This window comes from Glycine soja, chromosome 15 (genome assembly GCF_004193775.1).
Source record: "Glycine soja cultivar W05 chromosome 15, ASM419377v2, whole genome shotgun sequence".
NCBI classification, from domain to species: domain Eukaryota; kingdom Viridiplantae; phylum Streptophyta; class Magnoliopsida; order Fabales; family Fabaceae; genus Glycine; species Glycine soja.
Genome location: NC_041016.1, coordinates 15,810,922 through 15,883,010, shown reverse-complemented (window position 1 = coordinate 15,883,010; position 72,089 = coordinate 15,810,922). Strand labels below are relative to the sequence as shown.

Sequence of the window (72,089 nt, the reverse complement as noted above, 5' to 3'; positions counted from 1 at the left end):
ATAAGTTAAAGAGTCTGTTGTTAGCACTCCTCTCTTTAGCATATTCTTTGTTATTTATATAATCAAAAGATTAAATAAAGCATCAAGTAAAACATCATTTGTTATTGATTAAACTTTATTAAAAATTATTAAATTTTGTAGGTCTCGCACATGTTATCTAATGAACTTCACCAATGATGATTTTGCAATTTTTGAAAAAAAAATTAACTTGTAGTAAAAAGTGTGATAGAGTATATTGCAAATAGTCCTAAAAAAATATTGTCCTTGATTCACTAACTTGTGTTTGGATGGAGAGTTTTGAAATGCAAAGTAATTCAATTCAAAGCTATTAGAACAAAACACATGGGTGATGTCTAACCCCTCAAAGTCTCATAGTTTTTATGATAAGAAAAGTATTAAAATTTGATAGTCTAAGAAGGTTTATTAAGCATTTCAGGACATATATGTCCAAAACAAATTTGATATTGTATCTTTTATCTTACACTAAGTTATGTTCATAATGATTATACATCCGATATGCACTTCTGGACTTTACAACTTGTTTTCTTAAAAGACAATTCTAGTGTCCAACACGTTATAACTATACAAGCGTCCAAAGCTATTTGTGAAAACCAACATCTATTATGCTAGAACCTTTTTATTGCCCAACTGGAATTAAGACACTAACACTTTGATTTATATTAACACACTAGTTGTGCTTTGAATGAGGATGATTTTTTCTGGAATTTATATACATTTGTTCTCTCTCCTTTTTCAAACTATCTCATCATTTGAATTTCAAGTGTGATTGTTATAAGGCTGGCTAAAGCAAAATCAACATATTCTTTACAAAATCATTTTCGTACAAGTAGTAGAGACAACATGAACAATGCTGAGGAAAAGGAAATACTATTATTTGTTTCTTTTTCTACCCCTACCTGACACGTCACACAAAAGGACAAGCTCTCTGAAAGAATGAAAAAATTAGATGGCTCTAATCCCCACGAAAATCATACTCTTGAAGTTTATAAATCAATATGGAAGTTTGACATAATCCAACTTTTGCAATATGACATTCTCGAAGTGTTGTCATTTTAACCTAATACAACTTTCATCTTTGGATGATTAAACATTGAGTGCTTAGTGTGCCTATTCTTTGCTTAACAAACTTAATTTGTAATTTGTTCTATATCGTATTTTCTCTTTATGAGAGTTATTTGATTGTAATCATTCAAACTTGTTGTTTGGAAAGCTAGAATGACTTAGTGATCCAAGAATATTTGGATGTTTTCCAGTTTTAGGATGAGATTAAAGGTGTGGTAGAAGTGATTTTAGGAATAGTTATTGTAAGTCATGAGTGCCAGAGAATAATACTTATTTTGTAGTCTTTTATTGATTAGTGGAATCCTTTTAAGGTTGAAGTAGCTCACAATTTGAATGAACTAGTATAAAACACATGTTCATACTTTTGTTCTTGTGTTTAACTTATTTTTTGTTGAACTCATCTTTGGACACACAATGATAACTATTTTGTGGTTTTTTTAACAACATTAGACTATCCTTTGTCAACTTGGTTTTGAATATATCCCTCATAACTGATTTTGAAAAGATTTTCATCTTGAAGAAAAGGCTAACACACAATTCAACCTTCTTCTTGTGTGTTTCATTTATTTCAAAAGCAATCAAATTCCATTCAATTATGAAATAACTGGTTTGGATTATTTAATTTTTTGAAGTATTTTCATAGAATAGAAATAAAATAAATAATTGAATATAAATGCAAGTTTTGTTATGGTAGTTTTTCTCTTTCTCCCTCTCCTGATCTTCTTTGTCTGCCACACATCACATCCAACACAAGAGAAAATTCCACCATTGATTCTCCATGCTTGCAAATAATGTTTTAGTTCTATGATCTTTGTTTTGAGAAATCACTCTTTGAAATTAAAAGTTTGATGATCTTCATTTTGAGAACCGATTGAAAAGGGTTTTGTAGTTTCTTGCTTGTGATTTCCAAGAGAAATATTGATAAACAAAATATGCATCTTATTGTCATGCTCGCGAACATTCCAAAGGACAACGAATATGAACTCGTTGGTTGCAAAGTTTTCAAGGTATTTTTGGAGTCGTTGCAAGTGTGTCTTGCAATGACCGTAGAAAAGTGCCGAATGTTGCAATGGAGGACACAATGGTGGTGGTGCCAACGTGCACAGACGGAAGAGCGGCCAGTGGTAGGGAGTTGGAAAGGGTGGCAAAGGTCCAAAATGTCAGAGTCGAAGACACAATGGCAATAATGTGGAGTCTCTATGCATAAGCGTGAAGGCGATGGATTAAGAAAGGAACGAACACCGTGCGAGTTCTATCAGAAGAAGATGAGGATGAAGAATTTTAAAATTTTCAGTTGTTTTAGAGGAATTTTAAATTCCTGATTTTAACAAAGGATAAAATGTCAAAGAATTTTTAAAGTATTTTAAAAGTTATGATATTAAACATTTTTAACAGAGTATTTTATTATACCTTCTTTAAATGTTTCGTCCAAATACATGACAGATGAATAATTAATTTTCTTCCATATAAACCAATGAAGAGCACTAGACAATCTATTTTCTAAGATATATATATATATAAAACTATCCCATTGTCTTCACATGTCAACGGCCGGATAGTTTACAATTTTTTTTGTTTTTTAAATGCATTTAATTTTTGTTTTTAAAAATTTATGTATTCTATTATATTTTTCTCTCACTTTGATTTTTACTAAAAAGTAGTATACTAATATATATATATATATATATATATAAACTGTCTAGTTGTCCTCACATGTCAATAATTGGACAATTTGTAATTTCTTTTGGTTTTTAAATACATTTTGTTTTTATTTTTAATAATTTATGTATTCTATTATTATTTTCTCTCAATATTATTTTACTAAAAAAAAGTGCATTGTCGTCGTCACATGTTAACGACGGGACAGTTTGTAATTTTTTTTGGTTTTTAAATGCATTTCATTTTTGTTTTTTAAATTGTATTTATTCTATTCTTCTCTCAGTCTGTTATTTTTTTTAGCATTGCACGGGTCCAATGCTATATATATATATATAATTGTCACAGTCAACTACGTGATAATTTGTATTTTTTTTTAAATTTATTTTATTTTTTAAAAAAAAAGTTACTTATTCTATTAATTTTTTCTCTCCAACTTTTTTTTACTAAAAAATCGTTGATTGTACAGTTTTTCCAATGCTAGTTACACGAAAATCCTTATGTTTGGATGGAGTATTTAAAATAAGGAAAATAATTTTTTAGAGGATTTAAAATTTCTAAGCCTAAAATTTTCTGTTTGGATGTCCTGTTAAGGAATTTTAAATTTTAGTATTTTAATAGATAATTCTTAATTAACTAAAATTTTGGAATTGTAAATCCTGTCTAAAAAAGAGGGAATTCTAAAATTCCCGTTCGCTTTCATGGAGGCGAACCTCTCTCTCTGACACGCGACTCTCACCTGGAGTTTTCCCAATCTAGGGGTCGCAATTCTCGTTCTCTTCAATGAGCGCGTGACGTGAGGCAATGTGGTTGAGCCGACGATGACCGTGAACACGCCGCTATAGAAGCCAAGGATGCCTTCAGACAGGAAGGTTTTCACGATTGCGTCAAGGGTGTTTTTGTAAATCTGTGTCGCACCCTTGGTCTGCATCTTGGTTTTGATGGCGTCGAGGGGGAGGAGGCAGACGTAAGTGAAGGCGCCGGCGAGGCCGCCTGCGACAACGCTAATGAGGACGTGATCGAGGACAGAGAGGGTTTTGAGGAGGGGCTTTGGTCTGGGCCGGGCCCATTTGGAGGTGGAGGCGAAGGGGAGAGTGGAGGTGTGGGAAGAAAAGTGTGTGAGGAGAGAAAGAAAATCGGTGAGGTTTGATATTGAGGATTGGTGGGGTTTAGGGGAAGGGAGGCCGAGAGAGGATGAGAAGGTGTGATGTACTTGTGTTGGGTGTAATGAAATTTGAAAAATGAAATAAATTTAATTTCTTTATCCAAACACAAAATTTTAAAAATGAAAAAAATTTAATTTCTTTATTCAAATATAAAATTTTAAAAATAAAAAAATTTCAATTAAAATATTTGAAATTCTTAGAATTTAAAATTCTTTAAAATTTTAAATTATCTCATCCAAATACACTTTTAATAACTTGTGAACTATTCTAGTGTCACCAACAACACAATTTGCTAATTGTCCTCTGCGCATATCATCTTGAGAACACAATCCAACTCGCTGGCGTACGGTGGCGCCGCCCCAAGCTCCACTCCAGAGCCTCATGTTCATCAGCCTCGTTTTGGAAGAAAATCATCATTTTTAAAAAAATATATTTAAAAAATCTGCTAAATATTAACTTTTAGTAAACTAAATCAAACACACACGTTGACAATTTTTTCGATCATTGCAACTCGTGGGCCGAACTAAAGTGATATCAATGACATTCAATCAATAATATTACGTATATAAGATGATGAACAAAATGCCTTTGCTTGTTGCAATTTGAATCCAATTTTTATGTTTATTCTTAAAGTAAATTACGTTGTCTTTATCGACCAATTCAATCTACGCGTAATCAAAAAAGATAAGAAAGAAGAAGGGGAAGAATAAATATTTGAGCAATATAGACAAACAAAAGAAATAAAAAACAAAACTTACATTAGAGTTAGAGCAATCTCTTATTTTGTCCCCAAGTAACTATTCTTATCCATAATACATGCTAGCTATATTTGTACGCACACACACGCTTTAGTCACCTAATCCAAGTCTTGTTTTTTCGTGTACATTTGTTTTTGTGTATTTTTATTTTCTTCTCTTTCGCAAATAACGGGTTAAGGTCACGTGTCATACGACAAACAAGTACTAAGAACTCGTACTCCTACATTTTTCGCTTGCCCTAAATCATTGGAGCGTGGTAGCAATGATTGAAACTCACTTCCCTTTGCAACAAGAGAACGCTAAACCTGGCTTTTTGGGAGCGCACTTTGTTAAAAGACGAAAACCCAAACGAGACTTTTTTTTTTTCTTTCAAATTTTTACCATTTGACTAATTGTTGCCAAAAGTGTTCCATGTCTACCATCGACTCTATCCATTCTAGCCTTCTAGGCTCTGTTCTGGATTCTCATCTCCAGATAGATTGATCTAAAATATGATTTGAAAATTTATGAATTTATAAAGGTGAGTTTATATTATAATAAGCTTTCATAATTTTTTTGGGTGTTTTTTATTTTCCAGAAAGTTATTAAAATTCTGTTTGTTGGACAATCCTTCCCATAGAGATCTCATGATGTACGGAGGCTAATTGAATAAAATTGTTTATAGTTTACATCTGTATAATAATCTTTTGGGTGAGCTTTTGTTGATGTTTAGAAGCTAGTTGAATAATTATGATTAAGTAAAATTATTTGTGTTTGAAGTTAATTTGTGTAATAATTTTTTAGATAAATCTTTGTTAAATGTCGTAAAATGTCATTGACATCCAACTCAGTAATCAGTGGTGTTGATAATGTTTTCCTATTCGTCCACTTTTCTTATTTTATTAAGAAAAAAAATAGTGAGTGAACTTTGTGTCGTTTTTCTTCCATATATATTGCCCGAAGCAAATTTTTTAAGTTTTTATTCTTGGATAAATAATCACTTTTGTATCTAATATGTCATGTAATTAACTTTCATCTGTCATCGTTAATAAAATAGCCTACGTGGCATGGAGGGACAAATTTGTTACTGAAATGATTGTCAACGTAGATTGTCAGCATATAAACATATTTGTCATAATATTTTTTTGACTTTTCATCTTTTCACTCTGCTGACGAATACGCCCCTGAAAGATGAAAATACAAAATTTAGTCCCTAAAAATATAAAAAGTGCGACAAATATACCTGGACGTTAATAATGAATTGTATAGGAGAGAAACTATGAAAAAAGAGATTAAAAAATAATAAAATACAACTTAAGATTTGAACTCTTATATTTTGATTATCTATCTATTTATCCATCTATCAAATTTTTAATTAGTTTTTTAATTAATCAATATAATTACTTATTTTCCAAAATAACATAAAATTCTTTAGTTTTATGATATAAAAAAATTGAGTTACCATTTTAAAAAATGAAAGTCTTTTATTTCTTGAAATTTTTTGTTTCTTCAATTAATTATTAATCTATATTACGTACTCTGTCATAGTATGTCAAATGGAATGCAAAATCGTTGCAGCTTCTAAATCAGCGAGAGATACAACTCTGCATTCTAAAGGCAAAGAATAAATCTCTGTATTCATTTTTTTTTTGTTTTGTTTTAAAGTTAACCTTTGTATTAGTTTAAGCATTATTATATTTTTTATTTAAATTTATTTGGATTCTTTATTTGTTAGTAATTATTTTCATTTTATTCATATTATGTATAATAAGTGTTGTCTCGAATGAAAACACATAAGGTTTATCCAAAGGATTCTTTCATATTTAATATATATATATATATATATATATATATATATATATATATATATATATATATATATATTATTGATTAAGGAAAAAGACTTATAATTCCACTTTAGCTTTATCTAGTTTAAATTTTGTGAGATTTTTCAAAAAAAATAGTTGATTAAATTCTTTTTTTAAAATAAATAAATAAATAAATTTGGTCTCACGGTCGGTTGAGTTTTTTCTACTCAAAACTCTTGACATATTATTTTTAATCTAAATATGAGGGCACTTAAGTTGGAATTGTGACATGGAATAATTTAAAACATTAAAATTGAAAAATTTTAATAGAAATTTGATAAAATTATAAGATATAAGATAATAAAAAAAATTAACAGCAAAAATTAAGGTTTGACAAGGAAATTAAAATAATAAATATATATATATTAAAAGTAAATTTAAAAAATATATTACATAAGTACTAAACAAATAGAAGCAGTAAATTATAAACACATAATAATAATAATAATAATAATAATAATAATAATAATAATAATAATAATAAGTCACAATCTATTATTAACGTTTGGATATATTTGTCAGGGACTAAATTTTGCATTTTCATCTTTCAGGGACACATTTGTCAGTAGAGTGGGAAGACAAAAAATCAAAAAAATATTATGACAAATATGCCCTTATCCTTCCGTGTCATGTAGGCTATTTTATTAACGGTGACGGATGAAAGTTAACGGTAAAACATATTTGTCGTACTTTTTACACTTTCAAAAACTAAATTTTGTATTTTCATCTTTTAGGGACACACTTATCAGGAAATTACATATTGAGAGACAAAAATGTCTATTTACCCTTTATTCTCTTTTCATTTTGGCTCAAACTCGTGAAATTAACCCATGTAAAAAAAAAAGAAGCAATGAAACAAAGTTAAACATGTGGAAAATCCTATTTTCATTAGCATGCATGCAATTATGCTCCAAAACAAGCTTTTCTTTTCTTTTCCCTTTTTCGCGGCTGAATGAGGAGTGACTCTAACTATTATGAGTACGACAAATTATTTAAATTCAATAATTAAATAAGAAGACATGACCTTAATAATTTGACGAAAAGATATGATATTAGGAATTATATAAAGGGACACGACTTTGGATAGAAATCTCTTAACTACCAATTTCTTGATGGAGCAATATAATATGTTATATACGTGAATCTAAATAAAAAAAATAATGAATCCTTATCCCTGCTTATATGAAAGCTTATCTCTGTTTTTTCATAAAGTAATAGAAAAAGATCAAGAGAGAAATAAAATTTCTAGTTCAAGCTCTACAATTGGAAGCATCTTTGTAGACTGTAGTGAAATTATGAATTCTCTCGAGAAAGTTTTGTTATATGTTCGTTAATATTGAGAAGAAAAAAAAACATCAGAAAAAAATATATTTAATGTTTAAATGTGTTTTTATTCCTTATAAAATTTGTGTGTTTTGATTTTAGGCTTCATTAATTTTTTATTCTAGTTTTCATCTTTCAAAAAGTTAAAATTTTATTTTTCTCCCAATTATGTGGAACTTGTTAAATGCTCGTTTATCAAGTGACTGTTCCAAGTAACATATGTTAATGGTAGTGTTATGTCAGCATATGATATCTCCAAAAAAATTATAAATTCCTAAGATAAATATTATTTATCTACCTTAAAATAAATTTTAGGGGATAAAAATAGTGATCATAATATTTTTTTTACAATGATTAAAATCAAAATTCTCTTATTTTATAGGAACTAAAATAATAATTTCAAAGTTTAAAAGGATGAGAAACAAAGAATTTTTTTTATAGGAATCAAAATCAAAACTTATTTTGTAAGATTTAAATCATATGTAAGCTTATATTTAATTATAGTGACTTGATAAAGAAAGCATTATAATTATCATAAGTTTTCTCTTAAATTTATTTAAATAACTTTCTGAATATTTCTTTTTGTATGCAATGGCAAAACTGAGACTTAAATCTAAAATCTTATACATGTTATATAAACCTCCCAGCACAAATCAACCCTGATCAATAACTTTCATAATATAATTTATTAAGATAAGTTTTTCTCAACTGATTATAATAAATCTCACGTTCAAATCTATAAGATAAATTCTAATATAATAAAAATATTATTAAATTATTCATCCAAATACACCAAAACCTTGGTGCGTGACAGATACAATTTTCCTCGACAAATATAACCCCGCACCAAACTACACTTTTCTAGCAAACCGTAAAGTTTGAAGCACAAGACTTATCTACTCCATTTTCCTACTTTGTAGGGGCATTGAGAGCTCAAATTCTATTCAATTTATCCTATTCATAGGGACATTGTTCTAGAGGACCCTGGCAGGCACCATCATATGCTACCCCAATAAACGACACAAGCACTTAATCTTCAAAAAATATCAAAATAATGTTTCTACGGATTAGGAACGTGGCTAACACACCAACAAAACACGAGTGAAATTAGGGTTAGGTATTTAGGTTTATTCATTCGTGTTTCAACGGGGGCATTATTCTCTCTTTTTTAGGGATATGTATATTTTAAAAAGAGAGGGTGAGAGTGAGAGACAGGTTGGGAAGGGAAGGCTTACCTACAACTATAGGCAAAGAACCCACAAAGTGACCCCTCAGATATCTAACAGTCCAAGCCTCCATGTCTCCAACAACTAGCTTCCATTTCACAAAACCTATAGGATGTTACATTGATATTTTTTTGGTAGATATAAAACATTATTCAATGTTTCATATATAGTTTTAGAAATTTTGAAGGTGTATTAGTAATTACTAATTGCTAAGAATCTCGGCCATCATTTTTTTTTTAGTTGAATTAAGAAGGTGGTGAATTGACTCTCATTGAACAAGGAATGTGGATTTCTGAACTTTAATTTACTACATATTAATTTGGCATCCCTTGGACTAAATTCCATGATTAAAGAATTGACCTCTCTCTATTTTCATCGAAGGTAAGAGAACCATTATTTACTAAGGAATCTTAAACATGTATATAGTTTGTTGCGAAGGTCAATCAAATCAAATCAAATAAAGAATTGACCTCTTTCACGGAAGTTTCTCTCCCTTTTGTTTATTTGTTTTATTAATAGAACCGCAGAACCTAAAAAGTGAGGGGAATTCACTGGTATAGAGTATCATCTTTTTTATTTATCTATAGATTGCAGTATTTTCTAGAGGAAGATATCTTGTCTGAGTTCAGTACTATATTTATGAAAAATAAGATTATTCTTCTACATAATGCAATTATATGAGACCGTTACATAACTATCAAATTATATCGTTACTTAAATGATAAGGATTGGTACCATTTTGTATTCAAGTGTATGTTTAATTAACACTTATCTTTAGACTTAATTGCATTTATTATTCTTAAATTTTTTTACTTTCTTATAAATTCCATCCCCAATAAATTAATTTTACACATTTTATCTTTTAATTTTTTTAATAATTTACAAATCTTATCATTCTTTGTTGAGTTGACATGTTATGCTAAAATAATTATACTTTTTATTCCAAAATTTTTATTTTTTGTGAATTTTATTCTCAAATTTGTTAATTTTTTGATGAATTTTCTCTCTAACTTTTTACTTTTTATCAAATTTACCTTCAACTTTTACGCTTTTGTCATCATGTCACGTTAGGTCAACCATAGAAAGTAAAATTTACATTTTTTTAAAAATTAAAACTAAAATGTCTCAAGTTAATTTGTTGGTGTATAATTAACCAAAAAAGTAAAAATTTGAGGTTTAAAATGTAATTAAGTCTTGTTTTTTTGTTTAAAAAAAGAAAGTGAAAAGAACATTTTTTTTTGTACAATGATCGCTTTTGGGTTTAAACCTAAAACCTCTAACATTCTACCCAACTCCCACCAAATGACTTCTTGTTTGATTATATAGTAAGTGAAAAAAAAATATGTATATAATATAATATAGTACCATTTGAGAAAATATTTTTAAATAAGAAAATAAGTGCACTATAGTCATATGCTCAACCATATGCTTTCTCTCCCAAAATGGAGAGATTAATGCAACAATGGTCTCATGTGGTTTTTTATTCTTTCTTTCGTTTGATAATTTTTTTTTAGAGAAAATTTAGGAGATAAGATGATGTCCCAGTTTAAAACAGGAAAAAATCTTTGGATTCAAAGAATACTTAAAAAAATACTTATATTTATATATTAGTGGGGCATTATTTATATTATAAATTATTATTTAATTATATTTTAGGTTATGAGAGCAATTTATAACTATAAACATTTCTTATATTGAGGATAATTAAAAACTTAGTGGGGGCTTTTAAAGTAGATTTATCCCTACTTACATTTACTTTGCTCCAAGGAGACGAGTGAGGATTCGCAACCTGATAGAGACAAATGATTACTTATCAAAGTTAAAAAAAAAAAAAAGGACCAAACAAACGTTTACTTTGAAATGATTACTTTTTAGAATTTAATGCTTCTTTGAAAAGTGTAAACTTTGGGTCATGATCCTCTCCATTTATTTTCTATTCATTTTTTTATTACTAATAAAGTTTTTGATAAATAAATGAAACCAACATGATACACGTTTAATGAAAAATATATATTTTTTAAAATCATAGAAATGGAAGAAATGAGGAGGATTTTTTCTGTAAACTTCTGTTTGCTGCAAACAATTCCCTTGGAGACTCTAAGATGTTGGAAATTTCTTCATAATTACAAGAATGTGAGAAAAGTATTGAAGAGTGGATTTAGTATTTATTTTTTTTTCGCATTGAAAACGTTTTTTATGTTAAAATTCTTGGTATTATATTTGTATTCTTATACTTATTTTATTTCTATCCAGTACCTATTTTCAATTCATGAAAGCGGAATTTTGGTTTATTAATTCCCAACAAAAGATTTGTCAAAAAAAAATTCCCAACAAAAGATACACACTTTTTTTTGCCATTGGTATTCTCTATGAAAATTAATATTGTTAGAATAATTGTAAACTTCTTGATAACGTTTTCAATTCATAAGTATAAAAATTATTATTTGAGTTAAATATGATTACTATAATGACACAATTTTTTTTAAGTATTTAATACAATTGTATTTGAAATCTTTAATTAAGCTCAAATAATTCTTCATTGGCTGATCCACATGTTCAATAAAAAAAATGAAAAGAAAAAAAATACGTGTTAAAAATCATGTGAAAGTTAAGATTGCTAGTGAAAGTTGGGAAGAAAAAAAACAAAAACTAGCATGTTTAATTTGGTAAAATTGTTTTCTAAGTGGATGCACAATTCAGAAACAAAAATTGTCGTTTCTTATGATTGAAAATGTTTAATTTGGTAAAATCTTGTTTTCTAAGCGGATGCAAAACTCAGAAACAACAATTGCGTTTCTTATGATTGAACTATGTCTCTCTCGCACAAAATAATTAAACACACATGATCGTCAAAATAATATTTAAAATCCAGCACAAAACGATAAAACTTGACGGCATATAAAATCTTACTTAGCAAATATATTTTTGTCAAATTTAAATTGATTTGTATAATTACAAATTATTTGGTTTTCATAATTTTTAAATAATTCAAATTAGGCCGCGTGCTATTAAAAAATAATTACTTGGCATATAAAATGATGCTTTACATCTACTATAAAAATTCACACGCAAGTGGGCCTTTTGAACCAAAGGGTGTAAATTTTTTCTTTTTGAATTTATCAAATATGAGTATTTTTTGAATTAATTCTCATTTAGGTAAGTCATAAGAGTGTTCATAATTTCATAAACAAAAATTATAAAACTTTATCCAACTTATGATTTTTTTAACATTTATTCTCATTGAAGTCAAAAGAAATAATACCACTTTTCTCTATTGATTTACAACTTTTGTATTTTTTTTAACTTAACAAATTCAAAGTTGTAAAAATTACACAAGACTTCAAAGTCATGACTTAGAAGTCGTGAAATCTCACACGACTTTGGGTAAAATATTAGCTTTGTTGCATCCAAAGTTATTATTGGTCATACCATTTTAAAGTCTTAATTTCACATGCACCTTAAAAAAAGTGATTTGGTCATTTGTTTTATTTCTTTTTTCAATTTGATTATTTATTTTTTAAAAATTAAACATGTTCATGTATCTTATTTTTTATTCAATTTAATCATTTATTTATTAAAAAGTTTATTTTTATCATTTATCTTATTTTTTTGTTTAATTTATTCCTTCGATGTTGTTAATCATTTAATGATGAACACTTTTGTTAAGAATAAAGTGGGGGAAAGAAGAAAACAGAACCAAAAAATAAGATAAAGGATCAAATAAAATTTTTAAAAAGATAAAGAACTAAAGTAAACAAAAAAATAAAATAAATAATCAAATTGAAATTTTTAAAAGATAAATAACCAAACTGAAACAAAAAAAATTAGCATAAAAAAATAAAGAAATCATAATATGTTTTACAACTTGTGTGTTAGAACAATAAAAATTATATAAAACTCAATATAGTACTTAGGTAACCAACCTATCAAATTGAATCAATGTTCACAACTTCAACCAAAATTCACAACAATAATAAAAATATAAAATAAAAAATCAAAAGTCAAATAAATATTTAGGACTTTCAATTATGAAGTCATAGATATTTTTACGACTTACCCTTAAATGAGAATTGATTCAAAAACTACCTTCATTTGATAAATTTTAAAAAAATTACCCCAATTGATCAAAAAGCCCACACAAGTGACATACAATAAAAATCTTTTCATTTTTTTTTACCATGTGTCACATGGAAGTGAAGAGTGGAGTAGTGAAAATAAGAGTGTTCTTATATACAGCCAAACTAATCTAAACCAACTCAAACAATATAGTTGAGTATTTTTTGTATTTGGGTCAAATCTGACCCAATCTATTGTCAACCTTTGAGTTACGAGTTTCAATATCTAAACCTATTGACCTGATCAATTGATTTATATTAAATTATTATTATTTATTTTTATATACAACATATATAATATATTTAAATTTTAAAAAATCAATTACTATTATGCTTCAAATTTTGTGGTTCAAATATGTTGTAGCAAAGCTAATTGTAGAACATCTATTTTTTTAAATTTGTTTTAAACTATTTTAGATTTAATTGAAGTTTCAGTGTACACTACCCATTTGACTATTTGAGAATATTAAAATTGTCAAACTATATTGTAATAGTTTTAGTTTTTAGGGTTTTCTGGCTTCGTGAGTGTGTTGTTCGTTTATTATATTTTAATTTTTAAATCATATTTAACATGATATGTTAACTTACGTGGAAATAATGATAATAATGTGACTCCTCTCTTGATATTTTTGTCCACTGACTACACGTAACAATTAAAAGAAATGTATTTGATATTTCATTTAATAAAATTTTAACTTATAAAAAATATTAAATTTTAAAAAAATAAAAGATAAATTTAAATATTTTGATTCACTGATCTAACCCAACTTAAAACATTTACAAACATATTATTTTTTTAAAAAAAATTAACCTAAATCAACTCATTCAAATTTAATTAAATTAGATAAGGGATTTTATCAAAGTTATCCATGTAGACCCCTATATGCCGATGAGAATATGGGACGTCTTCTTATCACATTCACCACGTCATTAAAATTAAATTGGAAATGTAAATATATATTGTTTGAATGTTTGTAATGACATATGATTTCTCAGTATATTATCATTTTTCTTTTATATTAAATAATTAAAATATTGATTTTTTTTCAATTATTAGACTGCGGTTGCGCACTTGAGCTCAGTCTATTTACCAAAATTGAAACTGCACTTAATATTGAGAGTTTTCTTTACTTAGACGTTTTGTGTAAAAATAATTTAAGATTTTATTATAAATGGGTGAATAGTGATTTTTTTATTCATTAGTGATTTAATTTTTTGTGTGACTTTCCTTAGTAATTTAATTAAGTATTATTAACTCTTATAAATTAAAAATTGTGAGATTAATCAACATAGCTTGCATGTATCATCTGTTTATATAACAGTTAAGTAATTGTTTTAGCTTGCTAAATTGAAGAACTTTTTTTTTTATTTACTGGTTAAGGTTATGTTGAACAAAATATTTTACTTAGTTTGTAACTTTTTTACTGATAGAAAAACTTGTTTTAGCTTCTGATAAATAAGTTTTTTTAGTGATTTCTAACATTTTTTAAAACAATATTTAAAGTAATGTTTTTTAAAACATTAATTTCTAATTTCTTTTATTTTTTTATTTTTATGCTTAATATATTTATCCAATTTACTAGTTGCTCTTTTTAAATAAATTATGAATTTATTATTTTTCTATCATTATACATTTTAAAGTTATTTCAGCTATTTTTATTGAACACCTATAGTTTAATAATATAACTTTTCAACTTTCAATTATCAACTTTTAACTTTTAGCTTTCAACTAATTTTTTAGTTAATCTCAATGTTCTAAGAATTGGATCAATTATGGAACTGATAAAGATATTTGGTTCAAGGATCAATGGTTCAATTGGAATTAAAATGAGATCAAATTGATTTTAATGAAATATATATTTTTTAATATTTTAATATAATATCATACTAATATTGAAAAAAAAATATAATATACATAAAAAATTGATAATAATAAAAAATAAACTTCATTTAAAAGGTTTCATGAGTTATAATTTTTTTTTAAAACCAAAACGATGTGATTTTGATAATGATACATGGTTTGATTTCAATGGATTGCGGAGACAGTATGGAGAAACGAGAAGCAACGTTGCCCATCTATTTAATCATCAATTTAATTGTGGTAATTGGCCTACAATTAGACCATACGTATAATATGTAATGTAATGTGTAGGGTATGGCTTCTGTTGATAATTTGATACTATTACATGCCACACAAAAAAATGATACTATAACATTATGCAGTTGTCGTGCATTGATTTGGTGGTGGACACAACGTTTCTCATTCTTAATGGATCATCCTAACATCTCTCATTTGGATCAATGGGCCAATAGTATGGTCCAAAAGGCCCATGCTACGATTGAATGCACAAGTGCCTAAACAAGGAAATGGCAATTGCTTCCTGCACTTACCGAATTGCTTCATGCACTTCTCATATGGTTTTCGGAATGATCATTCTGGAAGCAATATGAGAAGTATAGGAAGAAATTCCAGAACTGTAGAAAAAAACACCCCAAGGAAATAGACAAAAAAAAGTGTCTAGCAAAGGCCTGAAACTCTTTTTTTTTAAAATGAAAATTTAAATTTTTTGGATTAATTTAACCTTTTATTTTTGGTTATTATGAACATTTAATCTTTGTAATTGTGAGATTTATAAATCTTTTGACGAGACTATGCAATTTATGCCATGGTGATCCTTTGATCAACGGAAGGTTCCATATTTTCAACACTTATATATTCTTGCCTTAACTTTCTTTATGCTTTACTTTCAAGACAGTGTTTGGAGGATGATGCTAGAATGAGAGTTTGAACATGTGCTCTTATTCAAAATAACATTATAGCAAAATCAATAGCCATAAGTATTCTCCAACATGGAACTCTCTTTGTCCAAAAAATATCAATAGTAAAAATTATAAGATTTGTAACAACTTAAAGTGAGATATATTTCTTTTGTGCACACTTAATACACAAATTTACCAAGGCTGTGATTTCTCATCCTTCTCTAATGGTACAGCCTATATAGTATCTTCAAGCATATTTTTTCTTCATATTTTGTTATATACACGTGCAACTATTTTTGATTTCCATCTTAATCAATTATTGATTCTCGCTTTATTACCGGAACTAGCATTAGGGGGAGCGTAACATAAGAATAGCTCCTACGATCAGCAATGCTACTGAGCATATTAATGCCTGCAAGATCACCAGGGCATTCAGAAGAAAATGAAGAAACAAAAAGTGAACAATACAATAATACATGGTATGAGGTATCTAAAACTAGGATGATAAGAATGAATAACTATACAGAAGAGCAATCCACAATGACTACTAAAATGGGTATATAGCTTTTCCAAGCTGACTTGCTTGTTCAATTTGAGAAAATGTATGTTTGAGTCTGACCATTAGAAGCTTTGCTTGTAAATAGGAGTTTCAAGTTTCAACAGGTTTCTTTTAGCTTCATACAAGTTGTGTTAGAGATTCCACATTGAGTATAGTATATGGCCAAAATAGTGGATATAAAATAGGAGGCAATTGTCATCTCGTGAACTAACTTTTGAGGTTATGTTAGGTTTAATCTCAAATTTGAAGATTATATTATATTAGAGTTTATCCTAGTGGTTTTCGTTGGACCTATCAGGCTAACCCTTAATGAATAACAATAATACGCGCTTAGTATGTGGTACAGGGAATTTGATATGCAGGTAATTAAGAGAATTACATAATTATGGTTGATGATATTCTAGTGCATTATGTTGACAATGGCTATTTGGAAAATGTAAGCATGAGCACACAGACAATTAAACAAGAGAGATGGAAGAGAAATGTTACAGCAATTGCAGAGGCTCCTAACCCTGCCCGTTCCCTAGGATCCTTCCTATAATAATTTCCAAAGTAGAGGATTGTTGCATAGTACCACAGAGGTGGACATAGAAATCCAAAAAGAAACCTGAAATTAAACACACAAAACCATAAGACAAGATTACAAGAAGAAGAAATTTGGGAAGACAGTAAGTAGATAAATTACTTACGAAAACCATCCAATTCCACAACCATAACATGGAAGGGGTTTGTCATAAAGTCCCGTTTGGAAATCCTCTGGACCTCTAATTAGGGTATAGTTGCCCTTTTCATGGTCTGCAACATCCATTGCTTGACCTGTCATGGCCATAAAAGTTGTTAGAGCAAACTTGTTTAAACAACTTTATGGTGATTGTAAAGAGACACATTTGCTGTAATTGTATTATTTAACTAATCCCTGCTTTCCACTTTAACTAAAGTATGAAAAACAAAGTAAAACCATTAGAAAGTAGAAACTAATTTTTGAATTTCAGGTATAGTGATATATCATCATATTCATAGACAGTCATTACCTCTAAAAATTGAATAATTTCGTGCTGATGGCCTTAGAAGGTCAAGATGCTTATCAGAGACTGATGCTGCCAATTCCACACCATTTCTCAAATCAACAGTTTCTTCCATACCACAATCTGTAATCAAACCAAATCACATTTCATGTAAGTGCATTGAGTTGCATTGTTTCTTGTTGAGTTCCAAATGCCTTATACAAGTTATGAATGCAGTAATATCGTCATAGTGGAAAATCAAGGATAAAGTGCAGGTAAGGAGTGAAAGATTAAGACGGATACCATTCAAATCTCAAATATCTCCTGCATATCAAGCTGATGCCAATATATTATTTAATTTACATTGTTTGAATAAAATTTCAAACTGGCATATATGAGAAGGATCACTATTGAATCAGAATAGTGAAGGATCACTATTGAATCAGAATAGTGAATAAGTACATAGCAGCACATTCTGCACATTTGAAAGACAATATAGATAAAGGTACCAAGAAGCTTTTCCTTATTATAATTATAATCTAATAAGCCTATAAAGATTAATAAGATTAATAATTTTATTTAGAGGAATTAGTTGCTTAATAAGATTAATAAGAAAACGTTTTGACTTTTGAGTACCTTTATCCCTGTGTTGCAGTGCTAGTTTACAGATTCAGCCATTAACTGTTCAAAACAACACTCAAAATCCCTGTTTCACAGAATTAGTTGACACCTTAGATAAAATCATTATTTTTTGAGACCAATAATATGTTTCACTTTATAGGTAGATAAAAGAGAAAAATACATAACAATTACAAGATATGGCACGAGAGTTTTGAAGACTTTGAAGCTTAGAAAATCTTTAGAATGCATGATTTATAGAACTCAAGTGACTATGTACATTTACTTTTTCAGTTATTCTTACTTTTGAGGGAAATTCTAGTATTCTACTTGTTGTTCAGAATGCTTCATGATTGTAGTATGTTACTGAGAACCTTAGAACATTTGTTCATGTCTCCCTCGGAGGCAAGAGGCTTTGAAATGTAAGGTTTTATATTTATGACCAGTGAGAACAAAACCATTGGAATCAACAAAACTATTAGCCACCTAAAACCGCAATCATGAAAATTAAGAAACTAATCATGCATTGTACTGCAACGGGTATCAAAATTCAAAACAGAGGAACCAAAGGTATGAAAAAATCTACATAAAGTTATCCAGAACATCTCCCAATTCAGAATTTGAGCTCATACAATTCATTGAATCTATAACAAAACATTTAGGAACAGTGGAACACAACAAGATGATGAAAAGAAAAAAAAAGGCTTTTAAAGGTGGCAAAGAAACAAAAAAAAGAAAAAGCTTTTATGCATAAGAAGGACATGGGAATTCCCAGAAGGCAAAATGGAATACCAATTAAAAAAAAAAAAAGCAAAAACAGAATTGAGCAAACACCAAAAACAAAAGAAAAAAAAAACACTTGCCTTGGAAAAACAACAAGAAGTTCCACTGATAAGAATGGAGAAAGGAGCAGAAAATAATTTCAAAAAAGAGAACTTCTTTGTATTGGAGAGGTGCTTAAACATGATAAGCCATTTTCGTTACCCCATTTTTCTCTTGTATTATAAGCGCATCTCAGACCTTTTCCAAAAAAATAAGCGCATCTCAAACATAATAAAAGTTAAAAACAGCTCGAAGCTGAAGAGAATTGACGACGTCTTTGTCTTCTTAAAATCATACGAACCTTAATTTAATACATCAATTTGAATAATAAATATAATTGTCTATTTCTTTTTTGGTGATATAAATTGTCTTTGTCACATAGTCAATTCTGCAATTCTTAAATAACGGATGTCAGTATATTTACGCAGCCTCCTTGCCTTGCTTCACATTGTTTTAATTAATTTCCTCTACCAGCTCATTTTCACATTTTTTTTTAAAAAAAGAGATTTTCATATACTTCTTAAACTTACTATTTTTTTTTTGTCATTGACTGAAATTGATAAAGAATTATAAAAGTTTGTGAATTTCACTTCAACAAATTTATTCATAATAAAGGATATATTACAAAATTATGTTTGAAAATTTATTGCCGCTTCGTAAACCTTAATTTGCTTGCAAATAAAAATCATTGAAACCAAATTGTAATTGACCGTTAAACCTCTGGTTTGACTCTGCATTTTTATTCTTCATAACAGTGTCTTTTGATTGGTCAATGGTCAGCACTGGCCAGTGCTTGGCGGTGGTGGAATAATTTTTCCTCTTATTTTATTTTCTATGAATAATTTAATACTGTTATAAATAATAAATAATTGAATAACAATTCTGAGAAAAAAAAATAAAGTATGACTTAGTAATTGTTATTGCATTTGCGTTTGGTGAAAAGACATTTTAGAAGTCTTAAAAGTCAAACGTTTGTTTTAAAATAAAATTATGATAATGAGTAAGTAGCAACGAGCTACATAGGCACACATTGTTTTTTAAATGTTTTTTTAAGAGTTTAATTAAGTTTTTCCTGAAATATAAGTTATTTTTAGATTATTATCTAACATTTTTTTTCAACCAAATACTTGAAAAAAATTTCAGTTTCATTTTATTAGTGTCATTAGAACCATATCCGTTGTGGGTGTTAGAACATTGAGAGGACTTTTTCCTAGTATGAGAGGACCGAGAAGGATGCACCTCTGGTGTTCCAGTTATCGTGTCCACGATAAACGCTAGGTAGTCAAGTGTAGAGCGGATAATTGTTGAAAGCATCTAAGTAGTAAACCCACCCCAAGATGAGTGCTCTCCTATTTCGACTTTCCCAAAGTCTTTGGTAGCACAATCGAGACAGCGATGGGTTCTCTACCCAGCGAGGATGGAGTGAAAGAAGTTTTGAGAATTCAAGAGAAGGTCATAGCAAGATGAGCCGTTTCTAATTAATGATAAGTGTCAAGTGGAAGTGCAATGATGTATGCAGCTGAGACATCCTAACAGACAGGTAGACTTGAACCTTGTTCCTACATGATCTGATCAATTCGACCAGGCACTAGTCATCCATTTTTATTGTTCAACTCTTTGACAACATGAAAAAACCAAAAACTCTGCCCCTCCTCTCTGTCTATCCAAAGGATGGAAGGGCACAGGCCTTAGTTGTAAGTAATGATATGACAGATGGAGTGTCATATCATAACGTTTTGTCATGAGTACTTTATTGTCATATCATTACCTTCAATGGTGTGACAATGATTGGGCGTGATGACATGACATTTTGTCTACCACGTCATCACTTAACAAAAGGAAAGGAGATTAACGACAGGTAGTAAGTTGAAACATTAAAAAAAAAATTAGGTAGGTATTTGACAAAAAATGAATTTTTAGATGGTAATATGAAAGCGGTATATTTTTCAGGTATGAAAAACTTATTTAAACTATATATAATTAGTGTTTTACGGTTTATGATCAAGGTACACATGTTGTAACATGTTATGACTTTCCTCACACTTCCTTCATTATTCAATGGATCCAAAATATTAAATTTACATCTCACCATTTGATCTTGTTGGTTCTCTTTTAGCTTTGTTTAGATATTAAATGTATGCATCTTAACTCTTTAATTTTACCTTTAATATTATCTTATTAATCTAGTTCTGTTGATTAAACCTAATAAATTGATAGATGGATTATTATAAATTTTAAATAGTATTTTTTTATTCCTACCAGTAGGATAAATAGGATAAAGTTTCTTAAGTTTATATAAAAGTAAATTGCATATATATTCATCAAGTTATTTTAATTAATTTTTAGTTTTTTGACAAGTTTGTAAATATTTTATCAAATAAAAGTGTTTGAGAAATAATTTTTTCTTATTGACTTTCATAAGATTTACTTTCAAATATAACTTAAATTTACCATTTTTATTTTTATTTTTGATAAAATAATAAAATTTATTATTTATCATTTCATCAGAAATTAAATTATTTATTTTGATAAAACTCTTCATTATCATATGTTAACTAAAAAGTTATTTTTTAGATTGACTTAATTAAGTTTTACATACCTGAAAAATATATTATTTTCAAATTACTCCCTAAAAATTCATGTTTATTAAATAATTACTTATAAAAAATTTTATGTTTCAACTTATTATTTGTCACGTCATCATGCTGTCCGTCCAATCAGTAACACATCTTGTCATGTTATCATGTTATCATGATGATGTGACAATGAGATGTGACAAGGCGTGATGATATTATATTTCATTTATCATGTCATTATTTATCGGAAGACGACTAATGATAGATAATAAATTGAATGATAATTTTTTTCCTTCAAATAATTGATTAAAAAAAATGAATGTCAGATAATAATTTAAAAATAGATTATATTCTATATATGAAAACTTAATTGAGTATTTATTTAAACTTTTAATAAAGAGGTCGGTTCATATTATTTTTAAGCTTTCAAACTTGTTAGCAAAATAGAAGAGGAATATCACTGCACGTGCTATTTTAACATACCATATCATATTTAAAATAAATAAATTGAATCTCGCTTAGTTCTAAAAATTAACTCAAAAGGAAAAGATTGTTTAAACTTTATAGATAAAAGTATTATTTTGACCACATTTCTAATTATTAAAGGAAAAATAAATGGTTTACAACCACAATTTATGTCTTACAACTTAGTTAATTAATTGAATTTTGATTTAAGGGAATTGGAGTAAATAAATAGTAAATTATTAACTGTCGAAGCTAAATATTAATCAACATTAAAATATTAATAATAATAGTTAATAAATGTTAAAATACTTAAAAATCATTAAAGGAGATCGTAGAAATAAGGATATATAAACTACTGTAGCACTCATTTATAGATTAATAAATAGTATGATGTAACCTTCGTGGGGAGGTTTTTTCATATAAAAACACAGGATATGAGTTATAACAAAAGAAAGAAATGGATCTTAATTTATTTATTTATTATTGTAGAATCTTATTGAAGATTCTATTGTTACAATATAGTCTGCGAGTGTGGTATGCATTGTGTTGGTAGCCTGATTTGATTTAATTTTTAGATAAAAAATTATCTGAATAAAATATAAAATAAAAAATAATGTTTGATTCGACTTAAATATAATATTAATTTTGAAACAAATCAAATTAATTTTTTTGGTTTGATTTGGTTTAATTTTATGATTATTTTTATTTTTTAATATTATAATTTAAATATATCAACTAAATTTACATAATTATTATATATGCTATATAATTTTAAAAATGAATTATTTTTTATTAAATTTTATATAACATATTTTAATTAAAAATTATTATGTTCACTCATATAATATTAATACAAAATAATATTATCAACTTTTATTATAATATAATAATAATTTGTGTATCACTTGATATTTAATATTATTTTAGTAATATTAATACATTTTTTAATGTAAGAAAATAAAATATATATCTTGATTATAAAATAAATAAAAAGTAATAAATTATTTAATACTTATTATTAATTATTAATATAAAAATAAACATAATTATAATAATTATAATATGTGGTTTGTTTGATTTGATTTGATTTTTATAATAACATCTGAAAATTAACCTAATGTAAAAAAATATGTGATTTTTAAAAAATTTTGGTTTTTGAAATTTTCGATTTAACAGATTTAAAATTTTTTTTTTTATGGATTTAACACTTTACAACTGTTGGTTTGATTTTAAACACCCATGACCAGGGTTAAACATCCTTTGAAAACTAATGCAATGAATATAATAGTAGGGCAACAAACAGTACACGTTTCTCGGGTAATTACTGCAATTTGACGTAAATGAGATCTACCTAAATATAGCGACCAGAATAATTGTACAAGCCTTACGTTGTATAGTCAAGAATTTAAAATCTAAGATGGTATTTAAGGTTATTTATTTATTTATATAAAAAAGTTGGATAAGCCTTATTTATTTATTTAAATTTGTCTTTTTTTTATTTGTTTGTAATTCAATTGTTATTTTCATCAAAATTTTGAATACTTTTAAGGTTTTATTCAATTTAGAAGTATATTTATGATAAAAGATGAAACAACAATAAAGTGTAAAAGACGCTTTAAACGCTACTGTTAAGTAAACGATATATTAAGGAAAACAATATACTTTAAAAATTATATAATATTTACAAAAATAAATAAAATTTAGTGAAGTATATTCTTTTAAACTTATATTAGTCTGTAAATTTTTATTTTAAAAATTAATAATTATTAATTAATCATAAAAATATCCCTCTGTTTCTTTTCTCTACGTCTAAACGTAGCTGCAAAATTTGAATTTTTGCCTTCGCCCAAGGCTGCTGTTGACTCAATCAATCTTAGCCCCCCATTAATGTTAATGTACTAGAAAACTTAAAAAGAGGTCAAATTGGAAGATTTTTATTATGCACCACAATACTTTCTCCAATTGGTGCATCACCATTCAACACATGACGTAATAATAATGAATGAAAGCTTCAAGACATGCTCAAATTTTGGAACATTTAGTTCGGGAATATTTTCAAAGTTAAAAAAAAAGAAGCTTATAAGCAGACTCAATGCCATCCATAAACATTTGCCATATGGCATAAACTCTTTTTTTCATGATCTCCATGTCAGAATATGAGCAGATCCTTTTTGGAGATGAGTTACTTTGGTATAAAAAATTAAGGTGCAAATGATTCAGATTTGGAGATAGGAATATTAAATATTTTGATGATGTCACAACCAATCGGGGAAGGAAAAACACCTATGATTCTATTCAAAATGAGGATGGAATTCATTTGAAAGTTTAGAGTATGATTCTTGATATATGGATTACTTTATAGAATTAGAAACTTGAACTGGATTTATGCATATTTCGTGCTTTGGACGTGTACATGCCAAAACTCAATATGCTGACACTTTTTGAGATTTTTTTGAGAACCAAGAGGACTTAATTAGTGGGCTTTCTGGGTCTGAAAACAGTGAGGCCCAAGTCCATTACTAGTAGCCCAAAATTGTTATAAAAAATTGCAATCTTTACGAGTCATTTACTTTCTGCCCTTCCCTACCTGCTTAATTAGTGGGCTTTTTGGGATTTTTTTGAGAACCAAGAGGACTAATTAGTGGGCTTTCTGGGCCTGAAAACTATGAGGCCCAATTCCATTAGTATAGCCCATAATTGTTATCATAAATCTTTTATGAGATATTTGCTTTCTGCACTTCCCTACCTGCTTCCTACACTCTTCATTTTAATTGTGTGAACAAAACTACCTTTAATGAGTCTTAACATTCTCTTTCCCCAAATGTCTCACCCTCACGCGATTGGGGTGACCTCTTAACCTCAGTCGAAAAATCCCACGCAACAGCCATTGTATCATCATCACTCACACGATTTCAATGAAATGGTTTACGATCTCAACCTCTAGGCATGACACCAACAAAGTGGTTTGTGGGACTCACCCTCTAGGTGGAATGCCAACAAATGTAAGTGATGGTCATTTTTTGGTTAAAAATCCTTTGGTTTGTTGTGGCTTTGAGTTCCAATGTAGGTGTTTGGTGTTTGGCTTTTGCAGAGTGGGTGTTGGGTGTTAGGTTTTAGTGTGGGTGTTTTGAAACATCTTAGTATTTTTAAATCTATTATGAAATATTTATTTTGTAATATATTTTTAAACCTAAAAATATGTTAAGGAAGACCTATTTTGTAATAGATAACTTTTGATTATCTTTTTTACTTTTAGAATAGGTATTCTGAAACATATTTCAGATTTACAAATGTATTATAAAATATATATTTTATAATAAATTTGTAAATTTCAAAAACGTGTTACAAAATATGTATTTTGAAACAATGTATTTGAAATTTTTCTTCAAAAATAGGTGCTTCAGTATATATTTTTGGATTACAAATATATTGCAAAATGAATATTTCATAATAGACTTATATATCCTAAAATATGTTTCAGGATAGTAGATTACATCTTCAAATTACAAGTATATTAAAGAATATCCCGTCTAAAAAGTTATAATATAAAGAGGATAGTTTATAAATATTCAAGAAATTAAAAATTACTAGAGTAGGAAAGTGCAGAAAGTAAACCTCTCTTTATGAATTCACTTCATCATATAAAAAAATATCAAATTATCAGGCGAAATCCAATTTAACGCTTAGATAATTTGTAAGCCCGTATAAATTCAATTTTTTTAATAAACTATATAAATTCAAATTACACTCCTATTTTACGAAATTAAATCATAATTATAAGATTAATCTCTGAAGGATAGGCAAACACAATGGACACACAAAGATCGCAAAACACCACCAACAGCAGTAGAAAATAGAAAATTAAACCCTATTTGTTCCCCCTAAGCACTAGAATTTCGAAAAGAAAAGAAAATTATGCTCAGCTAATATTTTTAATTGATTTTTTAAAAAACTAAATTATGTCGTTTATAATATAAAAATTGAGGATGTGACACATTAAAAATTAAATCTCTACGATAGTAAATTTTGAAATCATTAAATACTTTCCGATATAAAATAAATTTAGATTCTAAAATTATAATTATAATAATTTAATTAAAAGTTTAGAGTGGAGTAAGACGCTAGAGGCCACAAAATGTTAGAATGTAGAACTTCATAATTATATAGACTATCCAACCTGTTCAGTCTGTTTAAATATTTTTTCAAAAAAAAATTTTAGAAGAAAAAATAAAAAAGTAGTTTATACAGTAATTTTTTTTATTCTTCTAAAAATGTTATAATATTTTTTTTATCTATGGTGAGTTAGAATTTAACTAAAAGTTAATCAAAATTATTAAAAATTTGTAGATCAATTTAATCCTAATAAATATATTTTTTTTCCACAAAATAAATCTTATTATCGTTAATTTACTTGTAATTAAAATAACAATTAATTTAAGATATTTTTTAACACCACTTCTTACCGGTGAAGTAAATCACTACTTAATGTTTATTGGATAATTATGAGTTATTTATAATTTGTGATTTGATTGATGATATAGTATAATATAGAGAGATAAAGAGGAAAAAAAATATTAATTTAATGTTTAAAATTTTTTATTGTTAAAATATAATCACTTTTTTTTTTACTAAAAGAATAGAACAACTTGAGAAAATAAATAAGAGTCTCACCAATAAAGTAGTGTAGGAGAAGAAGAAGAAGAAGTGCCACAGCTTTGCATGATCCAAACAGCGGAAACGATGATCAGAGCCTCGAATTCGATATTTATCCTTTGAGCAGTTACTACTTTGGATCCAAAGATGCCTTTCCCTCCAAATACCTCACCTCAGCTGATCGTGTTCTCAGGATGAAATCCAAGTTCGTTTTCTTTCTCCCCTCTCTGTTTAATTTTTAGTGTCAGTGCTTAAGGCATTACTTAAAAGAACTAAAAAGAGAAAATATTTATCCTGAAAATCACAAGAGAGCGTAAAAAAAGTCATAAACAAACGTAATTTTGTATATCTCAATAGCTTAGCATTTGCATTTTTTTTATTGCAATTCACGTGTCTCTCTTTGTTTTCTTCTTTTAACTGTTTTGTTTTTTTGATATTTGAATTTGCGCGTTGTTAGCTATGCTGCCCGAGGAATACGAACCTGTGTGGAAGCTGTCGTACTGGTTCGTTCGTTGGTTATTCCTTTAGCCATTCATTCGCTTCTTGCATTTTCTTTTATTTGATTTCACTTCATAATAATTACATGTGATTTCTTGTATAAGTTTCTGGGACCATAAGCCTCACAATTTTTATGGTGGAAGAGAAGAGGTGTGTATTCACGTTTAATTTAGTTTAGGCTATGTTCGGCCAGCTTCTTTTTTTTCCTTAGAAGTTATTTTTAAACTCAAAGTAAGAATTTCAAAAGGAAGAAACAAACAATTTGAAATTTTTTATTTCTTTTAAGATGACTTGAGAGACTAGACAGAGACAACAGAGCAAGGTGACAGAAACTAGAGTGTGGGGAGAGAAAAGAGAAAGATTGTTTTTTTTTTTTTAAATTGCTTATTGTATAAGAATTAAGGTACTTAATTTTTTGAGTGCATAAATTATCTATATACCCGAGAGTATAAAGAATAAAGAATTTTTATTCAGTCATCTAATTATAATTTGATTGTATAATAAATTTGTTAACTTATCTAATAACTATCCTCAAAGTCATATAGTCATACAAACTATGATTTTTTATTTTGTATGATTTTTTATTAGTTAACAAGATAATTTTTTTTTACATGTGTATAAAAATTAAATTCTATTTTTTAAATAACTTTCAGAAAAATGTGTTTAGTTTGAACGAAAAGAAAAAAGGTGGTCAATCATTACCTAAAAGTGCATGCTCACCTTCTTAACGAACTAAACTTTAAGAGTAGATATCTTGTTAAAGATAAATTCTCGTTAGAATAGCCTTGTCCATGTCATGTTTTTGTCTGTGTTTCCAATTACTCTATGTGTCATGTTTTTGTCTGTGTGATTCCACTTACTCTCTTCCCTTGCTGTATGTTTGGACACACATCCAATACTCACGTCCAGCAATAAAATCATGTTAATTATATATATTTATGCAAAAGCAACAGTTTGAAGCTTCCGTGTCAAGTCTGTATTGATGTGGAATCAAACACGCCGTTTAGCTATTATGCTTAAATTTTGCCAATTCACATCCAGTATATTATTGTGATCATTATGTAAGTAAAATTTAAGACGAATGGGACATTCATGAGGATTCAAACTAATAGTTTTTGTATTTACCTATATTAGACCTTAATTAAAGCAGTTGTTTAAAAAACTTCGTACCCCATTGTCCAGAGGCTCTTCGCTATGCGAAGGTATGGGGGAGGGATGTTGTACGCAGCCTTACCCTTGCATATGCAAAGAGGCTGTTTCCGGATTCGAACCCATGACCAACAAGTCACCAAGGCACAACTTTACCACTGCACCAGGGCTCGCCCTCTAATTAAAGCAGTTGTTTAATCAACTAAAACAGAGAACCAATTAATTTTTAAATTCTCAGATATTGGAGGCAGAGCAGCAACTTCTCAAATATCTGGAGAGGGAGTTATATTTCTGTTGTATCATAAAGTGTTTTTGATTTTACTGTGTATCAAATTCACACTGATACTGGTGCAGAGATTGATTGTCTAGCTAAAAAGTTTTTGTATGCTGTTTTAAAAATAGTGGGATTCACTTGCTCTGGCGTGACTTACCACACTATCTCCTCTCCATTATATGACTTTTTATATATGTTTAATTTCATCATGCCTACTGTTAATTTAAAGTTTACCCAAGATAGATATTCTTCTATTGCCTCCTGAGGTCTATTTTCTATTTCAAACTTCCTTTTGCAAGTAAACATATGAAATTTCTTCTTGAAAATTGAGATTGGGGAAGACGTGATTGACTTAACTTTTCTTGAAGTTTATATTCATAATCTTCATCTTAGCTATTGGGCATTTGATTTTGTTGCCGAAGTGCTAAATAGATATTGTCCAACACCTAAGCTTTGCAATTTGATTCTGAACTGAGAATGTAAACGTTCTTTTATCAGGTTGAATTGTTCAAACATCCTCATTTGTTGCTGTTGCAAATAAGAAATTCCATATATAAACTTCCTGGTGGCCGATTAAGGCCTGGTGAATCAGGTATTAGAGGAAGCTCAAACATTGGAATGAAAAGCTTTGGGAATGTTTTTGTGATATATTACTGAAGATGAAATTGTGAATTTCTAGATACTGATGGATTGAAGCGTAAGCTGGCAAGGAAACTCTCCATTATCGAAGATGGGGATGGGTCAGAATGGGAGGTATTAAACTTGTCTTTTTTACTTGTCATTACAAACCTCACATCACATAGAGCATTTGAACTATAATTTACTTGGTTTAGGTGGGTGAATGCCTTGAGATGTGGTGGAGGCCTGATTTTGAAACATTAGTGTTTCCTTGTTTGCCACCTAATGTGAAACAGACAAAGGTACACAATTCCAATGGCTTGTTTATACAAGTTCTGTTAGGAGATATCTTAGTTTCATAGTCTCGCTTTCTGGTGTAGGAGTGTATCAAAGTCTTCCTTGTGAAGCTTCCAGAGAGTCGAAAATTCATTGTGCCAAAAAACATGAGGTTGCTTGCAGTCCCATTGTGCCAAGTTCATGAAAATCACAAGGTATGGACTAAGAAAATCCATCTGCATGGAAAGTATCTAGGTTGCTCTGATAAGTGATATCATTAAGCCTTCATTCACACTTCAGAGTAATATTTGAAATTAGTACATGTGGCTAGTCTGGTGTTATTTATTATAGTTCATTTATGTTTATAAATTAAAACATACTTTAGGATAGCATGGTCAAACTGACATTATTCAAGGATAACAATTCCTTTTCCCCCCCTCATTATGGTGATTGTGGTTGACTTCATCTGGGAGTACTAGTTTGTTTTCCTGAAAACTGTAAGGACATTGGTTGGTTATAGTCTGTCTTATCCAATATTTCCAATGAGAAATGCTGGAGTGTTCAGTTAATGATTAGGTTGACCCCTTTACTGTGCATTTTTCAGACATATGGGAAAATTATATCAGGGGTCCCACAGTTGCTGTCAAAATTCTCTTTCAACATGATTGAATCGTGATACCTGATTGTAACCTATTTTTATCATCCAGAGTTCAAGTGGCCTCATTAGGCAGCCTTTGCTCGTTAGCATCCTCTCCTCTTGTGGTGTCCAGACACAGACTTGTATATATCATATCTTTGATACGAAAAATTATACTGTAATGTTGAAAATAACTGCATGTATTATACTTGCATCCTCTCCTCTTGTGGTGTCCAGACACAGGCTTGTATGTGTCATAGCTTTTATACGAAAAATTATACTGTAATGTTGAAAATAGCTACATATATTATACTTGCATGGTTAGTGTGAAATTTTCTTAGAGTAATGGATTTGACTGGTTCTTTCATTCTGCCTTTGTTTTCACTTGACATGATAATGGATAACACATAAGCTTGCATAGGCATCATATAACTATTAGCATTATGCTTCTAAGTTTCTTGGAAAACATAGAAGGTAAAGAGTTAGGTCTTCATTAAGAACTGTCTGACCGACAAAACAAACAGCTAGTTCATCAGCATGTAACTTGATGCCATGCAAGTGTATTCAGTAAAAGGCTTTGTACTTTTGACTCTTTGATGGCCGTGATGCGAGATTGTGACTTGTTGGCATAGAATCTCTAAGATATACCAAACAGTGAGGTTTTGGCTCTTGAAATGGTGTTTTGAATGCCGGAAGGATCTTGTGGTGCTAGAAAGAATGCTTGAGCAGCTGATCTTGCCAATGCCAAAAGGAGAATCTAGACTGGTTTTGACAGGTTAGAGAAGAGAGTACTGATGCTGCAAGGGAAGGTAATGTTAATAGAGTTGGTGGCAACGGAGGTTTTTTTTATAATTTTTTTTATCGAACTTCTTAGAGATAGACTAGTCATGAAGAGTTTTTGATGCTACTCATGTATACAATGTTGAAATAATTAGCCTTTGTTGAAATTTACTTGTACTTTTCAAAGTCTTTTATGCAGATGGATTTTAATAGATAATTTGATACTCTTTATCCAGTTATACATATTTATATAATAAAATACATGAAAATGCGAAATTACATAAGATGATTTTATTCAATAAACATAAAGGAGTTCACGTAGGTAAAAAAATTCACATTCGCATTAATCACCAAATTAAAAACTTATCAATTAAGGATATGAAAACATTCCCGGCTTAAAACAAGACCGTCCAAAACTCCAGAGAATGAATTAAAGACTCAACACGTAGGGGTGGGAATAGGCCAGGCCGGCCTACGACCTGACCTACATAAAGCTTGACCTGAACTTACCTATTTAATTAAAAGGTTAGACTCAAGCTTTTTAAAAAACCTATTAAATTAAATAGACCAAGCTTAGGCTTATTAAAAAGCCTTGTAAGCCTGATAGACCGGCCTATATATATGTATATATACTTATATTATTTTTTGGGTATAATTAATTTTTTTTTTAAACTATTAGACTTTGATTACACATTATTGCTCCATAACTTCTATTCCTATAATCAAGTAAGACTTTAATTACAATTTAGGTGTGAGTCATTTCCTATAATCAAGTAAGACTTTAATTACAATTTAGGTGTGAGTCATGTGTCCCTTTATATTCCTCATTATTTTTATTGACTTTCTTTTTCCTTTAACTATCCTATTACGTTCCTACCTACTCCAAAGCAAAAGGAATATTAAAGATTTAATGTGAAGAAGGTTTTTAAAAAGGCTATCAGGCCAGACTAGACTTTTAAAAAGGTCAGGTTGAGCCAAAATAAAAGTCTTTGATAGGCTATAGGCCAGGCTCAGGCCTAAAAAATTCTTCATAGGCTAGGCTCAGGCCTTTCAAAGCCTAGCCTGGCCTAACCTATTTCCACCCCTATCAGCACGTGACTCAAAAATGATAAAAATTACATGTCTAGAATTTCATGCAATTAATACAGAAACCCATGCATCAATGTCACATCCTATCAAAGCATTGTGTCCCAGCGTCATCTAACACAAGGTTCTTTAAAGCCATCTATCTACCATTTACTCCCACAAACACAAGGTTCGAGATCATAACAAGATCCAAACATAAACAATACCCAGGGAATGAGTTATCACATTCCTAACCATGTAGAGATAAACGAAAACATATATATAATATAAGTATAACAAACTCAACTTAGCACAATTCACATAATTTTACTACTCATTGCGTACGTCCCAAGGATTTAATCACAAAATTACATTCCACACCTTCACATTAATTACGTGTTCAGAATAACACATCTCAAGTACAACACAACATCTCACACTCACACAATTCATTACCTACCATCACGTAACAAGTCACAATGATCATTACATAAGCGTTATGCAACAGATAAACTAAGACTCAATCCTATATGCAATGTGATACCATGTCAATGAAAAATCTCATCAGGCGCCTAGGAGTACATGATAAGACAGACCGCACACTGATAAGTTAGGTCACTCTTACTAGTCAGGGTGACACTGTTTTGCGAGAATGCTCCAACCATGTGGGATCGACACAAGCTTAAAGGAGCACTCAAATCGGGTGTATTTACCCCCAAGGCCTAAACTCCGAAGAGTCCGTTAGGGTCTCTCCCTGTTGATTCAGGTCCAACTCAAAAAACATTTTAACATGCAGACTCTATCTATGAACTATACAAAACACACGACTCCTCAATTGTTTTCAAAATAATTTTAACTCGTCCAGCCTCAAAGTGATTCAACTCGTCAGGTTCTCACAATGAATTCCATCACAATACTCTTTGCGTATTAACTCGTCGTCCTTAAAGGGTCTTACAATCGTGTAATTGTATGGTTTATAACTCATAACTCAATGCACACAACATCTCAATACTCGTGTGATCTCACAATTTAACACATACTCAACTTGTCATTTATACACAGTTGATCACACTTTTATAATCCCAAGACATCACGTTATCACGCCTCATTCATCATATACATATCACACAATAATAATATTAATATGTTATGTTCATATGACTAATCATCACATTAAAACAGGCATTTAAAATCATACATGTGTCATTGGAGTTTGAACTATGCAATACACACAACTATTCAATTGTTTTCAAAATCATTTTAACTCGTCGTGCCTCAAAGTGATTCAACTCGTCGGGTTTCCACAGTGGATCCCATCACAATACTCGTCGCACATTAACTTGTTGCCCTTAAGGGTCTTACAATTGTGTGATTGTATAGTTCATAGCTCACAACTCAATGCGTATAAAATCTCAATATACATATATCTTATAATTCAACACATACTCAATTTATCACATATACCAAATCTTAATCACAATGTTATAATCCCAACTTAACATGTTATCACACCTTATGAATCATATAAACATCACATAGTATTAATATTTACCTGACACAAAACATGCATATATTAAATCGAACTATATTGTTTTCAATTAAAAAGAGTTAATAAATAATTAAACTAAAAATGTATTGAAAGTATTTATCATTGAATCTTCATATATTAATTTTCTTTCAATTTAATTTTATTATTTGAAACTATTAATTCCTAATTTATTTTAACAATTCATATACATATATATGTGTTATAATCATCAACCCGTAATAAGCTTATGAGACCAAAATGTGACAAAGAACATTTCCAACAATCTAATTCTCATGCTAATCTAGTAAATCTTGTCCAAAACACAAATAAATTATACAAAAATGTTTCTCACAACATGGAGAGTAAAACCCTTTAAACAATTTCACATAATCATATCAAAATTAAATGAATCAAAATCATAGGTTCAAAAATATAAAAAAACGAAGAACACTCAGTTTTATCAACCAATTCGCATCAGAGCATCAATTGGTCCGTCAAACATAATAATCTTGTGATTATAATCATAAAGGCAGAATTACAATACAATAAACATTTCAAAATAAACTCCAATTTGATTCTCTAAGGATCCTTACACGTGTTCTTTTAAGCGGACTCACGTGTGCAGTTTGGCAGTGATAGAGGTGTCTCTAACGGTTCCTTAAGATTTTTCAAGCTTTTTCCCTAGTTGCTTTACTAGGGTTTTCAAGCATTAAAGAGAAGGAGAAGAGATTAGAATATCAATTTCACTCTTTGTGCGAGGGTTATTTCTTTTTCTATCAATATTATTTCGCAAATCCCAATGATGGGAATGTGTGAAAATGAATTCTGAATGTGGTGTCCAAATTTTAGAACAATCTAACGGTTAAAAAGTCTGAGATCATAATTTTATTGAGACAGATTTGAATATATACAAAAAAAAAGAAAGAGTTTTGAGAGAGAAAAAAAGAAAAGAAAAACATATTCTAATTGTAAAAAATGAGCTAGTATGTCTCTATTTATAGCATACTCTGAGTCTATTATTTACTTTTTTTCTCGTTATTTTATTATTTTATAAAAATAAACTCTATTTTATTTTTTATTAGACAAATAACTAATTAAAACATCAATTTATTTTCTAATATTATGAAACCCTTATCTATTTATTGCAGATAACGCAGTTTTTGTCTAGTGAGGTAGCTTCAGATGCATTTGCATAATATTTGACTTGGTTTTGTGCTTGTTCTCGCACAACCTTACCCTTAACTTGGTTTTCATCGATTTCCAATATGTTAACTCCATAAACAAGACCAAAAAGAAAAGAAAATACTGACAGTTGGAGGTTAGTTTCTTGTTCTTTGGTATCTGATTTGTTGCTGATTTGCTGAGTTGGGTTGGAACGGATAATCAGGAGTGACATCGCGTGGAGACCAGATTTAGTGCGGTTAAATTTATACGCATTCACATAGTCGCAGTATTTGTAACCATTGGATGAAGATCGCAAATGTGTGTTTTACTCATGATTCATTGAAATAAGATATGAACTGTCTGATTTTCATGACACGATTGATTTTGAATTGCTGAATACATGAATGTGTGAAAAATTAAAATGCATAAAAATCCAGATCTGATGGTGTGGTGGGGTTGCATCAGTCATTAGAATGAGTTTTTTTTTTTATCCGTAGAAATAAAAAATGAAAGCATATCGTAATGATATATATAAGTGCTAGGACAATGATAAGGTTTAGTAGTGATATAAATTCTGGGGACACATTTTGGACACGGTTGCAAATTTTACCTATCTTTTGGCATTTATTTGTCCTTCTAACATTGTGACAATTTGATTTATGTCAATTGATTGCTGCCCAACACCAAGGTCGGTCATCCTTGCAGCATCAAAGGAAATAGACCAAGAAAATGATTAAAATACTCATTATCTCGATCAGAAAAGACCATAAAGAAAGTCAGTCTTTGGACTATTAATTTAGAGTAATGTATGGTTCCTTTTTCTAATTTTTTTTCCAACCACGAGCTTCTTTGTACTGTACCTTGAAAGGCTCTTTATTGACTATATTTTATTTGTATTTGGCAAGATATTTTTTTTCAAATGATAAAAATTTTTAAACTTATGCTTAAAATTTAATAGTTTTTTATCTACTTTTTTTTTTCATTTTATTTCTAGTAATTGATTATTTCAAATACAAAATCAACTAATACATACAACTTCATGTTTCTTTTGTAAATTTAATATAAAACTTATTCTTTTAAGTAGCTAAAACAAAATGGATTAAATTTAATTATTTTTCACTTACCACATGTCTACATCCAAACATAATAATCAAGTGTAATAAAAATTCAATAAACTATAATTAACTATGGAAATAAATTATTTTCTAAAGTGATAACAGTTAATTATGAATATATTTTAGGGTTAAATCATATATGAATTTGTAATTTTTCTCTCATGATTTTTTTTGAGCAAATAATTATTAAATTAATATCATTTAAGTTTTTGTGCAAAAAATATTAAAAGTGATGAACTTAGGATGATTAGTGAGTTAAATAAAGTCCAAAAAGCAAGATAATTCCCAAAGACAGAAATAATTAAGGAAAACGAGCTAATTAAGGAAATCATGACTAATCACGGAAAATATACTAATTAAGGAAAACATGACTAATTAAGGAAACTAAAGACGGACTTAGTGTAAGAAGTCCACTAATCTACACCTATAAAAGAAGAAGAGAGAAGAAGGAAAATATATACAAAAATTCCAAGAGAATATAATTTCTTATAAAAGGCAAAAGTTAGAAGAAGGAGAAATAAACATTGAGAGTCATTCCTTTCCTTCATTCCCTTTCTTATCTTTTCTCCGTTTGCTAAATATTTTCCTTTTGCAATTATAAAACTTTCATGACAATTAGACTTGACATTCAACTACTCTTGATGTAATTTGTCTTCTTATCTATTTAATAATATTACATTTACATTATCCTTTATTGTGCTTAATATTATTGTTTGTGGCTTGATCACCCATTTGCATGGTAAATTTTAGGGATAGTGTTGAGAAACATTATGTTCTAATAGACCTGGAAAAATGTATCTAAATAAAGTCATTACTAGGGATAAGTTTATATTTGTTTTGCCTGTTACACATCTTTATTCTTAATGCAATTTACTATTTTAGCTTTGCAAATGAACTTGGGAGAGAAAATAGATAAATTAGACTCTTTCATGCGGGGGACCAAAGTTAGAGTATATTAGTAGATGCAAGTGTAAATTAGAATAATTGTAAATAGAAAAAAATAATTAACATTACATCAAAGAGTAGCACTGGTAGGTTAAGTTCCTACCATTCTTATCTTCTGAATTTGCTTCTATAATATTATTGAGTTCTCTAATTTTTCTGTCTTTAATTAATAATTTAAATTCTTGTTTAGTTTCTTCTCTTGTTTGATTTAATTTTCCACCAATTGAAATTAGTGTTTTCTCATAATCTTTTCAAATTAATTTTTTTTCACTTTTTTTTCTTAATCAAATATTCATTCACATAAATACAAACAAAGTCCCTGTGAATTTGATACTCGAATTTTCATTCCAACTTTACTATTTGTCCATCTATCAACACAAAGTTAATATGATTACACAATTGATTTTTTAACTTTGTGTTCCCTTATGTTTCCAACAGTTGTCCTATTGCGTTGCAATGAAGTTTGAAAAGAGAAAACAGCAATGGTTTCCGCACAAGATTATCGGCTGAATAACAAGTCAGATTGAAGAATAAATGTGAACAAGTATTTTATTTCTCTTCCTTGATTTTCAACAATGAAAATCCAAACTAATAGAGTGGTTTGTATTTTTCGGATGGATTATTCATAATCATCTATTGACCTAAGTTTTTTTGTCATCGGACTCGAGTTTAAAATATAGTCAGCCAAGCCCACCCTTAAAATATAAGCAATATTAATTCAACGTTGAAAAACCTGAAATGAATATAGTATAATAACAGTTGTTTTAATTATTGAATAAAATTTACAGGATCTGTGTTTGTGTTCACAAGAGAGGAGGGGACAATAAAAAAAGAAGATAACATACTCTTCTTATTGTCAATGGGCTGACTTTTCTTGGATACAGAAATTAGAAAACCAACTTAAAGCAACATTGGCAGTGTATTAAATAATGGAGTAGGTAGGTATTGTATATCTATGAGAAAAATGGCAAATTAATAAATAAATAAATAAATAAATAAAAGAGAAAAAATGAAAAAAAAAAATCATAAAAATGTTCTATCTCAGACTATTTTATAATGAGTTAGTTATTGTTACAAGAGATATGCTAGTAATATATTAACTAAAAATTATTAAAAAAATACAAAATTTAATAAGTCTTACCTCCTATTTAATGATTTTTACTAATAATTTTATAATAATGAATAATGTTTAATTAATGATAAAGAGAATCTTAAAAAAAGTATGTATCACTCCTCTTATCACACAGACAAGACAAAAGATTTTATTTATATAAAGTGAGAGGAACATTTTAAAGGGTCTGAATCTTATAATCGTTGAGTATAAAACATTCATCGAATAAATTTATTTATGTCTTGTTGGAAATGTATCCAACAAGAGTAATTTTTTTAATATGAGAGTAATTATTTATAATTATATAATTCATATTAGTTTCTTGTGAAGATAACTCTCAATAGATACGTGCCCATAGTTTTCAAATAATTATTAAATGAAAACTTACTATTTGCTATTGCACGTGAGAACACAAGTAGCCGACCGGAGAAAAAAAAGACAGAAGAGAGAGCATGCGACGCGGGTAAATAAAATGTCTGAAAAGTCAAGACAAGTCTTCGTCTTCAAACTTCAAACCTTATTGCTTTAGTCCTTATTGCAAGTCAAAGTCTTGTACCACAATCCTTCAAAATAATAAACATTTCACTTTCAACTTAAAATACTTGCACATAATATATAATACAACCACACTTAGTTGCACACATATTTTCATTATATTAATACAAAATCTTACTATAAATAAAGAAAATTTTCTCTTCGAGCTGGGGAACCCCACTAAGAGCACATAATCATAATCATGAAGAAAGCAGGGAGCATAAGCTCTGGTCTCAAACTCACAGTTCCTGCTGCATCTGATCGTGATTCATTTACAAAGTTCCGGTGAGCCTCTCTAGATCTTTTGTTTGTGTCAATGAATGTGTTTGTTTTGTGTATGGTTTTTGTTTTGGATAATTGGAATTGTGGGTATTTGGCAGGTCTGAGCCTGAAAGTGGAACGTTTAAGGCTGGTGACTTGCTTGTCAATAATGAAGGAGTTCGAATTGTCTCTGAGAATGAAGTGGAAGCTGTAACATGTTTCTCTTAACTTTTTTATATTTTGCACTTTTTTAGTTGCTTGTTTTAAAGTGTGTGTATTCAATTGGGTTGGTGAATTGTTTCTCCTTTTGGATTTGATCTTTAGTGATTGCTAATGAATTTAATTTCTGGTTTTATTTCTCTTACATTCGTTTTCTCTATAAATAAATGGAGGATAAGCTGATGAAGGAAAACATCGTGTTCAGGAGATATCATCCACTTCATGAACTACTAAATAAAATGAGCTTGTAATTCCCTTTCCATTCGATTTAAGATGCTAAGATCCAATTGCAAGATATGTGACTTAAGCCCACTTTGGAAATATGAAATTCAATTGTGGGATTTATAAGACTGGACTCCACAATTGTAGTTATCAATTTTTGTGGTGTATTTCTCCCAAGGTTCTTGGTAGAAAACAAAATTGTTTTGGTGTTGTCTAGACTCGAAAGAGAAGTGTATGCTTCACATTGGAAAAATTCTTATGCCTTGAAAAGTTCTTTTTATTTTTTTGTCACCTGATTCATTGGGGGAGAGACTAATTCCACTCATGCTATGTGTGGTCCAAGAAAATTTTATACAAGATGAGAATCGAACAAGTTTTCTCACACTAAATAGATCGTTGTCCCTTATGTGAATACAACAAGACCTTATACCATTGCACCAACCTGGTGGATTTGAAAATTTGTATTTATAAAACCCTTTTGTATAACTTTTTTTTACAACTAAGAGATACAAAGAGAAGAAAGAAAAGCACGGTGAAGAATAATGTAACTCACTTTTATTCTATGTTATGATCTCAATCTCCATAGATTTGTAGCTACAATCATTTGTAGCATCCAATCATTGTGGTTTCTGGTACAAGGGGTTTGAATCTTGGTCTTCCTGTTTAGTAATATTTTGTTTGGTCACTATACTTTTGAAAACAGATTACATGAGGGTTGAATTCTGATAATTTTGTATTTGAGTTTAAATGTTTAATATTTGTGCTATTTTCAGCCACCCCCGATCAGGCCACAAGATAACCAGTTAAGTTTGGCAGACATTGATACAATCAAAGTGATTGGAAAAGGAAATGGAGGGGTAGTGCAATTGGTGCAACACAAATGGACTAATCAGTTTTTTGCATTGAAGGTATACTTGCTGGCTGCATACATACCTTTCTTTGAGTTTGCATTTTCCGTTTCTTTCCTAATTTCCTTTTTTTGTTAACTTTTTTGTACTACCTAAATCATAATTTCAAAGGTAAAATCATTCCTATTGTCCATTAAATCCATTTCATTGATGAAACGGTATTTTTCAATCTAATTTAGATTTTGTGATTTTTTTTTTTAAAAAATCTCCATGTAATCATTGTAAGTCACAAGAACATAAATTGTAATTCAGTAAATCTTAATTGTGATCACGTACTTGTGGACAATGAGAGGTATGTTGAAGTTCCACATTATGATGGGTAACCCAGAGTAAAAGAAGACATGTTGAAGTCCCACATTGATTAAAGATATAAGTGGAGAACAATTCTCACCTTATAAATTAGTTTTGGTTTTGTAGGGTTGAGTTAGACTCCAAATCTAAGTTCTAAAATTTTCCACATAATTTGGTTTTTTTAATTTAAAAATATCTCTATGCAATCAGTGTAAATCATGGAAACATAAAGTTCCAGAAAGTATTGATCTCAATTAGAGTTTAACCAATTGATTACTTGATTTCATGAAGAGTAAAATCATTTCATTCCACTAGTTAGTTTTGCTGCAGTTTGTTTCTTTTCCATTATGTCTGAACACCATCTTCTTTTTCATTCAACATTTTACCTTCTAATTTCACAGAACATAAATCATTGAGATGTGGATCTCTTCTTAGGAACTGTTATATTTTAATCAGTTCAATGGGACAAATTTAGGTTATGGTCAGAAGACCCCAAACACAGAAGACATCCGCAACTGTCATAATTATATGGTTTAAACTTTAAATGCATTTTTCATCCCTATTTTATTTTATTTTTTTATGTTGAGGAGGGCTAAGCCCCAAGAAAAAGAAGGCTAGACAGGAACAGATCTAGGAGATGAGAGCCCCATAGCATCCCTCAATAGGAGGAGCTGACATGGAGCAAGTGGAGGGGATCCAAAATAACATGCAGACCCATGGGCTTAGATGAGCAGCATTTGCCATCCAATCAACATTTTCATCCCTATAGTTCATCTCAATTTTGGTTTAAATGTTTAATGTTTGGTCCATATAGTTTTGTTTCGTTTGTTTAGGTTTTTGCTCTATAGTTTCATTCTCTTTAAGTTTGAGCTCCTATAGTTACATGCTTGTTTGTTTTTGGTCCAAATAACTTACTAGACATTGGTTTAGATGGTTGTCTCTTGAAGGGAACATGTGATGCCATACTGTTGGTAGGAGGGTCCCTAACCTAAACTAAATAAAAGTATATGGATCAAAAACCAAACTTTTAGAATATGAGAGCTAAAACCATAATTGAGATAAACTATAGGAATAAAAATGTATTTAAATCTAATTTCTTTTTTGTCATTCATTATATTTACATTTACTTTGAATTGGAATTACAGCAATTATGGGGTAATAAATCCAGTATATTGGTTCTTCGTCCTGCTTTTAGCGTTTCCAAATTTTAATATTTTGTATGTGGTTGTTTACTTTAACAATATGAATTTTATTAGCTTGAAATTCCTGCATCTGTATCATTATCTTAATCTAGGTTCTTGTAACAGACTAGTTTTGTCCTATCCGATTTCTTTGATGGCAACATAAATCCAATCATGTACTCCAATCCACTTTTTTCTTTTGTATCTTATGCTGTGTTCTTCATGACTTAGGAAATCCAAATGCCTATTGAGGAGCCTATCCGCAGGCAGATAGCACAAGAGCTAAAAATCAATCAATCAGCACAATGTCCCTATGTTGTTGTTTGCTACAATTCATTCTATCATAACGGTGTCATATCAATCATTTTAGAGTACATGGACGGAGGGTCCTTGGAAGATCTTCTGAGCAAAGTTAAAACAATTCCAGAGTCATATCTTTCTGCCATCTGCAAGCAGGTGAGGAATAATATTTTACTTCATCCTTGCACCTTTAATTCTTTTCGCTGCATGCCTAACTAGACTCTTATTTTAATACTAAAATGTAGGTGCTCAAGGGTTTAATGTATCTTCACTATGCAAAACATATTATCCATAGGGACTTAAAACCTTCTAATCTGCTGATAAATCATAGAGGGGAGGTAAAGATTACTGACTTTGGTGTAAGTGTAATCATGGAAAATACATCTGGTCAAGCAAATACATTCATTGGCACATACAGCTATATGTCGGTGAGTAACAAATGCGAGTATATTTATCATTTTGCTCTAACGAACTTTGGAATATAATTTATCCATCATGCTAATTTTGCAGCCAGAAAGAATCATTGGTAACCAGCATGGCTACAACTACAAAAGTGATATATGGAGCTTGGGACTGATTTTGCTCAAGTGTGCTACGGGGCAGTTTCCATATACACCACCGGATCGTGAAGGGTGGGAAAATATTTTCCAGCTTATTGAAGTCATTGTGGAAAAACCTTCTCCCAGTGCTCCATCAGATGATTTTTCTCCAGAATTTTGCTCATTTATCTCAGCATGGTAAATATTAAGTATGCTTCAGTAACTAAATCATATAACTCAAGAATCTTGGCCCATCAAAAGAAAATGAAAACTCACATGCACACACGTGCACACAGAGTCTCATCCTGAAATTAATTGGGATACTTGATGAGCCAACAATTCAAAAGCAGAATGAGTATGTAGCCAAAACATGTAGTCTATCTAATTGTGTGTGGGGCCTTATATTCATATTTTTGTTATATAGTCTACCTAAATTCTGTGATCTGAAGCCTTATATTTTAAGATATATTATTTCATGGAACGAACCTCCATCTGTGTTTAAACCAAATCTAAAAGGTTGGCACCTTCAATCACTTATTCTGTCATGAATTTTATGTCTCTGCATTTTTATGAGACTTCTGATCCTCATTCAATCTTCTCTGTCTATAGTTTACAGAAAAATCCAGGGGATAGACCGTCAGCTCGGGACCTTATAGTATGCATAAATCCTAACTATATGAGTATGCCATGTAAAATAGATCAAGTAGTCATTCTTACGGTGTATATCTATGATTTGATTTACAGAATCATCCTTTTATCAACATGCATGAGGACTTGAACGTGGATCTTTCAGCTTATTTCTTCAACTCAGGATGTACACTTGCAACCATATAGAACACAGTATGTTCCGATCCTGGACTTTATTCAAAGGTAACAGTTTATTCAAATTTGCACTGCATGTAACTTCACTAGGCATTCTTGAATGTAAATTACTATCTAAACAGTCAGAATGTGTTGATCTGTCACGATTATTGCTTCTATATTGAGGGAGTGATCTGTTAGTGTGAATTGTAAGCACCAAGGCTTTAAATTGTGGCCACAGTTGCAATTTTATCATGATCCTTAATACTGCAGAGATTTACAAACAAATGTGATTGAAATTGTGGTTGCAAGGCAATTTGGAGACTCCAAAAACTTTGACATTGCAGCCTAAATCACGACCACGAACCATTTTTTTTAAAGAAAAAAGATAGCAATACACTCTTTTAAACATGCACTCTATTGTTAGCAAAAATTTATTGAAAATCACAAATTTTGTAAGTCCACTTATTATCTAATGATTTTCTAGCCTGATTTTGGAGTTTTCAACAAATTTTAATCAATTATAGAGTGTTTGTTCAAAAGAGTGGGTCACAATGTGTTGCTAGTACTCCTCTTTTTTAAAACCTTGGTAATCACTACAAAGGTTGGTGCTTTGGTGCTTAGAATTTTATATGACTGATTTCCAATTTCTATTGAAATGAGCCTTTGTGTTGAGAGCTTTTATTGTGCTACTAATCAGATTGGAAATTGGAATACTCTTCTAAAGCCAATATCATAATTTACAGATATTACCTAAACTACAAGTAAATGTGGGATGTGCTCGTTTGCAACTTTCCAAGTTTCCATACTAATATTCTGGACTATTTGCACAGTGAAAGATATGGCATTCTATGTCAACTGGGCAAATGGCAAGTACTGCTGTCACTTCATATGTAACTGCAATTTGTACTCCTTGAAGAGGATTCCTAGTTGCCTATGACCAGAATTTGTAGAATGGAGCCAAGGAAACCAGCTTCTAAAATTTATGCCTGCTCATTTGACAATGACTAATAATGCAATTCAATAGTTGTTGTTTTGATTACTTGAGTGGACAACTTGAAACTTTTACACCAATAAAAAATATTTTAACTTTCTGATGGGAGCAGCTCTACAGTGACATCTCAATCTCATCTTAAGCTGAGGCATCCCTCTGCAGAACAAATTTTAGCATACATTACATAGCCCTGTTTCAAAACTAAGGGCTAATAGAATAAATAAATTATGTTATGGACTGAAAAATACTTGTAAAATGATGAATAAACCATCAATTTCATCCTTAAAGTATTACACTCTCTCCTAAATAATCCATAAAGTAAAAATAATACAAGTAATCCTTCAAGTATCATCAATCATTCTAAATAGTCTCTCAAATATTGGAAAATTCTTCAAATTAGTCCCTGAATGTTAGTATAGTAGTATCAGTTTAGGGACTAAACTGATGAATATTCAATACTTTAGAGACTACTTACATAATTTCATTAGTTTAAGGACTACTTAGGAGAGAGCGCAATAGTTGAGGGACCAAATTAATGGTTTATTCTAAAATAATAGAATATATGTAACAATTATTCTAGATTATGCGTATCTATATTATTCTTTTTTCTTGATTTTTCTCTGAGGCTTCAAGTCTACAACAATGACAGAGATGTTATCTTTGGTTCCTCTTTGGAGGGCAAGTCTAGAAAGATACTCTGCGGCATACTGAGCTGCAGGATCAACTCCTTCTTGACCTTGTTCTGATGATGAGTTGTTGCCATTCTTCTTATGCCAAAGAAGGATTCGCTTTCGTGCAATGTCACAGGCTTCTTCGTTTGTCATGACATCCCATAAACCATCACTGGCCAGAATGAGGCATTCGTCGTTTTTGTCTAATTGGAGACACCTCACTTCTGGCTCTGGAATTACCCACGGTTTCAAGTACCTGTCACCTTTTAATCAACAACAAGAAACAAAGTTAAACTTAAGTATATATGACTTGAATCTTATACATAAAATGGATGATAAGTATTAAGAAAAGGCACTCAGAATCCATAAAACGTGGTGGGGACGGATTACCTCCCATTAATGTAAAAAAAGAAAAAAGTTACGTAATCTTATAATTTATTAATTAATATAATTAAGTATGTTAATGTTATTTTTAAGTCAAATTAGATTAAGTAAAAGCTTGGCTTGAGCTATCCCTTTCCAGTTCTTTAAATCGTCAAGCAATATTTTGAAGTATTATTATTTATCAGAGCGCTTTTGGATCCAAAAATCACGGCTCATTGAACCAATAATGAACAGAAAATAGTGTTCTCATCCCCTCTGTCGATTTAACAGCAGGGAAGAAAGAAAAAAAAGCTAAGCAAATTGATTTGTGATCAAAAGATAATATTATACCAACATTGGTATTGTATACATCAAGATACAACGTTATACCAAGAGAAAAAATTTACCTTGTCATTGCATTCTATGTAGATTAGTGTAGAAATTTTTTGTCGTGGAAATGCAAAATCAAATAAGCCAGAATTGAGCATATATAAATTTTTGTACCTGTATAAATTGGTGCTCAAAAACAACACAATAAAGACATACCTATGGACCTTGACACTGCCAAAACACCTAGAACTCGGTACCCATTCCATTGTATGATCCTTCCCCCTGCAGCTTCTATCCTTTCCCATTCATCGTCTCTATTTGGCTGCAAAAGATGAAATAAAGTTAAAAATTTACTCCATCAGATAGCTTGAACTTCTAACTAATAGTCCAATAAACAAATTGAAACGAGGACAAAACTTAGTTATAGTTCTTTAGGTTCTTTGGTATTGTTATCCAATCAAAATTGGAATTTCACCTTGATATTCAATGTTGACTTTAAATGTGAATTGAGTTACCAAGTTGAAACTCCAAGATCAATACTAAAAACACTTAAGAAACTTTATGTAAGTAATATTATAGTCCTTGAATCAAATGCCTTACTTTGTGATCATCAGACAATGGCAATGCTTCTCTTCCGCGACACAAGACAGCTCTTGAATCTCCACAGTTTGCAACTATTATGTGTGTTTGAGTCAAAATGGCAACTACAGCAGTGGAGCCAACAGTCTCAGAAGCAAGAGGTTCAACACTAACACCATTACCTTCACCAACTCCTCCAACCTCATCATCCACTTTGTGAAAGCAATTGGAGAATGCTTTTTTCCATTGCTCCTCCCAGTTGTCCATCTCTTTCTTTCCATCCAAAGTTGACTTTGCAGCTTCTATCTCATCAACCAACACTGAATGAAGATGTTCCCGACAGTAATTGGCAACCTATGAGAACATCACACCCTCTATGTGAAATAGAATGGAACAAAGAGTAACTTCAATGATAAAATAATAGTATAATTTAAAGGAAGTATTTTAAGGCATACCTGAATGCCGCCATGTCCATCATAGACACCAAAAAAGTGGACTGGTGAGTATTTTGTGTTTTCACTCACATGATCATCCATTAACATCCTTGAAGTGACTTGAAAAAGGTGAGGCTTAACAGCAATAGCATCTTCCATCTCCTTTCTCCTTCCACAAACTGATGAGCAACCCCAAAGTGGGGTAGTACTAGTAGTATTACCACTCAATTCCAAGCATGTTGGCTTCTCAGGCATCTCACAACGCACATCAAATGTTTTCTTATTAGACTCATCTGATCCACTTCCATCATCACTTTCATGTTCCCTAGCATGTGGCAGCTTGGTCGAACCAGACTTTCCATCAATTATGTTATCATCAACCTTGATGATAATAGGTGAATTTCTTTCACAATTAGTCCTCAAAACAGAAGATTCCTCCCTACAAGGACTACTTTTGCCACCAGCAGCAGATTGAGAGATATGCCGATCACACTGAGAATCCTTAACTAACAATGATTCATTCTCTTTTATTGCCTGATTTAGACTTTCAGAATATAAACCATTATTGTCTCCTTGACTAACCATTTCTGAGACAAGGCCAGCTCCAACGGGATTCTCCTTTGCCTCTGAAGACACTTCAATTTGGGTTTGTGGCCCAATATCTGTGTGCTTTTCACTTTCAACTGCAGGATTAAATATCAAAGATGATGATGTATTTGCCCTGAGTTTGAGACCAGTTATCTCCATGTGGGTTGTCACTGCTTGCTCCTTTTGTATTAAATTCCCAAGTGTGAATGGCACTGCAACCGTCGAAGTTATTTCCTCCATAGGTTTTTTTTAGTTTGCTTTGTAGCAAAAAATAGCCTTATCCTCTAGAATCCTATAAATGCTAACCCCATGAACCCTCTTCTCTATGACAAGTTCAATTGGCATATAAACACCGAGAAGACACCTACGGCAAGAAACCAAAAGATCTTAGAACAATCTCCTCTACAGTGTAACAATACTAGTTTTAGACATAAAAAATTCAAAATCAAAGGTTATATTGAAACAGTGAAGCTAGATACTAGAATTAGAATAGCCCTCTAGACCCTTTCTTAATCCACCTGTTTTGGACTCTGTTTTGTTCTAAAATCTTTAATTTCTCTACCCTCTCACCAATCTTCGATTAATTCCTGAGGCAGAAGACAATAGATGATTCAAGAAAAACCCCAAATCCAAATAATTGTCAAAGTCAGTGCCTTGTCTCTCTCTAGCAAACAAGGAGACAAGGGAATGGGGTCATAAAAATAAATAAATAAATAAATAAACAAGAAAACAAGGACAAGAACAAATAGTACAGAATGAGAAGAGAAGTTCCTTGGATCTGAGGGAAACAACATCCACCATTGAAAATTAATTCCCCTGGGTTTACCTCTTATGTTCTTTTCATGTGTCAACTACAACATGGCCACCCATCCTCATGTCAACTTCCACCCACTTTATGCCATTGCTATCTATATAAATTTTGCCTTCATTTCTTTCTTGAGTGCATTCAGATTAACCTCTTGAAACCGTAAAAGCAATGAGTTGTTGCTTACCTTCACAAAATGAAAAAAAAAAAAAAGGAATAAAAAGGAGGATCCAAAACATCAGTAAGTAGATGCCAATGCCAATGCCATTATTGACTTTTTGTATCAAACTTTAAACAATGAAACATTTGTATTTTCTTCACAGATTTCTTTGCTTAAAAAAAGTAAAAATAAAAAGGACTCTCAAGTCTCATCCTATGAAAACAAACTACAATACGTAATAGATTCATGATTGATTACCTTTATATCTTTAAGAAAAAAGCAAAAAAAAAAAAAAAAAAGACTTCCTTAAACAAAATCTTTTGTTCACCAACCAAAGAGGATGGGAAAAGAAAAGAAAATTGTTGGAGGCTTCACACTTGTTCCCTTGCTTAATGATGCAAGAGTTTGACACGTAGCACTTTCGTTTGGTTTATTAGTTGGTCGGTTTGGTTAGGTTACATCAATACATCATTCCCTAACAAATATCTAAAAGAGAACACTTTCTTTAATATTACCGATATCCACACAAGATTTTTGGACATGAAAAGTCTTTCTTTCTGATCTCTCATCCATTCGTATCTTTTTTACAAACGTGCTTTGATTTTACAACAACATTCTTACTATAATCGAGATCAAGTTTGAACCATAGCCAACATAATATTATTTTATGCATTTATGTAACAAAAATAATTCGCAAAAATGATCAAAGCCAATAGTAGGAGAGCACCCAAGAGGGAAAGATGAGTTCGAGGACATGTGCGTGAAGATCAAGGGAAGATCCCCACGGCCTAGGGGAGATGCACAAAGGCAACAAATCATGGAATTTAATTGAGTAATTAATCAATTACATGTGGAAGATATGGGTCAGGTGATATTAGTGACAAAAAAAATTCAAATTATAGTATATAAAATTTGAATGGTACATGAGATCCTGAAAGTGTAATTTGTAGATCAAATTAAATTTAAATATCAAATTAGTTCCCGTAAATAAATACTTTTGTATTTTTAGTTCTTATACAGAAGTTCTTCTTTTTTTAATTTTAGTTTTGATAAGTTGATATTTTTCAATTTTGATTCATGTTATCTATTTTAGTTAAAAACTCTTTATTAATGATGTCATCACGTGTTATATAAACAAAAGATGACATCATCAACAAAAAATGACATCTCATTATTAACACATTAGCAGTGACATTATAAGGACTTACAAAAATTACAAAGACTAGAAAATGAAAAAAAAAATAGAACTTACATGACTAAAATTGAAAATAAAAATATAAGAACTAAAAATAAATATTATGTGTTGAGAGTACTATGTTGTACAAAAATGACAATTGCCATATTAAAAACAACTAATGCAAAAGATAATAACAAAAGAGGGAGTTTTTCATAAGTTCCTCTAAGATAATACCAAGGGGAAAGTCTCATCTTTGCTCCAAAATACTCAAAACGCATATCTTAACTAACCAAGGTATTTGTCACATGATTAAAATCATGTGACATGCAAGTGACAAAGTTCAATTGTTTCTCACTAGTGCTATTATTTTCAAGAATCTTGAATGCATATTTGTGCATGGAATAAACATAATTCTGCCAAGGATAGTGGAATATGCATCAGTTTATGAATATCTACTATACGTTAATCTTATAATTAATTCATTCTTACCTATTTCATTTTATATATTGATTTTAATTAAATTTGTATGTGATATTTAAAATTTAAATATTTTTTGTCTACAGATATGTTACTTTTTTATTTCTTGTAATGCATATATTTTTTTTTCATTTTTCATCATGTAAGCTTTTTTTTTTCATTTTTGTCTCTGTAAGTTTTTTTTTTTCATATGGTCGCTATAAATTCATGTTTTTCATTGTTAGTCCTTATTATAAGTTCTTTTTTTCATTTTTAGTTCTAAATTATTATTTTTTTCTTTTAATCCCTCTAAGGTAAGTGTTGATGTGGCATTGTTGTTAATGTGACAATGGTTGGCCAACATGATAGTGTCACATCACTCTCCATTTGTAACATCAATTATTATTTAATTAATGAAAGTAGACGAGAGGAATTAAAATTGAAAAAACGTCAAACTTATAAGGATTAAAATTAAAAAAATGAATTTATAGGGACAAAAAATAATAATAAAAATGTTAACTGACAATGACCAATCAAATATTTAAACCATTAAATTAAGCTTCATATTTTTTTATGGAAATTAAGCTTCATGTTTTTTTAAGGAAATAATTCTTGGTTGGACTTTATTTATCTCGTGGATGATTTAAGTGAAACTACACTTATTTTTCAAGCAATATCTCGTATTTGAATCTTATAGAGAGAAAAAATATAATTAAAAAAAAAATCCCACTAAAAATAATTAATTGTTTTTTCTTGCTGAAATTAATTATCTATGAATATGTCGCAATATAGTTATAAAAAAATCTAAACATTATCTTAAAAAATGAATAAAAAAATAAATAAAATAGAAAAAACTGTTTGACACACTTTTTCTTTATTGAATAAAATTTATGTGAAATTTAATGAATAAAATTACATTAAAATTCATGTAAATTTTAATCAATAACTTAAAGTATATTGTCAAAGTTTATATTATTAATATTTTTAATTAACATATAAAAATCTCCTCCTATAGGTAAAGGGTAAAAGGCTTGGTCGCCTAGACAGTGTGTCATTTTCCCGCACGTTCCCTTACCCAAAACCAAGGTAAAAGCCTACTCAGATAAGAACAATGAGGATAGTGGTGTCACTTAAAAGCTTTCAGTATACATTAATGATATGAATCAAGCAACTCATGCCATTAGATAATGTCATCGTCACCACTAGTGAAATAGATTATATTCATTTTCCTATCAAATTGGGTGTATTTATTCTACTATTAGTAAAAAATAGGGTATACTCATTAGTTGAATTTGAAAAATAATTACCTTTTAAATCATTTAATATATGAGTAGTCTTGAAATAAAATCAAAATTTATGATAAAATAATTAATTTAATTATTTTTATTCATCTTGATGAATTAAATAATTATTTCTTGTATATGGTACTGAGTTAGTAATAATTAAGATTTGAATCAAGTTAAATAATAAATATTAATCATATTTTCTGTATAAATTATTTGTAAGTCTTAAGTTTAAACGTAACTCAATCTTTAACAATATTTTTTTTGAATTTGTGTATGGATAATATGATTAATGATCCTTTTAATGGATTTAATATGTTTTGATATTATCTTAAAATTAAAACGTAAGTTTGAATCTTACTCACCACAAAAGCCCCTCCAGTTATATATTAATTCTTGAGCGTACGAAAAAATAATAGTATTTACTATTTACAAAAAAAAAATAATTGGTCCAAAAAATAATATGAAATATAAACATTTCTTAATAAAAGATTTTAAAAGACTTTTTTTATAAAAAAAAATATTGTAGTATTTTATCAAGATTTTCAATCATTAAAAAAGAACTTGCACTTTTTGTTTAGATGACAACAAAATTTAGTTATATTTAATTAAGATTTTTCACACATATAAAATGTCTTCTGATATCTAAATCATATTCGATGAATTATGTTGTTGACAGTTACTTGTAAAACCGCAGAGGTCCGGAAGGGGGGTCACGCGCAAAGGGGTAGGGGAAAGGGGGAAGGGGACGCTGGAGGAGAACAAGAGAAGTGAACGAAGAAAATTTAATAAATATTTTAATAAAATATTTAAAAGTGAATTCATATCAAACTTATTAAAATTTATCTAAAATATTAAAATGAGATCTATCAATAAAGAAAAAAAATTAAAGAGATCTTTAATTCTATATGATACTGAGTCCACCAAAAAGTAATATAATTTGGAATCTTCCATTAAAAATGTTCTTAGAATATCACACGCTTTTCCTGCACTCAGGTAAAAAAGTTAATGATAGGAAAAAGTCTTTTATGTGCTTGGTAATATTTTATGCAGCACAAGGGAGTTTCTTTGCAACGAACTCCTTATAAGATCAATAGTTTTGTGGGTTTACGTGTGATTTTGGGTAGTTAACTCGTCCAAAGTTTGTTTGGTCTTGTGAGATGGATATTGTATGAGTGTTACTATGTGCATCTTATTGTTTATCTATCCAGTATTTTTTGTTAATTTTAAAATTATCTTGCATTGAAGGTACGCGAATTCGTGGTTGATCTGAATGTTTAAGTTAAACTTACATATTATATGATCCGTATAAAATATACAGATTAAGTATAATTTAAACATACGAGATCATACTAATTCATATGATTCATACGGATTAACGTATGAGTCATATGGATCAAGATCCATATGATATTTTTATTTATTCATTTAAAATGTTGGATGCACTGAATGTACCTAACATCACCCATGTTGTATGGGGTGGGGGTTGATATCTTATTGGTAGAAGTGGCAATGAGGTTTTTTCATGTAATGGTGGGGGTTGATATTTTTACTTATTCATTTAAAATGTTGAATGCACTGAATGTACCTAACATCACCCATGTTGTATGGGGTGGGGGTTGATATCTTATTGGTAGAAGTGGCAATGAGGTTTTTTCATGTAATGTTGTTGGTAAATTTTGGACACACCTTGTGTTCCAATTTTGCCTGGAATGAAATTTTGTTAGCTTTAAAAAAAATGTACCAAAAATTCTATTTTGGACCCTAGTCCAAATTTCCTTCTAACAACCACGTGAATCCTAGTTTCAATTTTATGATTGTAATTTTGAGTCAGGCTTCTCTAACCACTGCTTGGCTTCGTCTTCATGGCATCGTGATGCTCTTCGTTGTGCTGTGAAATCACGTTTTTTACAATGTTGCAGCTCCAATCGTTTTTACCACATTTCGCAATTGTGGATTGCTAATTACAGAAGTTAGCAATTGTATATTCTTTGTTGCTGTAAGTTTTCCTTCTCTATCTGTTACATAATCATACAGCAATCCAAGTGTATTTCTTTATTGCTTGGTCTACGAATAATGAATGCTAGACATGTTTACATGCTTTATTGCTTGGTCTACGAATAATGAATGCTAGACATGTTTACATGCAGTTGGATTAAATTTGATCAATTTTGAAGGAAAAATTTAATCACTTTGATTTTTAATTTATCATCCAATCAATTTCGTTCAAAACTTTAATCCGATCCTATCGAATTTGATATAGTTTAGATTGGATTAGTTTTTGATTTTTTATCATATTTTTATTTTTTTGAGAAAAAATTAAATAAATGATAAGATATATGATAATTATAAAAAAATTAATTTAAAATATCAAATATTTTATGTATATATCATTATATAGCTATATTTATACATCTTAACTTAAATAGTTAGTAAAAATGGTCTTTAATTAACCTTTTCTATAAATAGGTATAAGTTTTATGATAATTTTATAGATATATAAGAAATAAAAATATAAACACAGGTGATATTATCAAATTATGAATAAAAATATACACATGTATGAGTTCGGTTTGGATTAGAACTATTTTAAAAATTAAATCTGATCAATGTCTATTGTTCAATTCAGTCATATGAATGCGTAAAATTACAATATTTGATAATCCATGAAATTTTTTAAAATCTTATAAATTCATAAAGTCTTTCTAAATCATAAGAATTCATATTTTATAAACTTATTAAAATTCAAACTATAAAATCTTAATCATAAAAATCTTTTAAAAAAATCTTAGAAGTCATTACATTTTTAATCCACATTTTTTATGTACAAGAAAAATCTTTTGAAATCATAATTGAACACATTCACCATTTATTAATTAAAAAGTAAATATAACTTTAATATTTCTCATAAACAAAAACAAAAACTTAAATAGATAAATGAGCAAAGAATACTAGAATAAAAAATAAATATTTTCTATGAATAAATGTCACATCAAAACTTCCTTTGTAGAAGTTATAGAAGATATGTAGATTCCCTGGCATAGTAATTTCTCAGAAAGGTTGATCGTATCAAGAACATTTGGGACAAGTTTCAACAAAATGCCATTGCAATCTTCAGAAGTTCCTCGGCAAAACCTTCTACAAATAGATTATTTCAAGACAGGGAAAAAGAGCTTTGGAATTGCAGCTAATAAACTAGTCATTAGGTAGCCACAGTGATGATAGATAGCCAGAAACTGTCATATATGCAAATCATAAGCAGGACAGCAACTGTCCAGAGTGAAGAGCAGCACTCATTATCTGATGAAAACACAAAATGGTCACATTTACATCATATATACCAAATTTTCCAGGAAAGCCTCATAAGGAAATCTGCATGAACAGCTGGATGAAGCTCAGTAAACAACTTGAACAGCATCATGTTGAGGAACTGAACCTGCAAAACACAAGTACCAAAATAAACTGCAGGGGAGGGAGAGGGAATTATACGGAGTGTAGCCACGAAGATCATTTCAGTAAATGAAAGCTGATTTTATTAGAAAAATTAAATGTATGTACACAAGGCTTTTCTCTGATTTATAAGAGCTACAACCAGGATACAGTGTTTGCTAACATACAATCACTAGGAATACTAACTTGTACCAAGAACAAAAATATCTTTACAGTGGAAGTCGTGAACTTCAACATGAGCAAAATCCAAAACAGTTGGATCTGTCAATAGAAACAGCTGGAGAAGGAAGTCTACCAAAGAATATATATTAACCTAATTGAGGGCAGGAATAGCCATAAAACCATCCTATGTAACTAGTCATTTCTTAAAGGTACTTTGTTTCCTTTGTCATTGGTATAATGAACAGTACTATACAAAAAAAGCAGTTTCAAACCATCATATTCAAGTCTGAAAGGTCATCCATGGGAATTTCAAGGCCCATAAAGTCATCATGATCTTGCAATCCATCGTCCTCAATATTCAACCATGAACCAAGATCAGCACCTTGGTCACCAAGATCATCAGGAACACCAAGCACATCCATTCCAGGCAGTTGCAAGTTGGACAAATCAATAGGCTCATGGTCATCGAATTCACCCATGTCAAACTCATCTTTCTCCTTGGCAGTTCTGTTAGTAGACATTTCGTTAAACTTCGAAACAGAAGGCAAAGCTGTTTTAGGTTGCTCTGATAGCTTGCCAAGGAGGCCATTTACAGAAACAGAATGCTTAGTTGCTTTCTGCTTAGGCTTTGTTTTGAGTTTCCTTTCTCCCTTAGCACTAGATAATGCTGGCCTACCAACTTTGGAAGTTCCATTTCTAGATAGCCCTTCTCTGCATTGTCCTTTTCCATCTCTGTCTCTCTCACTCCTCTTCCCTTTTGTACTATTTGATAGAGAACTTCCAATGCTACCGCCAACATCATCTAGGGACAATGCCCTTTTCTTCACCTTGTTTGACCACAGATCTTCCTTCCCACTAGTTTGTTCAGATGAACCATTTATAGCAGGAAGAATATCTGATGAATTGAGATCATGATTTTTCATATTCTGACTAAATTGTGAAGGGTTCTGCTGTGAACCCATGGAACCTGCAGATAGAAAAACATGAATTAAATATCAAATTCCAGGCTGTGCTCAGGAGCAAAAAAGGGGGGAACGGAACTTGATATAACAATTAAGATTAAAAAAAAAAAAGGGCCTCTAATCATCTGCCTTCCCACCCCCAATCCTGTACCCAATATAATATTGGGAACAAAACAAAAATTTCACCTCTTAGTTGGCAGTTACCTCTTTAGCCGGTAGTACCTTTTGCTTTAGTTGGGCAGTATTTAATTAGACAGGATTGGGGACAAAGGGTTCAAGTCCACAAGAAGATGGCATATAAAGTTAAAGCCATATTTGAAATATGGCTAAAATGCTCAAACAGAACACAGCTAAGATAGAAAAAGTATATTAGAATATTTATTCAAGAAATGAGGATGATACCAGTTCTTGCTTCCAGAGAAAAGGAAGAAGCACAAGGTTTTGTGGATTCAGCCTCTATGCCATCTAATTTCCGAACAACACTTAGCTGTGAAGAAGCAGCAAGGAACATATCCTTATACAAAGGCTCATTGAAGCAGCTCTTGCCCGTATCTTCAAATTGCCGGCATCGTTCCAATGTTCGTTTAACAAATCCCAATGCAGCTTGCTTAGCGATTTTGTTGCTTGCATTTTTCCCACCTGATGAGCTAGGACCCCAGCAAGCCTGCCAATCAGTTATTGTCAACTCACTCAGCCACACAACCTATTCATAAAGTAGAGAACACTTTCTAATATAATAGTATCATCTATTAATGTAATGGAGCGTTAAACTTTTATTCCTAGACAATTTAAATTACTTCATGCAAGATAACAAGGCAGGGCATGGAGTTTGGTTTCTCTTATAAAACTAAACACTAAAATAAGAATAGGTCAAAGATATCACAAGTCTGAATTAAAAAGGCAGAGTATGACATGGTTGATAGTTGCCATTTCCAGTTGTATGGTAAGTTTTCATGCTGCTGTTACCTCAACACCCCATCCAAGTCTTATTAGGACATTAAGATCACAAACTATTATGCGTACGATAAATTCTAGCCCCTGCATTTAAGGCTACACACACTACTACACAACAGAACATGGTCCTATACACTTGTTGATGTGTGTCCTTCCTCCATTCTTATACCTGGATAATCAGAGTTATAGACCATGGCCCAACTCTATAAATAATGTCCTGTCCACTACTCTTGTATAAAGATCTCTAGCCTTTTTAACTATGGTAACAAAACTCTTGGTCTTGGAGATAGTTGACTAGAATGCAAAAATTTTATTCCAAAATTGTAAACCTGATTATATGCAAAAAGAGATATTGAACAATAAGAAGGTTACCATGTATTTCTCATAAGCCATCATGACAAGTTTGTCAAGAGCATTTTGTTCAAAATCCCTGTTAATCAAGATATTGAATTTCCAATAAGAGCTATGAGCCACATAAGTTAAAATTAAGTAAATAATCAGGGAATAAATGGTGGCATTTACTTTTCTTGAAGTTCTTTTGTCACTGAAGCCGATTTCAATAATCCATCTAGCAAGCATTTCCTCTTGGACATCTACAATATATATGAAAATAAAATCAAAAGGTGAATTATGTTAGATAAAATAAATAACTTCATTAGGTTCTATATTTATCTATAAATCAGATATCTGGATCTTAACCTGATCTGTATATTTACATAATACTTGGAAAGCAACATGCAAATTTTCAGAGAAGTTACATAACAGATGGAAAAAAAACATTGGGGAAAGAACATTTAGATGATTAGAAGTCAGAACATTATAGCTTGGCTTCAGCAACAGTTGGTACCTGTCCTTGGTAATGCTCCTCTAACCTAGTGATATCCTTACAAATTCCTTCATCATCTGTTTGCAGCATTTCAGGCTTGAAAAACAAAAGCAAAAACAATAAGTATATACTAACCTTAATCTACAGCAGATTTTACAATAACAGACAGAACATCTTGAAATAAATCTGCTGAAGGAACTACAGAATAAACTAGAACAAGATAGTTTAATCACATCTGATATTGATTCGTCATAGTTCCCCAATATCGAGATTTCATGAAAAACAGCACAAAAATTCTTATGAAAGTAAGCTAACCACTGATTCTGAGGAAATTCCAATACTTTGAAGCTCCAAGAGAAGCTTTTCATTCATACCCAAGGTGGCATATTGCAACTCAGAACAGATCAAGGTAGGCATGTTCTGGCTTGAATTTAACCTAGTTGATGGGATATCAACTATATCACTTTCAGTCTCATCATGTCCTGACTTCCTAGTTATCCTATAACCGTTGTAAGGAGCACGACAAGCAAGATGAGAATTAGATCGAGAATGGTGATCCAAACTTCTCAAATCCAACTCTCCGTCAGCCTCAGATTCAGTATCACATGCATCAAACATGATATCTTCACTTTCACTGTTACACTCCTCTGAAATCAGAGCAGATATTAGCCTTTGACAGAAGGGAATTCCATTAGAATCTCCTTTAGCTAGTTGTAACTGTTCTGCTACAATTCCAGCACCCGTTTGATCACCAGGTTCAAAATCTCTTTCAGAGCCAGTTAACCCAAACCCATTAGCCACAGCTTCACAATCATCTATATATGAAGGAACTGGAGTTGGCATCAATCCACTTGGTTCAAGATTTATCTGAAAGATGAATGAATTATTATTTGAAATTTAAATAATTTATTCCCATGATAGGTATGTCTAAGAAATTCAGATCAATAAAATCATGCTTTAATCTCCAGTATTAATAAACGATAACTTATGCAAGATTGGTTGGGAATTTTATAATATACATCAAACCATGCGAGCATGTGTGCGATAAGGAATAAGCATAACTGATAATATAATGGCCATAGTTCCATACAGAATCAGGACACACATTTATAGTAAAACCAATAAATTCTAACTCCAGAATAATCAACCAAAGGATTCATCGGGGCTATAAGATTATGGACACCAGCACAAATCTGAAGCATCACTAAACTACCTTTTCTTACAAATGAAAGCACCATATTTGAAGTGTGACAATAATGCTCATCACTGATCTAACACATACTCTTAAAAAGAAATGCAACACTCATAATAGCCAATAGGGAAAAAATTAGTACCTTCTGTTTCCAGTAAGCAAGATCCTCCTCACTCATCAAACCAAAGAAAGGCTCCATCTGCCTCCAGAATTGGCTGGAAAAAGCACGAGCTGCAGTAATAAGGAAGTACAGAACTACTCCATCAGATAAGTATTTAGGCTACACAGTTCGATAATATTTAGTAAGATTCATACCAGAGTTGATAACACCCTTGACAGCAGCCAATAATTCTTCATGTCCATCTTCTGACCCAACTAAAACAGTGAACCCAAAAGTGATTAATGATATACTTGTATTATACACATATGAAAAGGTGAGATCATTATTCTTTTCTAGAAGCAGAAACTAGTACCAAGAAAATCTGCTGATGCACTAATTGCTGAATGTTTCTGACGTGCATATGCCTTACGATCAGAAAGTTTCCTGGTTGGTGGACGACCTGCCCTGCTACGTAGAATCAAAAACATTAGCTTTAATCTGTGCACCTAAACAAATTGTCAAACCTAAGAAATAGAAGTATTTTAACCTTTCACTCTTCTCAAGTCCTAGTCTTGAACTTCTAAGTTGCTTTACAGTCCCTATATTTCCAAGCTTCTCAGATGTCACTGGCGTTGGCGACCTTGCAGAGGGAAAATTGCGTCCTGTCCTACCTTGCCTCCGAACACCATCTCCATGTTCTTCCCCAGAGACAAGCTTATTTTTCCTTGTTGGAAGGACCAAGTTAGAAACCTTTTGAACATTTTGTCCAGCTTTCTGATCTATCTCCTCTGGTTTCCTGCCTTTCTCTTTGGGTTTAATCTCAGCTACCCCTGACTCTTCACTTTCAGATAAGGTAGCTGAAGTTAAAGAATCACCTTTTAATTTAATTTGCTGAGGAGAATTGCCAGCCAAACGTCTAACAAATCCCAACCCAAGATCATTACCAGTCACATCAGATACAGAATCCAAAGCAGGGGAATCATCATTACTTGATACATTGGGCACAAAATTTGTTCTTCTGGCAGTACGGGAGCTCTTTTGTGGCCTCTGCCAGTGCACAACAGGTGGGGAAGATGATCGTGCGGATGCCACACGCTTGCGATTGTTAGTGCCAACACTGGCAGGGGGCTTGGTCATACAATGCGAGGGCTCCCAATCATTAGGAAAAGATGCTCTATGGACACCAGGTGACGACTTTGGGCCAACTCCTGAACCAGATCGTGGCGCCCGAATAGGTGTATTCATTTTTGCACTTGAATTAGGGCTCACTGAATTATATTCATCGCGAACAGTTGCCCTGGGCATAGAACAATTGTAAAGACAAAATCAATCAGTTATACATTACATTTTTTATTAAGACAGTAAATTTATTAAGTCAATTAGATAATTACAAAGGGAAAGCAGGATAAGAATCATCCTTAAAAAAAGAAGAAAAAGTAAACAACGAATAATAAACATCGACATAATAAAGCTACCCCATCCTTCATCATATTTGTAAGGGATACCCCTTTACAAAGCCCGTGTGCTTTACATCATATGCAAGTCAAACAACTAATCTTATCCTAAAGCAGTTGCGTATCTCAAAACTCCTAATCAATTATCAATTATAGGATATATATCAAGACAAAGAAAGAGCTATGAGTACTAATTATAATACATTAGGATCCTTAACAGAAACGGAGCAAATAAACAAACCATCAAAACAAAGAAATCAAGGAGAAAGCTACATGAAAGAAAAAAATGTTTTCGATGATAAATGTAATTTTCTTTTTGAAAGAAATAAATTATGATAAGAAATGAGCTCCAGTTTGCTTACTTGTTAACAGCTCTGAAATTCACCCTTTCCTTGTCTGAATTAACAGGACGATCCCGCCTATCATTGACAGCAGAATTATTTTCTAGGTCACTTCTAGGGGTAGAGACACGTATGCCCAACCCTGATTGTTGAGAGACAGCATCTGATTTTCCAGCTCCAACAGTTCCATTAGAAACCCCCGACCTAAACCAAAAATACATGAAAGTATTATATGATAGCCTATATTGAAGAAAGATAATCAACAGGAATTAAAAATAAATAAAAAATTCTTGTTACATGATATCTTCCATCAAAGATCCTTGAAATCAGAGAGAATTTAGCACAATTCCTCACAACTATATTCTCTTGTTACTTCAGCTACAGATGAGTTTGAAGCCTTTCACTATTATTTTCATTCATTTCTGTCTTTGTGTTATGACAATAGAAGGAAGATATGCAATAAATTACCATTGCTAGAACAAGGGAGCTATAGCTATCCTAACACATGATATGTGATTCTTATGATGTCAACTCAAGTACTTATTATCTAGCATTAGATGTGTATAGCGCGGTAATAAATTGCTAATAATGATACTAGAGAAACAAGTAATTTAAAATTTTAATTTGCAAAATACAGTGTTTACAATGAATGACTAAAGGCATTGTTGCGCATCATTATATTGAATCTAAATTCTAAAGCACAAACTTTTAACAATAATTGTTTATATAAATTGCTCCATTAATTAATCTACATATTGGAATTGCAAAGATATAATTCATAATCACTTAAGAATATATGATTAGTACATTCACTATAAGACAATACTTGAACTTGCCCTATGACAAGGACTTGGGTATTATGGGGTGCCTAAGTCCCACATCAAGTAGTATGGGATGCAAGGGGGGAGGGCCAAGCACTTAAATACTCCACCAAGCATCCCATACTACTTAATGTGGGACTTAGGCACGACATATTACCCAAGTCACTATCATAGCACCACCCCTAAGAGCCAACGTCTTGGTAGCTCACACTCTACGACATTTCACTCAACTTCCTTGTCAAATTAAAATATTTTTTTGGAATGAACCAAGGGTATACAAACAATCACTAATCCCTTCAAGCCATAGAGATCACCATAATGGGTTTTGTCACTCACTCCCAACAAAATATTTTCATTTGCATGGCCAAGAGTGATAGCTGTGCCAAATGGTGTTGTCAGGAACCGATACAAGGGGGGCAAGCAGGGCCTTCCCCCCCTTAGGACCCTTTTGTGTATATATGAGGAAAAAAAAGAAAAAGTAAAATTAAAAAAAAAAAGCACTAATAAAGGAAAATACATTAAAAAAATAGGTTTTTGAGTTAATATCAGCTAAATTTTCTTTTAATTGAAGATCATATCTCTAGTTTTACACATAAAATTAATAAAAAATATTTTTGTTAAACTTATTATTTATTCATTACTTATTTATTAGAAGTTACATATATAAGAAATAGTGTAAAAAAAATTTGGCCCCCCTTTAATACATTCCTGGATCTGTCCCTGGACGTTGTGTGATTCATCTAGCCAACCTCACCCAGTGGGATAAGGCTTTGTTATTATATGGCCAAGAGTGAATGTTGGCCAGCATGCTTAAGGGATCCAACTATTTACCAATTGTAGCAGGCTTTTGTTGGTAGATTATTAATTAAATTTATGGTTAAGTTAGTAATTTGGTCTGTACACTTGACACTATTTTTCAATTTTGTCCTTACATGAAAAAACCCACATTTTGGTCCCAAAATGAAAAGGCATTTACACATTGGACCCTGCCTATAACAGTGTTGTATTTGGTCCCTATACTTGACAAAGGTTTAGTCCCTACATGAAAAAAGTTTACACTTCATTTTGGTCCCTAGATGAAAGAAAGAAAAAAGAAAATCTTGACACCTTTTAATCTTTTTGTTTTTCCTTTTCATTTTCATATATAAAAAGCCATTAATTAATTTATTTATCATTTTATCTACTCATAGTTAAAATCTGTATTATTCAATGAATGATTTACAGCATGTGTAACCATATATATACAAGTAATATGCTATATAAAAGATAAACTAATCTAATCTTGAACCTACAATTTTGGATCAAGTAAATTGTCGTATCAAAGGCTAATCATAAGGAAACTAAATATCTGATTTAAATCAGCACTAATAAATTATTATAGGGAAGCAAGAGAGCATATATAAGCTAAGGATTTTTCTATCCTGTGCAATTGCACAGGTTAAGTAGCATTAATTATTCACTTTTAACTAACATTGGTTAGTTAATTAATTATGTTTTCTCGATGGAAGTAATTATCTCTCTTTCCTATTTATTTTACTACTGTAAACTCAGCTCTTTATAATCTATCTCTCCTATTTATTTTATAGACTCACATCACTATAACTATCTATTTCTACTGAAATTATAATTAATTGATTTTATTTTACTGCATCTCCTTGTCAAGAGATAAAAATGTAACTAGTTCTTTTATAATTTTTTTAGAATATTTTAATTTGTTTGTTGTTCCTGTATGAGAAAAAAAAACTGTAGAGTTCTCAAATTAAAAATTATTTTATATTTACTTTTTAAAATAGGTTTCAATCATTATTTGCTTTTTGCTTTTTATTGCAGTATATTACTTTTCAAAATACTGTAGATAAAGATTGCAGTATTTGTTTTTTAACCCAGTATACTAGTATTACTTTTTTTTCACTGTATGAGTTAAGAAAATCTGAAAAAGAAAAACTTTACAGAGCTAGTTACATTTTGATGGAGATGCAGTAAAATAAAAACAATCAGTGATAACTTTTTAGTGGAAAGAGAGAGATTATAAAGAGGTGGGTCTACAAATATTAGAGTATACATTCATGATTCTTTTAAGAAAACATAATTAATTAATTGATGAAATTTAATTAAAAGTAGATAATTAATGCTACTTAACCTGTGCAAACTTGCACAAGATAGAAAAACCCATAAGATAATTTTGTCTAAAACAGTACAAATGCATACAAATACATTCATGATTCATACCTGAAAGAATGAGAATCATTACTCAATTTTGATCGAGCATCAGTGGCTAGTCTTTGTTGCATTCCATGTTTAGTTTCCTGGAAAAGGTTAACAGGTTTTGTCAATGCTGCATTTGGAGACCCATCTGGTTTGATGCCAGAACGCTTCTTCTTCATTTTTGACTTTTCCCACCCATCACCTCCAATTGGTAAAGTTCGTTCCTCACCCTGAATTGCACCACTATTGGCAATCCGTATTTCTTTATCTCTATCTACAGTCCCCGATGGCCTGACAAGAGAATTAGTCCGTATATCCATCTAGAATTTATCAAACCCAAGTCAGTTTTGCTCAACAGATTTTAAAGCAAACCAAGGTAATCTGAAATCAGACTCTCCCATATAAAGAGAAGTAAAAATAAAGTTGTAAAGCCACAATCACGAGCCATACTCTGCAATTTGGCAATTTCATAAAAGCAATGAGACACTCGTAACAAACCTAGAGTTCATGAAAGACATGCAATATACATATACACATATATACGGGTGAGGATCAAGTTACTCAATTCAATAACTCTTTGTATATATTAAATTTCCATAATCCAACCATTAAATTAGAAGTTCTTATTAAATAGATCAAGTCTATAAATTTTTATAAGATTTTAAAAGGCACTAAATAATTCATTAAGTAAATTCAATTTAACATATAATACACTTTTTTAAAATATAAAAAAAATGTCAATTATAAGTCTGATTTATCTAAAATTTTGTGTGCATAATTGTTCAGATAATATCAATTATCAAAATATTCAATGGTTAGATTAATGAAATTTAATATATACAAAGAGTTTTTGAAAAAAGTAACTTTAAGAGTTAATCCCAGAGTAACTGATCCCTATCCTATATGTATATGTTCAAAAGAATTCATAATAGATTTCTACACATTAGGTGGTATCTCTACGAACTGAGGGAAAATGTTTGAGTTAGCAACTTTTGCTAAACCGAATTTGAAACAGGACCCCATGTCACACAGATGTAACAAACACTTTGAGGAATATTACAACTAAGGGATGTCTAAATAGTTAAACACTACTTAAAACCACAACTTATTTACATGAGAACAGCACAAAACTGAATAAGTTATATTAGGAGGCATAAAAAGAAATGGAATATCATGTTGATAATAGCAAACAAGCACAAAGAAAACAAAGACACATACCCTTACATCAACCAAAGAAGTTCGAGTGCGCTTGTTAGAAACATTTTTGGTTCTTTCTTCCAACTTCGGTTGGTCATGTTCAAAACCACCTGTGACTGCATGACCTTCAACTCCAACCTTACCTGTACTTGTTCCCAAGACTGATCGATCATTTAACGTGAAACTAGAGCGTTCATTAGAAAAAGTTTCAGCTCGAGACCTTTTCTTTGAAATTATATTTTGGAAATCTTTGTTGAATCTAGACAAGGCTTCACTAAACATTTTAGCACGATCCCTGTTGAAGAATACAACGTTATTAAACAGCTCTAACTTCAATGCCAGTAGTAAAACATACAAAGAATGAAAGAACTACCTTGCCCTCCTAAAACTTGTGTGTAAACTATCCCTGAGTCGTTTGATATCTTCTGGTACTGGGGATGATAGTTGCTTGCCTTTGGCAGAACTAGATGGAGAATCATCAGGAGAAATTCCAAAAGCAGCACTGACAAGTCGTTTATAATCTATTTGACGATTAGACTTATGCTCTGGAGCCACCAACTTTAGATTAAAACGCACACAACTGAAGAAGCTCACCACATCCCCTTGTGTTGCTGAAGAACTGCTTCTTGACATGCTTGGAAGAGAAGACAGAATTGGACTTTCCATGCTTTCACGGAAGCTACCTGATCTATCTAACGAAGGAACTATGTGGGATCCACGCTGCCCAGAGTACAATGGTCTATCTGGGCTGCTAGAAGATATGTCAAACTTGGTGGATGTTGCCATAGCACTAATTCCCACACATCTCTTGAGCCAAATACACAGAACAGAGATTGGTGCATGACAAAGATTTAGCACTACACTGACTAAAGCACATAAAGGGCAAATCTATATTACAAGGGAAACAATTGGATGTGCACCTGAAAGGATCAAAACAATAACACAGTATAATCAAACTCAACAGGCTGAAATGTAGAAATATTCATGTGCACAGTAAAAGACTTGGGATAGAAAGTCAAGATTCATGCCCAAAAGCACCCTAAATTTGTATGATGAACACGAAATTTTTAAAATTCAACAAATGCTAAGGGTTTGTAACACAGCACATAGAGTTTGTCTGAATGACTCAACTATCTATCATTATCCTAGTTCAACTCATCTACGTCAAAGTAAAAATTAAAAGGAATAATATGTTATTATATTCGGCATGTAAACTAATTATTTACATATATGACAAAAACAAGTTTACAGAAATCTCCAAATGCAGAGGAAAAAAATACACTATCAGAACCAGCATTCTTATATCACAAAACACACCAAAGAAAAAGGCTTCATGGTCAAGTATTGCCCTTAGCACCATTTTACATAAAATGTCATGAAACAATTGGATAAAATTACATTATATATACCTCTCCATTCTGTTCTACATAGGACCTTGTCCTTGTTCTTATATCACAAATCTTATCAGCTCTCTGTACAGTGTACCATCTCAATTTTAACCTTAATCTCCAGGACAAAATATCATTTTAATAAAATATACCTTTAAGACTGATCATACAAAAACTTCATAGCACATTACCCCTCTTCTAAGTTACTTGAACTATCTTAGTTACAGTTTAATGAAGAAAGATTGGGGGGGGGGGGGGGGGGGGGGGGGGATCACCATATGTAATATATTTATTTAGTCTAAACAACAACTACAACCATTAGACACCCTTTTGATATAATGTAGATATTTTTGAAACGGCAGATTATTGAATGAATAAACTTGATGCTATGCCTCCATAGAAAAACGAGGAATTGACCATGTGTAACAAACCTTCCAATTCTACCTGGATCAACATTGTGCTCTACTGACAAGTTCATCTCAACTTTAATGCAAATCATGTTGATTGCAACCATGGATCAAATTCATATACAAAACACAAACAAACTTTGCAAATGGATTTATTTAACTTTACCAAGCCTAACTATTACATAGAGAAATGTAAGTTAATAGACATAAATGCTCAATGTGGCAACAAGATGAAATCTACATGATTATGAATTATGACAAATGCTATGAAGATTTTGTCAACAACATACTGTATGCAAACCAATTACTGTGGCTTACTGTCTCAACATCAAAGACCAATTGCTACAACTTAAATTCTCATTCTCAACTTCAAACACCAATTACTGTGACTAGTGACTTCAAATACCAATCTTGGACCCAAGAACTATACTCCATTAGTCCATCATCAATTTACCATATTCTCAACATAAACAGGTAGTCAACATAAAGACAAGATGACTACTTTTTCTTCAATTAGAAATAATCATCAATTCTAACCGTCACTTTAAAAGTAACCCCATCAAAACAATTGAGTTTTACTGCCCGAATTTGTAATCCAGTGACAACAGATGCACACTATTGTTTACAAGTTCACCTTCCTACACTAACTCTGGTCTACTCCTACTCCTATAATAAATTCCTCAATTCAATGACATTATCTGCCAATATACAGGGAATGGCCACACAGTAAATAAAAAAATAAATCATACGCCCTCTGAACTTCAAGCATGCATTTTCTCATTTTAAATTTTAGTACACAAAACATTCAATTAAAAAGCCAAACATAAAACAAAATTAGCAAGATGTATCTATCTATAAACAACAATAGTTCTGTTTCACAAGTTTTAGCTACTCCATGCATGCAGATACTCTTTCTCCTCTACTTCCCCAATCTCACTTCGTTCGAAAGCTCAACAAAACACATACAGGAAGCAGCCAGAACGTTAAGAAACCCTAACGGTTGAATCAATGCAAAAACCGAAAAATCAAAATCACGAACCATCCTATTAACGCGATAAAATACTACGAACTTCAAAATCAAAACCCTGGAAGTTAAACAAAAGATGAAGCAATTAAATAACAGCAAACTCAAAAAAATAAAATAAAAATAAAAATTGATGCATCGAAATATACCTCGAATCTTGTAATGGTGCTTGTTATTGGTTCTCTTAATAGCTGAGAAAATTAGAAGAATCGAAAAGCGTATTAGAATTTGATTTTGCTGTGAGCTCCAAATCGAAGTTCGTACGAAGAAGCCATGGAGGAGGAGGAGATACCGGTGTTTTGATCGGCAATTAATTGGACTAAGGTGATTTTACCTTTCTGCCCATGCTCGTGTATTTTTCGAAAATTTAGGAGCCCTGGTTTGGCAGGGTGTTTTTGTCACTACAATGCTATATACGGTATGACTGACATTGAATTACATGTGATTATGCTATCATCAATAATATAATAATAATTGTTACTATTATTCTTATAATTTACTGCATAATATGTACTGTACAAAATCAATATACTTTGTTATTATTATTAAGAATAATATGAAACAGAATATAAATTTCTGTTCGTTCCAATTTATTAAAAACAGTATCCATTTATATTTAAATATAATTATTGTATTGAAAAGGACAAATAAAAATATGAATTTAATATCTATGTAATGTAAAGCTTTTACACTATGGTCTCTTTATAATTATAATTCGAATTATTTTAAAAGTCAATAAATTTACGATATAGAATAGATTATGATTTAATAATTATATAAAAAATTTATATTAAAAACAATATTCGTTTATATTTAAATATAATTATTGTATTGAAAAAGACAAATAAAAATATGAGTTTAATGTCTCTGTATTTATAGTGTAAAACAATTTTATATTATCATCTCATTATACATTATAATTTAAATTATTTTAAAATAATTATTTTAAAAATTAATAAATGATAAGTTATAATTTGATAATTGTGTAAAAAAAATTATATTATCGATATATAACCATTTTTCTCTAAAATATAAAAAAGAGAGTGGAGTTGAAGCTCATTTTCTTTTTGCTTTTCAAATTCTTTTGTAAAAAATGAAAGAAATTTTGTTTTTTGAAGAACTAGGTTGAACAAGCATTTGAGTTAATCACGTCAATAATTTTCATAAATTTCTTTGAAATTACGTTTGAAGAACTTTTTATAGATAACTTTTATTAAAAGATAAAGTCCAAATTAAAATCATGATAAGGAGAGATAGATCCAGAGATGTATTAAAGGAGTAAATTTTTTTTACATAATTGTTAAATATTTAATTTTTAATAAATAATTATTTGATAAATTATATGTTCCATAGAATTATATGTTATTAATTATATGTGAAAAACTAGACATAAAATGTATTCTTAAAAAGAAGTTAGATTAAATATTGTTTTTTAATCATTATGTTTTAATATTTTTTTATTTTGATACGTTAAGTTTTAAAAGTTTTATTTAAGTTTTCTATGTTTTCAAAAGTTTTATTTTAGTCTTTTATGTTTTTTAAAGTTTTATTTTGATCTTTTTTCTGTTTTTTTTATTAAAAATGTTAGTGTTATGTCAATGTTTTAAATTTTGACATAACACTAAATATAAGTAAAATAATTAATTTAAAGTTGTGGTAGCTAAAATAATTAATTGTTTCAAAATTTAAAATATTGACGAATGGAAAACAAAAGAAATGACCAAAATAAAACTACATAAAAAACTAAAATGAAGTTTTTAAAACTTAAAATAAACATTTCAAAAACAAAATATCAAAATAAATCCGTTAAAACTTAATGTAAGAAAATAAAAAAAAATATTACAACATAATCAACCAAAACTAATGCAAATCATTTTTCTAATAATATTTTTATAAAAAAAATTGTCTCACATTTATAAGGAGTCTTGAGCGGCATGGGCACCCCCAAATTGATTCTTCTTACAAATTTTAGGATAGGAATAACCCGCGAACAAATTAGTCAAAAGTTTCATTATATCCTTCATTAGATGTAGATACTTCACCATTCAAAGTATTCTTGTGTAATTCTATCAAAACTCGCAACCCAAATATTTTTATATAAGTCTCTCCAGATTTCATTCCCCATATTTTCAAAATAGAAATTTAATGTCTTTACCGTATGTTTGAACGGGGGATTTAAAAAATTCTAGAAAATTCAAATACACAATATTTTGATTGCCTTTATTTAAATTCCTTTCATTTTGTAAATATTTTGTTTGGATGAGGCAATTCAATTTCTTGTATTTTCATTTCCTTATTTGGACAAAGTAATTCAATTTCAATGAAATTCAAATTTTTATTTTTAAATATTTATTTCAAAATTAAAATTTCAATATTGAATAAAAATAAACATGAGTCATTTTTTTTAAATAGTTAAATATTCAAAATAAATTTAATGTTATACAATATAAAATAATAAATTTCAATTTAGTGTCCTTATTTGTCTCCAAATTTGGTTATCCTATACTTTAATTCACTTGAGTCTCCATTTTTTTTCAATCCCGTTAATATTTTGGTGCACGATTTTAACCCTAAGTGGTAATTTTTATTTTACCATTGGATTTATTATTTTTTAAAAATAAAAAGGGCTATAATTATTTTTAGCTTTTATCTTTTTTTCTTAACTTTCCCATATTCTCCTTTAGCTTCTCCTTCTCTCTAACCTAATTTCTGCTCGAACGACAATACCAACACCGAAACCAATGATGTCGACGACACCACCGCAACCTCTTTTCCTTCCAACCAAGTCAACATTATGAAAAGAAATAAACAAAACTCGTTCACCCAATTATTTGCAGAAGGTATAAATCATTCTCCAAAATAAAGATAAAAATCAACATCGGTGGATCTTTACAAATTAGGCTTCTTCCAATCAAGAAGGAGGATTGGGGGAGCCAGTAAGAAAAAGCAAAATAATGGAAACAAATATTTGTCTTTGCTCACATCTCCGCTTCAGAATCACGTTTTTGAGTCTCCGCTTCAGGTTGGCGTCTAAGGCTCAAGTTTTGTTTCGGATCTCACATTTGGGTGGTGGAACATGGTAGCACCACCGCCATGGTAATTGTTGGTTGTGGGCAAAGACAAAAGGAAAAAGAAAAGAATAAAGAGAGAAAGAAAGATGAAGGTCGCACTGGAGAAAGGAGTGAGGAAATTGAAATTCTTTGGTTTTTAAGAGGATTTCATATGACTCATTTTTTGTTAATTAAAATTTCCAGTTAAAATTCCAGATATTTAATTTCCCTTTAAATTATTATCCAAACACTAAATTTAAAATGACAGATATTCAATATCTCATTTAAAATGAATTACTTCGTTGAAAGTATATATCCAAACACATAGTTAAGGTTTACAAGGTAAGCACAATGATGACTTAAAAACAAAGTAATGTTATAAAAATGTATAATAAACGAACAAATGTGAATATTGTATAAAAGTGCATTGTTATACAAGATAGGTAAGGTTCATAAATTCTTCATTTTGAGGTATTTATAGCACAAACATCCTTCTAGCTACTAAAGTTAAAGCTGGTTCTCCAAAAAATGAACCGCGTTTTGATCCTTATGCAATAAAATATTTGAAGTTTCGATGTGGTAATCATATCTTCTACCTTATAACTTTTTTAAGTGAAACTTTCTATTATGAGTTGACATTCTAATGTTATGTCTTTAAAATTCTATTTGTCACTTTATTTCTTTGAGATAATGATTGTGTGTATTCTTCAATGATTTTTTTTTAAAAAAAATTGACTTCCCTTATAATGCGACAAAGGGTCAAACGACTACATTAATTTGTAATATGTTTTGATATATTGATGCATATAAAATGCACTTAAAGGAAAACGTATCCTACACAATGGTTTCAGTTGACCTAAAATTCAAATATCGTATGGTAGAGACTAGTGTCGGTTCCCAAATAACTAAATTTTACAGCAGTCCAAGCAAATCTAATATTAAGGGGATTTATTGATTACTTTATAGAAAAATAGTTTGATTGAAAGATTACACATGATAGGAAGGCCTAGGATTGTGATTTTAAATGTACCTTTAATTTTCTCCAATTTTTATTCTAATAAGGGAATTTATTGATTACTTTATAGAAAAATACTTTGATTGAAAGATTACACATGATAGGAAGGCCTAGGATTGTGATTTTAAATGTACCTTTAATTTTCTCCAATTTTTATTCTAATTGAATTCTAAATTAAACTTCAATTGTTAATCATCCCTCTTAATTTTATTAATAGAAATTTGTCATAAACCATTGATAATCTTTTCCCTGATTCAATCCCTAATTGAACTATTAACAGATAAAAAAGTATAACGCACAAAGAAGGTGACTAGTAATTAATCATGTTAGAAGTTAACTTTCCCGAAATAAATGTTTTTAATTGCAATAAAAATGAAATATCATGTTACTCTTATTAAATTATTGAATGTGGTAAATAATTAAAAGAATTTATAAAAATATCATGTAACTATTTGATTTCCAAGGAACTTATATAAATTTTCTGAATAATATTTAATATTTATGACCAACAAAACAATTTCATTCAAAATTCATGATTCCTATGAATCATGATTCATAGGCATAAAAAAAATCCTCCCTTATCAAACATCCCCTAGATGAAGGCTTAGAGAGAAAAATTATCTACAAGTCTTAGTCCCCATTATGTTCTTCACG

At 30.3% G+C, this 72,089-nt stretch overlaps 4 protein-coding genes and 1 pseudogene across 15 annotated transcripts; 2 read left to right on the top strand and 3 right to left on the bottom strand.

Moving 5' to 3' along the window:
* Positions 1 to 15,952: 15,952 nt before the first annotated feature.
* Positions 15,953 to 19,191, bottom strand: LOC114387387. 4 transcript variants are annotated; one of them, XM_028347570.1, is made up of 6 exons: positions 18,979 to 19,185; positions 18,134 to 18,203; positions 17,525 to 17,641; positions 17,183 to 17,309; positions 16,983 to 17,100; positions 15,953 to 16,346 (listed from the first exon to the last, which is right to left on the bottom strand). In XM_028347570.1, exons 3-6 carry the CDS (start codon positions 17,631 to 17,633, stop codon positions 16,284 to 16,286), a joined length of 417 nt encoding a protein of 138 aa, XP_028203371.1. In that variant the 5' UTR covers positions 17,634 to 17,641; positions 18,134 to 18,203; positions 18,979 to 19,185; the 3' UTR covers positions 15,953 to 16,283. The 4 variants fall into 4 exon arrangements, with proteins under 4 accessions (XP_028203371.1, XP_028203368.1, XP_028203369.1 ...); XM_028347567.1 differs by lacking the exon at positions 15,953 to 16,346 and having other exon boundaries at positions 16,779 to 17,100; positions 18,979 to 19,190; XM_028347568.1 differs by lacking the exon at positions 15,953 to 16,346 and having other exon boundaries at positions 16,779 to 17,100; positions 19,100 to 19,167.
* Positions 19,192 to 24,124: 4,933 nt separating this feature from the next.
* Positions 24,125 to 30,363, top strand: LOC114385883 (annotated as a pseudogene).
* Positions 30,364 to 38,456: 8,093 nt separating this feature from the next.
* On the top strand, positions 38,457 to 44,141 carry LOC114386935 (mitogen-activated protein kinase kinase 2-like). 3 transcript variants are annotated; one of them, XM_028347009.1, is made up of 9 exons: positions 38,458 to 38,610; positions 38,706 to 38,796; positions 39,801 to 39,935; positions 41,639 to 41,863; positions 41,953 to 42,135; positions 42,218 to 42,444; positions 42,856 to 42,901; positions 42,991 to 43,116; positions 43,881 to 44,141. In XM_028347009.1, the coding sequence occupies exons 1-8, from the start codon at positions 38,528 to 38,530 to the stop codon at positions 43,078 to 43,080; spliced, it is 1,080 nt and encodes a 359-aa protein (XP_028202810.1). In that variant the 5' UTR covers positions 38,458 to 38,527; the 3' UTR covers positions 43,081 to 43,116; positions 43,881 to 44,141. The 3 variants fall into 3 exon arrangements, with proteins under 3 accessions (XP_028202811.1, XP_028202810.1, XP_028202809.1); XM_028347008.1 differs by having other exon boundaries at positions 43,794 to 44,141; XM_028347010.1 differs by lacking the exons at positions 42,856 to 42,901; positions 43,881 to 44,141 and having other exon boundaries at positions 38,457 to 38,610; positions 42,991 to 43,119.
* Positions 44,062 to 48,161, bottom strand: LOC114386934 (protein phosphatase 2C 50-like). Of its 4 annotated transcripts, none has more exons than XM_028347005.1 (6): positions 47,833 to 48,161; positions 47,525 to 47,593; positions 46,440 to 47,370; positions 46,006 to 46,338; positions 45,622 to 45,727; positions 44,062 to 44,975 (listed from the first exon to the last, which is right to left on the bottom strand). In XM_028347005.1, the coding sequence occupies exons 3-6, from the start codon at positions 47,244 to 47,246 to the stop codon at positions 44,638 to 44,640; spliced, it is 1,584 nt and encodes a 527-aa protein (XP_028202806.1). In that variant the 5' UTR covers positions 47,247 to 47,370; positions 47,525 to 47,593; positions 47,833 to 48,161; the 3' UTR covers positions 44,062 to 44,637. The 4 variants fall into 4 exon arrangements, with proteins under 4 accessions (XP_028202806.1, XP_028202807.1, XP_028202808.1 ...); XM_028347006.1 differs by lacking the exon at positions 47,833 to 48,161 and adding an exon at positions 47,759 to 47,783; XM_028347007.1 differs by lacking the exon at positions 47,525 to 47,593.
* Positions 48,162 to 54,397: 6,236 nt separating this feature from the next.
* Positions 54,398 to 67,662, bottom strand: LOC114387096. Of its 4 annotated transcripts, XM_028347222.1 has the most exons (16): positions 67,520 to 67,662; positions 67,386 to 67,431; positions 64,925 to 65,471; positions 64,573 to 64,846; positions 63,379 to 63,674; positions 60,350 to 60,532; positions 59,081 to 59,830; positions 58,907 to 59,001; positions 58,749 to 58,808; positions 58,576 to 58,688; positions 57,557 to 58,108; positions 57,263 to 57,337; positions 56,938 to 57,008; positions 56,788 to 56,845; positions 55,864 to 56,125; positions 54,398 to 55,466 (listed from the first exon to the last, which is right to left on the bottom strand). In XM_028347222.1, exons 3-16 carry the CDS (start codon positions 65,335 to 65,337, stop codon positions 54,766 to 54,768), a joined length of 3,903 nt encoding a protein of 1,300 aa, XP_028203023.1. In that variant the 5' UTR covers positions 65,338 to 65,471; positions 67,386 to 67,431; positions 67,520 to 67,662; the 3' UTR covers positions 54,398 to 54,765. The 4 variants fall into 4 exon arrangements, with proteins under 4 accessions (XP_028203023.1, XP_028203022.1, XP_028203025.1 ...); XM_028347221.1 differs by lacking the exon at positions 67,386 to 67,431; XM_028347224.1 differs by lacking the exon at positions 67,386 to 67,431 and having other exon boundaries at positions 58,576 to 58,664; positions 67,520 to 67,661.
* Positions 67,663 to 72,089: the final 4,427 nt, after the last annotated feature.

Coding starts and splice junctions, on each gene's coding strand:
- LOC114386934 (XM_028347005.1), bottom strand. CDS start 47,246: ATGGAGGAAATAACTTCGACGGTTGCAGTGCCATTCACACTTGGGAAT. Junction 45,728..46,005: donor CATTGTCTGATGATCACAAA/GTAAGGCATTTG, acceptor CATCTTTTGCAG/CCAAATAGAGACGATGAATG. Junction 44,976..45,621: donor GGCAGTGTCAAGGTCCATAG/GTATGTCTTTAT, acceptor GTTGATTAAAAG/GTGACAGGTACTTGAAACCG.
- LOC114387096 (XM_028347222.1), bottom strand. CDS start 65,337: ATGGCAACATCCACCAAGTTTGACATATCTTCTAGCAGCCCAGATAGA. Junction 58,109..58,575: donor TTGCTTACTGGAAACAGAAG/GTACTAATTTTT, acceptor TTCATCTTTCAG/ATAAATCTTGAACCAAGTGG. Junction 56,126..56,787: donor TGGCTTATGAGAAATACATG/GTAACCTTCTTA, acceptor ACTGATTGGCAG/GCTTGCTGGGGTCCTAGCTC.
- LOC114386935 (XM_028347009.1), top strand. CDS start 38,528: ATGAAGAAAGCAGGGAGCATAAGCTCTGGTCTCAAACTCACAGTTCCT. Junction 38,611..38,705: donor GATTCATTTACAAAGTTCCG/GTGAGCCTCTCT, acceptor GGTATTTGGCAG/GTCTGAGCCTGAAAGTGGAA. Junction 42,136..42,217: donor GCACATACAGCTATATGTCG/GTGAGTAACAAA, acceptor CTAATTTTGCAG/CCAGAAAGAATCATTGGTAA.
- LOC114387387 (XM_028347569.1), bottom strand. CDS start 17,633: ATGGAAGAAACTGTTGATTTGAGAAATGGTGTGGAATTGGCAGCATCA. Junction 17,310..17,524: donor AAATTATTCAATTTTTAGAG/GTAATGACTGTC, acceptor TGGCCATGACAG/GTCAAGCAATGGATGTTGCA. Junction 17,101..17,182: donor TGTGGAATTGGATGGTTTTC/GTAAGTAATTTA, acceptor GTTTAATTTCAG/GTTTCTTTTTGGATTTCTAT.